Source organism: Danaus plexippus, chromosome 14 (assembly GCF_018135715.1).
Source record: "Danaus plexippus chromosome 14, MEX_DaPlex, whole genome shotgun sequence".
Lineage (NCBI taxonomy): Eukaryota > Metazoa > Arthropoda > Insecta > Lepidoptera > Nymphalidae > Danaus > Danaus plexippus.
In genome coordinates, this window is record NC_083546.1 from 6,405,807 (window position 1) to 6,467,396 (window position 61,590).

Below are 61,590 nucleotides of genomic sequence, written 5' to 3' on the forward strand. Positions count from 1 at the left end.
ATAATATATATAGTGGTATTCTGGTGATTTAAAATTTGATGCAAGTGGGAAGGTAGTCCAACTGTTGGCAACACTGGATTTCAATAGTATTATCGGCAGTTAGTACTAGAAACACGCCCCTATAAGAAACAATAAAATAAAACTGCTCAACAAAGTAATGTTGTAAGGCTTTGGCTTGGTTGAGCTGAATCCTAAAATCTGCATTATATCGTTTTTATATTTACCATTTATATTGTACGCATGGGACTATTTGTTTTTCCAAAAATAGAGATGACTTTTATCTTTAAAATATCAAACTATTTCTCTCGCCCTAAGAGTATCCACAAAAAAATAGTATTAATTTCATTTTGTGTCACTCTCTTCCTGTTTCAACTATTTACTATCGCCGAAGATCCTGTTCTAGTTAAAAATGATGTATCACTGGTTTGAAATGTCGGTTTAAAATATTTTGTAACATCTTTTCTGTTATGTAAATCAAATTGAAATATGTATTGACAAAAAAAAAATACTTTTTAAAGCACTGAATTACCGCTGGAAATTAAAATTCACACTCCAATAGAACGATTTAAAAGTACATAATTGGTACTTAGTGTATAAAGACAAAATATTTTGCAATACTATTGAAAAAGTATGATTTCACTTTTGCAATTGACTGTTTTGACATCCTTTATTTCAATTAATGTATAACCAAGCAAATTATTTCTTTGCTGAAAAAATCACTTATAAAAGCCAGTAAAAGATTTTTTCTTTTCAACTCATTAATAATTCCGATCAAGTCCAATATCCCGTTTATATTTTATTTGATAAATATAAACAAGTAATTGGTTTATATACAAAAACTTTATTTCTCATACAACAAAAACAATCTAACTAAATTAAAAACTTAATATCAATATCCTTTATGTCCTCTGAACCTTCGTCTGTTATCAAGCTGTAAGGAAAGAATACATTTAATTTAAAATTAGAACAGATAACATTCTAGTTTATATAATATTCACATCTGTTATTTACTCACCAAAGATCTCTTACATTCAAAGAAACTTTGCCTTAATTGTAAACATTCATTCGGTACCAAACCATCTTTTAAACATTCCCTGGGAGTTTTCTTATGCTGAAATAAAATTACACTTGACAACTATACAAGTTTTAGATAACCACAATTTTTAAAATTTAAATGTTGTGATAAATATGGCTATAATTTCATTACTCCTTAAAGTAAAAAAATATGCGTTAAAAGTGCAGAAGATAATTTAAGATGAAAATTTAATTATAATTTCTCACCTCTTTACAGCAATCACTATTTAGTAAACATAACTTAAGATCCGCCCGAATACCGGCACACGGTGACGTATCCACCAAGCCTACTTCGTCTGGACCGAACACAACCATTTTATTTAATTTACTCTATTATTATTAGAATTTCAAATGTTGTAAATAAATTAATATTTATTGTAATTTAAGAATAAGATATTGACAGTTTGTGACAATACACCCTTCACAGAAGTAAAGTATTTGTCCCCTTACATTCCGTGTTACAATGACAATTTATAAAAAAATATTTTATATTTAGTGCCTACTCACTTTTTAGTATAGTTTGAATAATATTAAAGATGTATCAAAAATTATCTACATCTTTTAAGATAAAAAAATCACAAATTGTTTCATAGTTATTTACATTACTCCAGATTTGATTTTAAATCACACTTATAATTATGCGAATAACGGATCTCATTCATCCGTCAACTACCACCTTATCAGCTCAGCTGATACTTGTCAGTTTTAGTTGTAAAAAAGACTTACATTATCGATGTTGTTTTTAATTTAATTCTAATAGATTATAAGATTTAAAAATATGAGAAAACTGATCACATTATCTCAAAGACACCTAACTCATGTGTGTAGTTTGAAACCATTTAAAGATACAAAATGGTTAATGCCGAATGGGAATCCTATTGGAGCGTACGTATACAATTGTGTTGCTGAACAAAGAATTCCTATAATATTAAATGATCCGACAATCGCTACATGGTACTCCTGTGGACCCACTGTATATGATTCAGCGCATATTGGACACGCATCCTGTTACGTAAAGTTAGACATTATTCAGAGAATATTAAAATCATTTTTTAATATCAAACTGGTCACGGCTATGGGAATTACTGATATTGATGATAAAATAATAAAAAAAAGTCAGGAGACTAAAACAGATTTTCGCAATGTAGCTAAGAAATATGAACATGAATTTTGGATTGATATGTCGAGTTTGAATGTTGAAAAGCCCATGATTATAACCAGGGTGTCGGAACATATAGATACTATAGGACAATTTGTTCATAGCCTATTAGAATCCGGTATGGCGTATGCTGGCAAGGATGGTTCAATCTATTTTGATACCTCCAAGTTTCCAGATTATGGAAAGTTACAAAAGGTTCAAGATATCGGAGAACCAAGTAATGAAGCTAAGAGAAATAAAATGGATTTCGCCCTATGGAAAGGTTATAAGCCCGGTGAACCTTCATGGCCTATGAAATTTGGTGACGGGAGACCAGGCTGGCACATTGAATGCTCAGCCATGGTCAGTAAAGTGTTCGGAACCCAATTAGATTTCCATGCAGGTGGAATTGACTTGAGATTCCCACACCATGAGAATGAAGAAGCCCAAGCCTGTGCTTTCCACAACACACGACAGTGGGCGAACTATTGGCTACATGTCGGCCATCTTAATCTAAAGGAAACAAAAATGTCCAAATCGCTTAAGAACACAATTTTAATACCAGATATACTAGAAAAGTACACCGCTGATGCATTTCGAATGGCATGTCTCATGTCTAATTACCGATATCCAATGGAATATAGCGATGACATAATGGACACTGCATCTGATATATTGAATAAATTTAAATTCTTTTTGAAAGATGTCGAAGGTTATGCGAATAGGAATTCTGTTAGATGTGGGGACTACAATGACAAGCTATTAGAGGAGTTACAGAGAGTTGAGGAGAGTAATATGGAGGCTATGAGAAATGACTTTGATACGGCATCATGCATTAATTCATTAATGAATCTGGTATCTTTAGTGAATAAAATTATTAAAGCGGATACAGGAGATTACACTCCTGTACCTGTGATTCTCATAGCCGAGTACATGACCTTTGTTTTGAAAAGATTCGGTTTGAAGCTGACAGACGAGAGAAGCGATATATCTAGTCCCTTGTTAGATACATTAGTAGAATTCAGACATACAGTAAGAAAGAAGGCTTTGAGCGACAAAGATAAAACTCTTTTGAATGCTTGCGATGTTGTTCGTGATAAGCTGAAGACAATGAAAGTCCAAATAAATGACAGCAAAGAGACTTCGTCATGGGTCGTTAAGTAACAAGAAGGTCACAAATGTATGATACAAATTAACATTTATATATCTTTTATATTAAAAAAAAAATAAGCCAAAGAGGTTTGTTCTTAATTTTCTGATGTAAATTTGGTTACCGTTTTATATTTTTTTTTAAAGAAAAATTATTTCATTGTTTTTATAAGGTTAAATAAAACTTCAGACATATGGCAAGTGTTTAAATTTTTTGTCCATTTTTTAGTATCAACTATGATATATAAGACAGACGAGAGAAACATGAAATAAAGACGATGTATTTAATTTTAAGAAATTTTTAAGTACAACAGACAATATTATGAAATAAAAAAAAAAACTAAATTTTGTTACAAATTTTTCGAAAATTTTAATATGCGAGATAAGTTCGACTAGATTCATTATATTATATTAAAATAGGTATATGTAATACATATTCTTTGAGCTTTACACTACAGGCGTTACTGGGATCTAATTGAAAAAAATATTGTTGATTCTTTTAAGTGAAATATTTTTAATGACATTTATAAACATTTACGCTAATCGCGTCTAGTCTATGGTATTGAATAAAATCATTATTAATTTCTGGCAACACCCATGTATAAATGTCACCATAGACAATTTCAAACTCAAAGCAGAAGAGTAGAGTCAACTACTAGCGTCACGTATTAAATGTTAAATAAATCTATCAAACATTTTATCTTTTAAGATATATTTTATCTCCACTTCAATTTCCCGGTATCTGTATATTTCTGTCTTGTATCATATTCTCCGCTTTGTAAACTTTCCAAGCTACTAAATAGTCGCGGAGCATTTTGAATAATGTGTAGTAATTAATAAACAATAATATAATTATTGATAGAAAATTGTGCCACGGTATTAAACTGAACAATAGGAAAAACTGCATAGCGACCAGAGACAGCTGCAGACAGAGCAATAGACACAGCAGTTTTGAAGGATTGTTGAACACGGACTGGAAAAAAAAAACGGTTATTTTACTTTCATACTATAGAGAATATTAAAATTCCTACTTTTCTGTATATTTACTATTTCAAGGTGAATAAAACTTTGCTATGTAGATTAGAATACTTTTTCCGTTCTGATTATTTTGCGTCATAAGAGTTTATATTTCACTAATTCTCTTATCTCAATCTTTGTGTATTTTTTTTCTTTTATGAATTAAAGTACGATCAATTTTCTATAGTTTCTAAAGCAAGGAGGAACTTTTCAAAAGATAATAATATACCATAGAGTGAAGACTATCTCCCACAGCATAGACAACATAAACCTCAACCTACATAAAACCTCGTGTGTTTCGGCTCTCCCGGTGTAGCGCAAACAACGGGAGCGGCTGCGAGCCAAACCGCCCCGCACCACGAGACGCGGGCTCCCGCGCACCACGGACGATCATCACACCATTCAGGAGGTTCCACGTCGCGGGGAATAGCTGACGATATGTCGAGTACATTTACAAAACTAATAATTCTCACTTTTTTTTAAACAGAACGATGGAAATACAGCCGAAAGTGGTGAAAGTTTTATTTCAACAATACACTCGTAAGTCCTAACATGAACACTCAAATGGCATTCATTGTAAATTTCAATTTTAGTTGATAAGAGTGTATTTATGCATTACGTGACATCTCTTTCCTTATCTTTTACACAATGTATACTTCTAAAACTGTTTGAAATATATATATATGGTAATAAAATTTATCTTTTTTGTTAGTGGTTCGTTGCATAATAGTTTTGGTAACTCAATGTTAACCTAAACGTTTACATGGATGTTATATTTTACCGACAGCGCCATCTATCGTCAGTGCGACGTGACTCATAAAATACACTCGTACCCGTCATAAAATAGCATCGTCACCCTAAACAAACAATTTAATGGTTTTTTCTTCATAAATACTCGCAAATAACAGTATCGATGTGAGTATACGAATGAAAAATTGAGAACTTTGTGTTTGGTTTGTCGCAAAATTTATAGAAAAGGTACCAGTTCGTGATAATTGCACAGAACTTTAGTACAGGTTCTAACTTCATGACCATACTAAACATTATAATTATTTATTATGCAACAATAACTATACAAATAGAAAAATTCTGTAATAAAATAATGAAAAGTTAGATAGACAAAATCATTTAATTTATTTCAACTTTGATTGAGTATACTAAACTATGAATTCCCAAACTAAGTTCCTTGAAATAATCATTGGGGTAACGTATAATTTAAAATCAGTTTCCTATATGACTTTTAGGGTACATTTCCATTGTTACCGTTTCATTATCATTAGGGTTCCACGGACTAATGTACTCACCCACTGAGATCCATCTTCCAAGATGTGCAGATGCCCTATGAGGTGCGTCCGTCAATGAAGCTGGCAGCAACTGTGACGTGTAACGACCGCATAAGGCCCCCCACACAAGACCAACTTGCTGGGCCGCAGACGCTACGTCGTAATGTAGGTATGTCTGGAAAGAGAGTAGACAAAATGGTATGCAAACATAAGTATATAAAATTATAACAGTAGAAAAGATTCGAGAATCACAAAAGTATGCAAAGACACCCCTATTGCTGATAAAATTGTTAGTAAAAAATTACCTAAGATTATGAGCATAAATAGTTTCTACTACTATTATTATTATTATTTGACGATTTGACATTTAAATAGAATTATTTTATTGATAAATGCAAAATAATGTATTCATATAACTGAATTAACTGTGAAACACAAGACAACAATGACCATTCAACAGTACTTTTAAACTTTTTTTAAATTTATAATCTCCAAAAAGTTACACACAAAAAAGTTGCCATATTAAGAACAAAACACAACCTATAACTAAAAAAAAATATAACCAACCTGTGCAAAACAGCATGGCACGAAGCTAGTGTAGTACGCTCCGGCGATGGAATTGAATAGTATTTTTTTGACTCTCATATTGAAATCCTGCCTTAAAACCTCAACCTCTATCCTTATTTGCTCCGGTTCATGACTACAGCTGTGCATCAGGGGTGCCTCTGTATTATGTAACTCGAGGAACGGCTCGGCGTTCATACCAAACAAAATAAAGTATATCACTGCTCTGGAATTAGAAAAAAAAATATAATGGCATTCACATAGCAATATTAATAGTATAATTACTTTATCTATCATAATATTATTGTACGTAAAATTAAAAAATAACTCGGTAACTTATTTCACAGGCCTTTATGATGGCTTTTAGATTTATGAAATTCATAGTCCATATATTATTGGTATCAATTTATTTTTACTACATATATACAGTGGAATTTGTTTATAATGACATAGAAGGGAACTGATGAACACGTCGTATAGGCGGACGTGATCTGAAGCGTTTATTGAAAAATAAATCTTTTTATGTATATATAAAAAAAAAAACAAACTGCATAGAAACAAAATAAGATCTCACTTAATAAATATTTGTGGTAAATGTATAGACGTTCTATATTTAAAATGTTTTAATGTAAGAAATCGGTAATTTTTTTTTTTTAATCATTAAGTTTGTCGTATGACCGACGCCATTTTCTTTTGCAACAGATGAGTTAGATCCTCCATGTTCTAACACGCATCAGACTTTTTTAAGGGCTTACTACAAACAATGTTTGTCCTTCAAGTGACAGTTACTCACTGAGATTCACAACAAAAACGAACAACTGAAGACTGACTTTATAGAAGGTGTAACGGCATCATGTCGGTCTTTATAAGCTGATATAATATAAAAATGGGTTATAAAAAGTGACATGTCACTGCTAGCCAAGTCACTACATACGACTTTATTACAAAGCGTTTATATGAGAAGTGAGAACCAAACTCCACAGTTAATTTTATTAATTCATAATACCTTGTCGGTCATATAACAATAAACAGATTCTACGGTAAGTATTTAAAATGTATTGAAAGACCTCGTATGAAAGTTACTTACGGATAACATAAATAAAACATCTTCACGACGGGATGTTTGAGTATTATATAGTAGCTGCACCACAGCAAGGAACCAAGAAGTACTCCCAGGATAAACAACCTGTGTTAAACAAAACAAAATATTAACAAACACCTCCAAAGAAACTGATAATAATATTTTGCAAGTTAAATATCAAATAATAATAGTCACTAAGTACATTCAGAACAAAGATTTTAAGTAATCATAAATTTCTGACTATTTTACAAGAATTTGAGGCATAAAAATATATATCGTTAAAAAAATCGTAATTATTTTTTTAAATTATCAATTACAATAGATGTATTTATTAAATACCTGGTTGCTTTCTCAGCGTGCGGTAGCATTTTTGGTGTGAGTATGCACCTCAACAACATAATGGTCAGGCTCAGAAGCAATCTCCGGGATAGTATTGTCACTATAAATGCCACTAAGTGCTGATCAATCAGGTAGAAGTTCTAAAATTGATGTTATAAGAATATTTAATTGTATGTTGTATTTAATTACATGTTAAATTCATTATTTATTATAAGCATTAAGTTTTTATTTTAATATAGTTCTAATAAAGTTCATACCATAGCTTGGGTTGTATAAGAGTGCGGTAGCCACCACATAGTCCTGTACAAATTTAAAAACTGTAGCCCCATAGCCACAAGTGTAAATGTGAATGTCATGACCTCGTATAATATATCACCGTCACGAGGGATGTATGGGAATGGTATGTGTTTGGGAGGAGGTGGACTGTCTGAGAATTTTGTATCAGGTATTGTCGACATGGTAGGCGAGTGGCGCGGTCGAACACGCCTGCCATTCGAGACATCTTCATCAGATATTTGATTTACTGTTGCCTGTAATTATGACATACGCTTTTTAGTTTATGCATTTGAATATTTTGGACAAGAAAACGTTGAACTCAGTCGGAGGGTACCTTCTTAGCAGCCCCAGAGGCTTTTTTCGAACCAGCTGCAACCATTTTGCAAGTTATTTGTTGCAAGGAACGCTTATAACTCGGATCTTTGTAAAATTTGCGACGTCTAGAAACTCTAAAAGGTGGATTAGTAGTCGGAGCGTTAACCCACCGTCGAAGCAAAAGTATAGTCAGGCCGCCAACAATTGCTGGTAGGAAGAAAACGACAAAAGGTCCACCTTCATTTTGTGTACAACTCATCACTCACATGATAAACTGTCACGACATTTATGTCACGAAATTAGGACCTACACTTTTATACGTTTAGTGTGTATTTTAATTAAGGAATTGAAATTTATAAGGAACTGAACATTTATCAATATAAATAATAATTATATGAAGTATGCCAACGTGACATTGATGTTTTTTTTTTTTTCGAAGGTAACTATTAATAAAGCTTAGATTATATTTAAACAGTCAATATACGATAGGCGAAAACATTTCTTTAACAAAAATATTGATTATTTTATCTATGTGAATAATTATTAATCCTTTAAGATGTGATAATAGAATTAATGAGATTTCTTTTTTCGGTTAAGAAATTAAAAAGCGATACTGACTACAATTGATACATGTGTCAAATTTTTTGTTGACAATCGCTTTTACTGACGGCGTACTTGCTACCTACTTCACCGTGCGTCAAATACTAGCTTTTATTAAGTAAGCAATACGAATCAAAATAACCCAGGTCGTTTCTGCAGCTTTCTACATATTGATTTTATGCCGGTTTTGCACGATTACAAAATGATTTTTGGAATAAAATAATTAAAGCACATGCAAAAAAATGTCGTTTACTATTCTCTGCACTTTTGTTTTAACGTTTTATGTTGTTATCTGGTTTTTCGATTCATTCTTTAAGGTAAGAGTTAGTTATATCCTCTATATGTTTACAAACCGACTAAACTGTTAAGTTTCTTCTATCTTAAGTAAAAAATATATGTCAATAGAATTGTATTTTCGCCTTTCAGAGTTGTATGCACTACCCCTACTATGCATTTTTGGATGGAACAGGTCTGAAAGTTGGTATTTTCAATTTTTCATGGACAACTACAGCTTGTAACAGGTTTATTTACAGATGGAGTAAAAATTTAAACAAAATTTTGAAGAAATGGTTTGCATTTGGGTACATTTTTACAATTGGAATATTTCTTCCATTTGCTCTATGGACACTGCTTTCATTTATTTTTGAGCACTTTTATGAGACCATACAAATAAACAGTGTTCCTGAAGTAAAGGCTGTACTGCCTGGTGTAAATATACCTGCATCGGACTTCTGGGTATACTTTTTAGCTATTGGATTCTGTTCAATGTTCCATGAAATTGGCCATGCTGCTGCAGCAGCTCAGGAAGATGTCCAATTAATAGCAATCAGTGTATATGTATTTACGATTATACCTGTAGCTTTTGTGCAACTAAATACAGAACATTTGAATAGCTTGACCATAGCTAAGAAACTGAAAATATACTGTGCCGGAGTGTGGCATAATATTGCCCTAGCATTTTTAGCCTTGCTTTTATTTTTCTCCGCCCCTGTGCTGTTTAGTTTGGTATATCAAACAGATGTTGGAGTTAGAGTTACTGGATTCAGTCACGATTCTCCCTTACAAGGTGCAAGAGGCCTAGAAGATAATGATGTCATATTATCCATTAATGATTGCACGGTTAAAAATTCTAATGATTGGTCATATTGCTTACGAGTGGCCCATGATCGCTTCGGAATTTGCACAAGTGCTGAATATATTGCACAGAATGATGAAATTATGATGGAGACAATTAAAGAGAATGATGTTGTGGAATGTTGCAGGAAAGATGATTTGTATGGATTCTGCTTTGAATATATGGAGCCCAAAACCATTGTGGACTCGGCTTTACCCGGTCAATACTCCTGTCTCAAACCAAGAGACATGATCAAAGGTAAACTATTGAAATGTACAGAAACAAACGGATATACCTGCCCACGGAACATGCACTGTTTGAAACCATCACTGAATAATCAAACCTATCTCATTATAATAGAAAGGAAAGATAATAATGCAGTGTTATATTTAGGGTTACCATACGACATACACTCGAGCGTCTTTGTAGATCAATACTTTCCGAGGAGCTCTATATTTTCATTCTTTTCACCATCTCAATTTGAGAAATTATTAAGATATATATTCATTTTCTCTATGGGTATTGGTTTTATAAATGTGCTGCCATGTTATGGGACGGATGGACACCATATTGCAAGAAGTATTATTCAATGTTTGGCTGTGTATTTAAACAAGAATGGTGATTTTATAACGTTCTTCACTGTGTTCACTGTTGTTGTCGGCACAGGAATCACGGTGCCCATACTTATTTACCTCTTTTACCGAGCCATTTATATTGACGGCTATTGAGTTTTATATTTTAAGTATTATTTATGTAGTATCATGATGTGCTTAACAGACTAGCTTCTACATATTGTAGACTATTTCATACATTTTATGTAATATAGATGACTGTATATAAAATATGTAAATTGTAAGATGTAGGATTTTTTAATAAATGAATTTTTAAGACATATCAAATCTTTTTAACATTTTTATTTAACTATTAAGGAACAATGTAAGGACAAAACACATACTAGAATATGGTTAGTGTATAACTTCAATAAATACAAATCGAATGCAAAAGTTAAAACTACAACTGGTGTTAAAATTATTAACTTTCACTAAGAGCCAATGTTCTTTGCAAGTCTTTTAATGATTTTTTTCCATAGTGCAACATAGATTTAATAGCACTTTCATCTGTATGATGCTTGTTGTTTTTGAAGTCGACCCTCGCCCAGTCGCGGAGCTCTAAACGTGTTTTTTCGTCTGGAACTTTTCTTAATGTTTTGAAAATATCGCGATATAATTTTAAAACTTCTTGACGCAAGAGAAACTGAAAAAAAGGTTTTATATTATTTATGCTGCGTAAATCCATACTTTGTGTATGCTCTCATTGTTTACCTGTTTCAAATTTAAAGTAGTCTTAGGTAACTTTGAAGCCATTTTTGAGGTTAGCTATTTCGTACCTATTACATTAAAATATCACTATCACATTTTAACTATCAAACATTTTATTTATACGCCCTTTATATCTACAAAATAATAATTTAAGCACATTAGGTAACATAAATGTTATTGTTACATGTCAAATGTCACTTTAAAATTTGACAATAGTAATAAGTCATACTACTTACATAAGTGGAAACTGTTGCCAAATTAAAACCTATGGCAAATGAAAAGAAATATTTAATATTTATATATTATATGTATAAGGAACAATGGGAATTGATTTCATTTTCCTTATGAGTAGCATATTATTACAGATTGATTTGATTTTTATTGTCTCTAGTTTTCAGTGACATAGGTTATTTTCTTTTCTGAAATACAAAAATGGGTAAATGACTAAAGTAATAATTATTGGGGACTACAATATTTTTTTAAATAGGTTTCATCAAAGTTTCTACCCAGTTCGAAGAAGATGAAATTGTATTAAAATTTTTATATTATATTATTCTGACTGAGAAGCATACTTATTATTATCTCGTTCCTATTATTTCCTCTTTTTGTTATTCTATTAATAATTGAGTAATTGAATAATGTTTAAATATTTATTATGATCTACTAACAATTTACATAAACGGAGTAGCGTGTTTATTCATTTATTGCACAAACAGATTTGGACTTGTATACATATAATATATCGTTTTCCTCATTATGTTTTCTTAGACAACATAGTTGAAGTATTTTTTCATAATAATTCATAACAAATTATTGTAATGAAATTAAAAACAACTTAGACTTAACTCACTGGTAATGAATTCTTTTAGTTATAACAATAAAATACATTTATATATATTTTTTAGGTACACTCACTCAGATTGAATTTATGTACGATGGTAAGGGCATGGAAGGAATATTTATCAAAGGATAAAAATATAAAAAACGCTGAATCCTATTTAACAACATTCTGGTTTATTAAAGTCAATCTTAGTTTTCTCTTTGACGTCAAAAAATGAAAATCACTTATGTCTAAACTTTATTTGAAGTTATACCAACTTATTAAAATTATATACATATCATATATTCTACATGTATATTTATTTGTCACCTTTTTAAGTGCATAAGTGTTGTATAATTCGCTTGCAAATGCTAGTCAGCTCTTGGGGTATGCGGGATTCGAGAAGGTGGAGGGCGCATTGGACAAAACCTCAAGAAATATTTGAATCCTCCGGTTTTGGATCCTCTTCCTGATAATTAAATCATCAATACAGTACATGTTTGATGTATAAAAGGGGTACTTTGTGAATAGTGTTAACCAAAATAGTGAGACCGCCTTATATTAACGAAAACAAGACATTTGAGCAAAGAGATTAAAACTCCGAAACTCTCGAATCTTGCAATTAGGATGTATGTATTAGGAGCATTATTTTCTAAAGTATTATTAAAGTAATCCGAAAACACAGAAAAAAGTCTACTGCTGGGTCAGACTGGTAGTTGCCTTGTATTGAATCCTTAGTAAAAAAAAAAAAACAACAATATAAACAATAACATAGTAGTAGAAATGTCAAAGCTGTCGTATACAATTCTATAACTTAATTTTTATTTAATTAAATGAATCAATTAAGTACTCTTTAATTCCACATTAAGTATATAAAGTGGGCGTATATCGGTTCCATTCCAACCTACAGTCAATGTTGTTATTTTTTTTTATATGTTTTAATACATGTAAGAATGTTGAATGTAAACACTTTGTAAAAAGTAGTAATTTTCGCGGGGCACAATAAACATATCAGTTGGTTATACATATATTAATTTGCGTGTTATTTGCAATGGCTAAAGTTAATTTAACATAAAAATGTAACTTGCCTAAAGTAAAATTGTTTTTATATATTAAATAGCATTTAAAAAAGGAATAGGACAAGATCAAGAGCAGGACTAAGTGGCTAATTATCGACATGTTTTTCTATTTGGGCAACACTAATAAGTAAAGAACTTTTTTAATTGTTTTAGTTATTTTCAGATCCATTGCGGGATATTTACATCTTGTGCGTTGTAACTCAAGTCTAGCGAACAAGCTGGCCCATATAATTAAATTGTTTAATAGTCGCTAAATTCTGCCGTAGATACGACTAAATATAATGAATAGACGCTCTATGTCGCACACAGCAATAATGATTTTGTTGTTATTGTAGTTAATAGCGCATATATTAACTTCCCGAAAAGTAGTACTTTCAATTTGCTTTCAAACGCAATGCTTTTATTTGAAGTGAGGCCATTGGATGTATACCTTTGGATATATTTTTTTTAATATGAAAAAATGGTAACAAAAATTATATTTCGTGCGTTATACAGAAAGCTGGACGTTAAAGGGAGCTTCGAAACTTGCTTGTACGTAGATTATATTAAAAATTGCATAACGCAACCTTACAAGCTATACCTAAGACTACATAATCGATCCAATGTTAGGATACCAACGCCATTAAAAGCTTGTGGATCAGGAAACTTCTGGTTTATAAGGTAAACTGCCCGTTCAAAGGACTCAGCAGCGTTACTCGTCAGGTGACATTTTAGGCATCATCAGTGTGGCTCGGACATGTCACATGTAGTTAAATAGTCCAAATTCTTCGTACTCTAAAAACTAAGTACAATAAAATTATTTTTAAAATAAATCAAGAATTTTTAAAACTCGCCAAATCTTTTACATATCTAATGTATAACTGAGAGCGCTGTAGACTATTTCCAAGTAAATTTTAAAGATGGATATATTAAAGAAAGCAAGTAAATTAAGAGTAAAGAAATTCTCTAATAATTCAAGTAATTTTTTTTATAAGCAATTTAATTTGTAAGCAAATGAAAAACTTTAAAACCGTTATTTTATTTGATGACATCAACCACTTGGTCTATATAATATTTATTAATTTAATTTAATATTTATAAAAATAATAAAGGGTAATCGGTTGACTAATATATTTTTAATGTGACCTATATTTCATTTATTTGAATGTTGTTGTTCTATCGCATGTCGAGTTACAGCCGTCGCTGGAGTAGGTTGTCTTCATAACAGTAATAAAAAAAGGCAAAGAATATCTGCGCCGAAGACACAAATTAACTGAACTATATACAGTCATATATTATCTTTATATACAAAAGAAAGTCGTGTTAGATACACTGTTTGTAACTCAAGAACGTTTGTAAAGATTTAACTGATGCTTGGAAGGAAGGTAGCTTAGCTTAGGTTTGAAATTTTCATAACGTTCGATCGAAAAAGAATCAAGGCTTAACAGAGTTCGGCCGGTCAGCTATACATTTCAAATCCTAAAATTCAAGCAGACGAAATCGCGGGCAAAGAATAGTATATATTACAACTTAGTACATACAAAATTTAACAACTATTCATACGTTGGTTTCTTATACGTTTGAAGTGACATTTTTCAGTTACCGTTAGAGGTAGAGGGGGAACAAGTAAGAGATTTGTTTACGTCTGCCACATGCTGAAAGAAGGAAACTGTCTTAAAACAGCCTAAAAACGTATAACCATAATCAGCTGAATTCTCTTACTAATCTAATTAATTACGCTGTTATTCCTTTATATCTGTATTTGATCATGTTTAAAACGTTTCAGAGAAAGGAAAAAACAAACGTCACATGTTTAATAAGACCCAGTTAATTTCATTTATATTTTCCGAGTTTTGATTATATTAGATAATTCATTATTTTAGTTCCCATCACCTATTCTTAGTCCAAGTTTGCTTCATATCACTACATAACAAGCGTTTCCCGTTTTTCGTTTAATGGCTACGTTAATTTTATAATTTCCGAGGATTTTGGAATACAAAACTGTTAACACTCGGTATTTAGTGTAACGACACCAACTTCGACTAAATCTGAACTTTAATAAAAACTCCAAAAACTATGTACAGATAGCAATCAGTATCAATTTTCTAATATACTAGCTGTTATCCGCGACTCCGTTTGCTTAAAAAAACAAAAAACAATGAAAAGCTTTTAAGCGCCGTCTGCGTCCCGCCTCCCACTAGCTTGATAACGCTTAATGTATGGATGCGGACTGGGAATCGGGGTAAAAAGCTACCTAAGTTACTCCTTATGACATCAGCTACCAGCCAATAAAATACCAACTAAAACTGGTCCAGCCATTTCAGAGATAACAGACAGACAGACAAAAATTAAAAAAAAATGTTATGTACGTGTATGTACCGTATTAAATATGCATATTCATATGGATGTAGTTGAAAACGGTTTTTTCAATATTACAAAGAGACACTCCAATTTTATTTATAAGTATATATATATATATATATATATATATATATATATATATATATATATATATATTTATATTGATTGAATGTTGGTGAAAAAGAAAATTGTTCATTAAAATGAATATTAAGATCTATAGCTGACCACATCATAACAAGTCTTATGATATACTTCTTCCAATGTCGTTCAAGTGACTCACAAACAAGGACTTGAAAATTTAAATATAAGTCATTTATATAAATAAATTTATATAGGTCTGTAATTGTGTGCATTGTGACGAAAAAATTATTTTTCTATTTAGTAAGTTGCCTGAATAAATAAAAATACAACTTCATTTAATATAATTTTTCAATAAACAATATTTTTATATGAATAACATGTTTAGTGACGTGTGTTTTCTTGCACGTAGGAAAATAAAAGAGCGCTGACGAAGTATGGATCAGTTTTTACATTCACAAATCTTCGCATAACAAAGTAGGTATTAACTATTAATGGAGCTACAGAATGAGAAACGGGAAACTATTAGTATGTAGTGTGACGATGAAAACTTGGATTAAGTATGTCTTAATTTAAATATGCCTATAAAAAAAATATGGAAAAAAACAATAAGACGGATGATAGAAATTTCTCAACATTCACATACGTGATACAGACTAGATAAAAACGAATATAAAATATATGTATATTGTATAGATAAATATTGATTATAAAACTCCAAATAAATCTACTCCATAATAACTCCAAAAACATCTATTAAAACATGTTTCTGTAAAGTATTAATATGCATTTGTCTAGCCTCGTATTGGACATAGATTTTGCTTTGCATAAATATGTGTAACAAGTTCTGTCCAGGTTTGACTCCGTAGGTATCAAACCTGGACCAGCTTAAAACTGTAGCCACGATACGGTTTTTAAAAACCCTTTTTATTTCATCATGACAAAATGTGTTTATTGAAAAAAGTTCTATATAAAAAGTTTTTATATATATTTTGCTAATCTTCAAAGATATAAAAAAAATTGCGATATATATATATATATATACAAGACGGAAAACATTTATTACTATGTAGCATAAATAGTGACAATAAACCAGTCGAAATATTTATTTTAGAACAAGAATAATTTAATTAATTCAATTCAATCGTATATGTGATATAGAAAAAAAAAATTCGTTAAAACAATCGAAAGGTAAGTAAATACTATTACTATTATATTCTGTATTTCAATCATACGCTATGTATTTCACAAAACCGCCCAAAGCTTATTTTTAAGCTCCGCCCATTTGCGCGGGAAAGCTTCCGTTAGCTTCAGAGTCGAGTCGACTTCATTATATCAGAGATTACTTGTGACTTGTGACTCGTACTTCAGAGTTCAGTCGCGAGCCGGATTTAGTGTGACACGCACGTGTGTGACAGCGCTCTGACGGGAGTGTTTACGTTCAACAACTCGCGTCACTGTATACTGTAACTGGTGCATATGTGTAGTAAATAATGGACACGAATAAAAAATCACCTTCGCCTCCGAAGACTAAAGTGAAGAAAGAGAATGAGGAAGAGATCAAGGTGAGATTTTAATATTAGTATATTCATGACATTGATGTAAACGCCGCGTGATGAGTGTCGTGTTTCAGATGGGTTATTGGCAGTCGGCCTGTTTCATCTCGCTCGGTAACTTTAAACTTCGTGTCGTATTTATAAATTTGATCCTAACAGAGGGTCCGTGTAGGTCCGCGGGCTCGAAGGAATATATTATAAAGTTTAACATTACAATATTAATTACATTTAGTTATACACAATAAAATGCGTGTAATATCACATTTTCGAGGCCTTTTCCAGCCATTAAAGTGTGTAACGCGATATCCGAAGCGCGCTCGGATCGCTGTAACCAGAGTCGTTGGATGTTTTGATAATAGATATAGGCTCGGTCTCTGTGTGCGTGTGTACAGACGGATAGTGTTGCACGTGTGTGTGTGCGGGGTAATTTTAGACGTTCCTTTGCTCAAAACGTAACACTAGATCGTCCCAGGCCGCAAGCCGACGATACAATTTATTGTTTTCATCTGATTAACGCATTCTATGCTAACTAATACATCGTAATTCACATAATAAATGTAACGGCCGCCCCCGCTGATTCGCGCTTTTATTTTGGCACGGAAATAGTTTGACATGTCAATAACCTCATTGGCGGTGTCCACGCGACTGTTACGTCACAGGACAAGGCAAAAATATAGGAAAGTTTGAGGTCAATTTGAATTATAAGAACATTAACACGTCCGACACACATTGTATAGTGTCTGTTTTTTTTTTCCTAGTTTAATTTTGAAGTTATTTTTAAAAACTACTCAATTACATTACATATTTATTTACTTTATTGTAATTTAATATATTTTTTAAATACAATTTTTTTTTTAATTTGAAAACGTCGTTTAGTTCTTAGTCTGAAATATTCAAACAATATTATATAAAGCTTTCTTACGACGTGTCGAAGATTTGCATTAACAATACCTCTGTGAAATACACAACAAGCTACAACCGATTCGATCTATATGCAAATTTATATGTCTGTATATCCTCCACAATACCACGAACACGCCATCGCCGATGTTGAATACCGAATCTGCGATATATTTTCGGTAATTGGTCAAAACATGCAAACAGACCATAACTTTTGCAAATTTTGTAAATGTCTCTTACGCTGTGAAAACAAATTACAACGCCAATCGTTTGTCGCCCTCTATATTTATGGTTGCTCGAAATGTACTGCGATTTGTCTTAAGATTTATTATGCCATGATACCCATTCATTTGTTATTGGAATTCAACGTGAGAAAAATATCAAATTTACTCTGGAATTGGTACAACTTGGCCGTTCTAGTTGTAACGAAATTATATGCATTCTCCAATAAACCTGTATTCTGGCACAGAGATAAAAAATTGTTGAAATCTCAACAGGAGAGTGACATAATTATATAGTCTGTGTTAATCTGATATGACAATTAACATTGAATTTAAATAGATCGTTTTCCGTCTGCGTCACAATGCAATGCGCCCGCGCATTATTGGGACAAGGTCGGACTTTTTTTAAAGTTTGTTTTCTTAATTATTGCTAAGTTCATGAAAAATACGCTGATACGAAACCCGGTTGTTTAATTTATCATTTGTTAATTGGTATATTGTATTGATTGATTGCTTTTTGTTGACATGAAAATAATTTTAAATAAAGTTATTTATGTTTATTTATACTTTGTATATAAAACCATTTAGTTGAGATAAGTGATTACGTATACATAAAAAAAAATTTAAACACTGAGTCATATCAAAGGCGGTCCTATTGTCAAATTGTAATATTTACACTTTCATCATATTCTCCTATTCATTAATCCAAATAAATAAAATCTATTAAATAAATTTCGTATTTGCGAATAAAGCTTAAATCTCGGATCTTTGTCCGTGGGCGAAACCGCGAGGCACAGCTAATAATATTGCTTGATAACGAGAAAAGACTGGTTGTTGTGTTGTGAAGCAAGTATTATACGCGGAAATCATGGACGTTGTACAAAACTCAGAAGACGGAACGCAATGATTGAATTTCGTGCACACAAACTTAGTTTATATTATATAATAAGGTATATTTCTTTTTATTAGGAATTTTATTATAACTTTATATATAAATAAAGTGATAATAAATAATTTATTAAATACCATTTGAATTTATTAACAGAAACGGTTTTATCATACTATGGAATATGAAATTGAAGTTCATAGTAATTTTTATTATCTCATACAATCGTCGGGTTAATTGTTATATATATGCTACTAGTTGTTGCCGGCGGTTTTGCTCTTTGAGATATGCATCGTGCTTTTGAGGTGTCACGGATTTCTTGAAGATACCAGTTCCTAACTTGATGGTAGTGGGACTAGCTCAAGATAATGTTTTCACAATAAGTTTTTTTTAATCACCTATATATACTATGGTAACAGATATTTCTAATATTGCGTTTTAACTTTTTAAAGCTATGTATTGTACATGTTATTGGAACACAATTTTTTTTTATAATCGTATTTTTTTTAGTAAGATTTTTTAATGTAACATCTAAAATATAAAAATTTTACAGTCAATTATATGTGTCATTTGATATTTATTATTCTAAGTGCAGTACTGTAGTTACATAAAAATAAATTTTAAAGTTTATGATATTCACCAAAATATCGTGTAGCGTCAAAAAACCGGTGTCGGGTGACAGTAACCCGAGCCGGTTAGTCGACAATGTACAAACAAATATTACTTTTTATTATATTAAATGTATGGACATATGTAAATGTTATATTTATTCATCGTTCACAAATCATAGCTTTTACGACAAAATATGTTTTATAACTGATATATTGAAAGAGATATGCGCATCGCATTTTTATTTCAACGTTGTTGACGTTGAAATAAAAATCGTTATAATCCTAATGCTGTAAATCGCAGCCTGCAATACAGTTGAAAAAAAAAAACTGTCAATTCATGGTTATGTTAGACATAAGACAGTTAAATTTCCTAAAGTTGGCAACATTGACTTAAAATGCATTATTTTTTAGTTTCAAGTTTAAAATGCCGTCTAATTTATAAGTCACATAACCCTTTGCTTGTAACCCTACACCGCGCGATGACATTCGCTGCTTTTAACGCGGTATCCAGTTACCGCCACTAATTCCGTTGACCTGCTTCTTGTTTAATATGTTGCTGGTTATATATAGTTTTATTATAGTGAAACACAGTTTAATAAAAACATATAGTGTTAAGTTAGCTGTACAGGATCATTTTTCGTTATTGCTACAATAAAATAAAATATTATTTAAATATTGTGCACCAATTTTTTACTACTTCACGATTATTTCTAAACAGAATAAATCGTGAAAATTATAAATATTTTGAATTGAAGGCAAGCTGGAACAAGAATTAAATTTTATTGAATATCATTTCAAAAATGTGAAGCTTTTTGTTATTAAATCTCATTTTATTTATAATTTTTCTACCTATTTTTCTATTTTCTACCTAAACTAAGTTACACAGGTTTTAAAACATTTTTAGTAGCGTCCATATGCTGAAAAGGGCGAGGCAGAGAATTGAAAAGACTTTTAAACTTATAGACCCAAAACATAACATTTTTCATTTACATATATAATGACTTTTATTTTGTAGCAGGGTTGATATAAAAGATTTTCCTGATTTAAGAAACTTTACACAAATTAAAAACCGACATCTTTTTTGTTCCGTGACATCATAAACGAATACATTACTTAAGTGACTGCTTTAATATTACAATATATATGTATTACTATCAATTTCACTGTTAATTACATTTTTTTTGGGATTATGAATAAAAATTATAATAAAACTTATATCCTTTTTTTTATTTTTTCTCTTTTTATTATGGCCTTCATCCGTGCAAAGACATGCACAGTATATTCTGCTAGTGTCAAGTATAATTTGATATTATATAAGTCCAGTTTTCTTCACGATGTTTTCCTTCACCGTCTGTCTGTGGTGTCTAAATATTCTTAGAAAGTACATATGACTCAGAAAAATCTTTAAAAAAAACTTATCTCCTTATCCTTATATAAATAAACCGTGTCGCGTTTGACATTGTCTTATACATATACGTTTAAAAAGAAGTGACTTGTTACCACAGCCTATTTTTCTGTACCGATGTCTGCTTTGTAAAATATTTTAAAAATAAACAGACAAATATGTTCATCTCACAGAACCTCAATAATTACTGTCAAATAAAAACAAAACATTTTATTAATAATTATTATTGAAGTAGCCAAAGAGTTTGGACTAACTTCGTCTTTTATTTGGTATATAAGAACGTACGAAAAGTTTTTTTTGTAAATATAAAAATTATTAAAGGAGAGTTGACAATAAACATAACAATTTAACTTATTTTGTTCTGAAAGTAATATAAATTAAAATTATACATAGGTACCTATATATATAAAGTTAATGAAAAGTTCAAAGAAATTTGTATGCGTCAGTCGTAAATAATCCGTGTAAGGTGATACCAGCGATGACATTTCTGATAGTTTTAATGGCGGTGTAGTGTTACCATTTAATATAACGTGATCAAGATAAAGCGTCTTTATTGATTTAAAACAAAAATTATGTTAGCTAAAAGTTTTTTAAGGATGTTTAATGTTTTTATGGAATAATTCTTTTAAGATTTCAATGATACATAGTTTATTTCTTTTTATTTGATAATCCAACTGCGCTTACTTTATTTATTATAAATATAGCACCAATGACTATCTCTATCATTACCATGTTATATACAAAAAATAAATACAGACTTGCAATAAATAAAGTGATAAAAAAATATGAGAAAAATAATTAAATTAAATTTTTGGTGCTTGTAAATTTTATTTTAAAAATATTAGGGATAGGGCATCTTTCATGATATTATTTTTATGCGTGTGTCTCTAATGTAAATGTCATGTCATGTCTAATAAAGTCAATGAAATCTCAACCCCAGTCCTGACTTCAACACAATGCGTAGTGAAAGACGATCTTTCATTATTAGGAGGTTATTATTATTAGTATTTGAATGAATTTTGCGCCTCCAAAAAATATTACAGACTCTTAAACGCTAGCATTCCTTTTTTGAACTAACTACATATGCGACTAGCTAGCGAAGATCGTAAGAATTATAGAAACATGGTTTTAAACATTTAAGCATCAATCTGAAGTGCTTCAACAAGTTGGCGAAAACAAAAAGCTTCACCTCTGATCAACAATTTTCGGTTACCACCATTTTTTAGATGAACAGTAGGAAGCAGTTAGATCTAACAGGCATATTTATACCGTCCATATCCCTACGTCATCACAACCTTCACATTCCGCTTCATCATCAAGTCCTACAGATGACATATTTCGGTTCAGCCTTGCGGCATCACCAGAGGCATTCGCTTCCGAAACCAATTTCTTTGTATTGCTATAAAGTCGTAGCGACTAGCGATCATTCCAATGAGTAATTCTAATGACCGCCCTAAATCTCTACTTAATAAAAATATTAAGCTTTAAAATAAGATATTACGTACTTTTTTATGTCTTAGATTTTAGTGAATCCTGCTTTAAATAAGACTTTGTTTTTGTATTAGTGATTAGATCAACGAAAAGTATGGAACTGACCTTTTTTTGGTGCGTCACGAGATTTATAATATAAGTGGTCTTGATATAATAAAATTCATATAATTTCCATTGAGAGTTAAGACGATAAGTAAAGCTTGAAAGGTCGATTTTTTTTTGGATTTTAGTGATAAAGAATATCTTAAACTCTGTATTATTATTAGTTAATATTTAGTACGCTTAACACAGCTGTGATTCAACTTGTCTAGGTGAATAATTATATGATCTTAAATTTATCATGGAAGTAGAATAGTTACATTGAGAAAAACTACAATTTTTTTTCCACTTATTTTACTTAACAATACTGTGGCTATATACTATAATCTTCATAGTCGCAAGAGTCTTTGCAGACTCGTCGTGGTCATCACGTATTAGTGATCCGTATACATGATGACTCTAATAGGAAGATAGTTGCTGTGGTTTCCCCTTGCTTTCTGCACCAGCACTTTTTTTGGGGCTATTTAGACCTCAATCTTGCTTGGTGTAGCCTGTTCCAGCCATTGGTGTCTAAATACTCTTAGAAAATACATATGACTCGGAAACGATCACATTGGTACTTGCCAGGTTTTGAACCCGCATCCTCACGTATGAGAGGCGGGCCTTTTTAACCTCCAGGCCACCACGACTTTTTGCTATAGCTTAGTGGGCAATGCAACTTGAACACGATTTTCCGAAGGTAAGTAAAATCGAATCCCGGTCGTGTCAATAAATTCAAATTCAAATATAATATCTATCTATCTTTAAGAATATAGAATTATTTAATTGAATCTGATAGATATAGAATGTATTAATCAAACAATAAATAGTTCCTAGGCATTTTAAAAAGTAACATGATATCCAGATGTCTGGATGTATACATTTTTCCCGCAATTGATATTGAAGCTGAAATTGAGGAGATTTTTAATTACAATACGAGCCGCTTCGATCGTATTTTAATTATCTTAGTAGCTCGATACTCGACGCCAGTCGTTAATTTTAGTGTAAAATGATACAACGACGTTCTGGAAAAATGTTGCCGTAGTTTAAAGATTTTATAACGCTGCGTTCATCCTCATGTACGATAAAACTTCAAGTTACATTTGTTTTGTTCTATATAAAAAAGACGTAAAACCTTTTTTTAATAAATCGGTTATCTCGTTTATATGTGATTGGCTACCAACAACATATCAATAAAAAAATATTTTCAAAATCAGTTTTTCTAAAAATGAGAGTAATAACAACCTACGTAAAAATATTTTTAATAAATTATAACATAATATGTCCTTTAATGTATTTAACAATGTTTAATTTCGGATCCCGCTTTTTTGAGGTAGATTAAAAATGCGCTACTTCCTTTACTTCATATTTATACATTATACTTTTTTAAACATATTATTTTAATTTAAATTTAAAAGTTGGAATAATTATTTCTTATAATTCTCTTTTTTTTACAATCAATAATGAAAGTCACAAAAGTATATAATAATTTTATTTTAAAACATTAATTAAAAATAAAATATATATTTTAATACAAAATCTAGTATAACATCCACAAAGGTTTCCCGTTTAGTTGAACACGATACCATAATTAATGCTGTTCTCCAGCCGCCATTGGATACCGTTTGTGTTACGTCAGTGCCGACGTTCATTTTCCAAAAACCCGATATCTCTGTGTTTGTTATGTCATAAATATTATTGACATATGATTTCCCGCGCTAAAATTATTCCGTGGAACCCCGATTACATTTTGTGTAATGAAGTATTTAATTGTTTTTTTTTTTTCTATTCTCTCAATACTCGAATTATAGAATTTTTAATGTTAAAGTTTATTATTATAAAATTGAATTTTAATCAAAATTTAATAATGTAAGTGAACTCTTATATTTAAATCGATAGCAACTGTCATTATCAAAAACTATATGTCAAATAAACATATATATATTATTGCTTTTGTATATAAGTAAAAAATAATTATAGATTAATTTGAACGTCTCTCTCACGTATCAAGTCGCAACCTGATATCGGACACCGCAGGCGTCACCAACTTGCGTTTATTTTCATGGAATGTTTTTCTACATGTATACATGTTTCACATTCCTCTCCTCTTTTTATGTATCGCGTGTCGTGTACACACATGTACGCTAATTAATATGATATAAAAACATACATTCGTCACACTTACAACGGCTTAATCAATAGGCACATGATATATTTAGTGAAAGACATTAAAAAAAAAATCTCACGTTACTTATATACATACTTTTTTCTTAAACAACCTCCTTTCGTTTACTCTTTTATTTTGTAATTATGATCCAGTGTCATATTAACAGTTGAAAATCTAGAAGGTGTTATGAGACACCGCATTGTATTGCCCCCAAGAAATACGATTCCGGTCGAAGTTTATTTTAAAAGAACAAAGTATTATTTCTTATGTTTTACAATACGTTAAGTTTTACTTGCTCTGTGGTGATTTTAAATTTAATACTTTTTTTAGTTTGCACTAATCAAGTTTTGGATTGCACCTTCAAATATGTATGTTTATGCAAAAATTCCAGCTAAATCCATTAGGGGTGTCATATTGCGGGTGAATACTTATATTAGTCGTTTGACTGCATTCGGTATAACGAGGCCAGTGATACGCGTGAGAATATATCGATATAAATGAATTATTTACGTACAGTCTTATAATAAATTATTAAACTAAATTAATTTCTAACATTAAAAAAACCGTGAGGACATTTTAATTTGATTTATTCATAAAATTCATGAATTATTCACCTGAATTGGTTAATTATTTTTATTTAAATAAAACTGAAGTCTTTGTAAAAAATTTGATGCTGGTACAATTTCGGTATAATTTTACAAGGGTGTTGTTTTGCAAAGTCGCCGTCTCTGAAAGTATCTAGCATGACCAAAACAGTATGCAGTGTAACATGAGACTAGGGTTGCCACTTTATAAACGTTAAAAAAATTTAAACAAGTTAATAACTCCTCATGATCAAAATTAAAAGAAACATAGATCACATTAACATAAATAATCATTTTGTTTTGACGAACAAACTGTATGTTTGAGTTATTAAACGTCGTGGAGTTATGTATATTTTGCAATAGTCTGCCAACCCTAAGTGGGACTCTTTGTTTCGCCCCAGACGCTATAATGAGACGCATGTGAATCGATTGTATATCCGAGATGTAACGAGAGATGACGGTTTTTGTTTACTGTCGTTTTAAAAAGAATTTGACCCAAATGACTTAATTTTTTATATTTTTTTCAACTATGATCGTTATTAAACACTATTAACCTCTTTGGTTAACAATACAGTGTGTAGATGTTCCTGTCTGAAGAGAATAAATAAAAAAGTACAATGGGATCTGTCATATTGACAAAACTTGGAATTAAAAACTCTTTTTATTTGAATAAATGTAAAATGTAATATTTATCAGCATGTTATACAGCTTTATCGATTTACAAATTTGTGAAATTTTATTCTATAGGTACTTTTTAAGTTACAACCTACATAAAATATGCTAATGAATTCGTGGAAGATAGGTATCGAATTTATTGTTTAGATGTGAGAACTGGAAGAAATGGTATATGTTTTTTAATTATTAAAAAAGTAAGTTGGTACGAGAAGGCATTTCGTCATTAAAGTAATAGTTCTTACTACATTACGCGGTCATTAGACTTTTTTTTTAGAAATAATCTATAGTTGGAATCGATTGAGTTTCATACCGCTATTATTTGTTTTACAAATCTATATATTATTGTTTTTTTTTTTTTTTAAATCAATCAACATATTTTTTTGTGTAAAGTTACCATTCTAAAAAACTCAACATTTTTAATGTGTTCGTACATTTTGTTATCTGTATTTAATGTATTTTTCTAAAGTAAATAAAACACTGAACAAAGTATCGTTGAAAAATAATGAGAAGTCTCGTTGTAGAGTAAACGGTATTCGTTTCCACATTAGCGGGCGATCGTTTTACGGCATTATCTAAATTATCAGCTCCGCTGGCCGTGACACGTGATATGTTTGCTCTTATATTATATAATATCGATGATTTAATATGGTACTATTTAAAGCACATTTAGACATTGGCTTTATTGTAGGAATAACTATTTAAACGGTGTATTATTATTGATTTATTTATAATATATTTCTTACACGACATTTAGGTATGGTATTTTTTTTTATTTTATAAACACTTGATAAATCATCATGTGTATTTTTTTTTTTTAGTAACATTAATTTATATAAAACCTCCTTACGTCAGATGTCAAATCCCCGAAATAGGAATGTATCAGCTGTCGTCTTGACATAATCTCTGTTTCTATCACCAATGAGGTTTTATATGTTGTAAATTTCTCTATATAATAATTTCATTGTGGACTAGCATGCGTAGGTTGGGTGTCGAGTTGCTCCACTCCTAAATTTACCTTCGCTACCGCCATTAAAACCATTTATGTTATATAGAATATCAGTATATCGACACAGCGCGGCTCGGGTTGCGACTTGGACGTCATGTGCCGTGTTTATATTAAACTTTATATTTAACGTTTCTATATATAAAGGAATTTTAAATTATGTTACGTCTGTGTGTTGCTCGTTATTAGGTTTCGTGTTGCAATATAGCTACTAATCTCTACTAATACAAAAAGAAATGTTTGTGTTATTTGAGTAATTACAAACCAAATATATCGTTTTGATAAACATCACAAAAATCTAGGAATGAAAACATCTAATATTGTATCTTTGAGTTATATTAGTAACTAGTAATGTCTTCTTATCTTATTAGACTATTGTCTGGATAGATCTTACGTTTTCCTTTGTATAATTAGTCTAAATTTATAAAAAAAACAATGTGTGCTCCATAGAACTTTTTCTTACAGACTTCAGTAAAAGTAATTTTAAATTAAAAAAAATTCTTGGCATTCGATAACGTCTGTTGTCAATTTGATCTCAATAAACGAAACAATTACCTCTTAGATGACATCGTTCTTATAAGAACGTGAACGTGAACGATATTTTATAAAGTGATGGCATATCTCTTTAAGGTTTTAATAGATCTAAGTATTCTTTATGTTTAATGAGATCTAAGACTTGCGATTATTCATGTAAATGAAACTAATGTTTTTCGCATTACTACGGAGATCATCGCGGGCAGACGAGATTTCACATCGGGAACGTCGGGAGTAATTAAATATTAGTCTCATTTCAATTCTCCATGTATTTATTACTGGCAGTTTTATATTAGATTATATATATTTTTTTACCTCGAGTTCGTTTTTTAAATCATACTTGTTTCGTGTTACCCTATTAATAAAATCACACTCAATGAAATCCCAATCGCTGATAAATTGATATGATTAATTTTATATATTTGTTTTTTTGCCAAACAAACGAGTTTTTATATTTTTAGCTGTACTATTTTAACAATTTAAATCTACTTTTGCGTTTGGATCGACCAATAAGTAATATTATTACCAAAGCAATCACATAAAATTAAATACGACGATAAAATATGTCAGCAATTTGTTATTAAAATTGCAAGGTTATTTTTTTCAACGAATATTACTGTCTTATTATATTTTTAGATGTTATTATCACTATCTACGTTTATTTCGCAATTTACGTAACCGATTTTTTAAATATAAAAAAACAGAAGAGAGGCTAAAAAATGTCTTTTTCAGCCTCGACTGTCAATCACTCGTACCGCGTAACCCGTTTGAGTTGATCTTCAAACCTTTTCACAAAAATCTCTCATATATAGGTATATATTAAACATATGCATTTATTTTAATGTATTATACATTAAAGCTGGAGGCGGAAATGCGAAAGTTGATTTCGTATTTCAAAATTGAAGTAGATAATACAATAATAAACACATCAGCGGCAAGTATTATTTTTCACTTACCGTCGAGTATTGGTGGTTCGGGAGCTGGAATATCGCTTTTGTAATTATTAATAATTATTCGTAACGTACGCGATATTGATTTTCATCTTAATTTAGTTTAAAGCTTACATTTATGTACAAAAAATATGATTAACGCTATTAATTTATGTCGTGCGATATTAATTGTGTTAGGTTTTTTATACATCGGAAGTAACTGGAGCCCAATTTAACTCGGAACTGGTCATCTTTTGAGAGCTAACCCCGTAGGACACGTATTAATTAAGGCGACGCTCGCATGTCAAAGGATATAATGAACGTCTTTAAGGATGTGAATTTGCAATATCCTTATAATATATTGTTTAGTTTTGGTGTTTCTGTTACGTGGATTATATTTAAAGTCTACGTAACTCTGTTATTTGTACGTTAGTGTGGTAAAGTTGAATGATAAGGTTATGGTCTAGACTCTAGACTCTAGATGGTATTTATATATGTCGCCGTATTTAATGGTCTATATTATAAGAAATTATATTATAAGAATCGACTAAGTCGGATGAGCACAGTTTACATGTATTTTTTCAGACATTATAATTGTTTTTCTTGATTGGAATAATGAATTTTTATTTTCTTTTTATTTTTTATGTGGTTATTATATTAATACAAAAAAAAATTAAATCACCTGCAAAAGTATATATAAAACTTCTCTATTATGTTAATTTCAGATGATTAAAAAGAAAAAAGATTTAGCATCAACACTTTAAAAGCAAAGGAATAAAATATTATGCCTTCAATTATGTAAAAAAAATCTGTTAAATCTTTTTGGTTAGCAATCGAGTTTTTCAAATTAAAATTATTTCTTCAAAAAATTTTCTTGACAGTTAATGAACATGGTAAATCAAATCAATTAGATATAAGATGAACTGAACTCGTCTCGTAAACGTTAACGCTCGTTACGAATGCGACAAATTTACAATGATCACCAAAAATTACATTCACTAATTTATAAGACGCCATTAAAGTACATTTATTTGATTTATTATTAAAGCCAATTCGCAGGAACTTATATCATACAGATAATAAAATGGCAAGATGTTTTGTATCTGTATTTTTCGTTACAGCCAATTTTTTTTTTCATGCGCATGGTATAATATATTATCGGGTATTAATGTTATATCTTTTTATAGTGACACAGATATTTCTTGATTCCACGTATATACTTACGAATTTATAACAGCGATCTCTGGCAATAAAATACTACAAGAAAGAGGTCGTCTGAAACTGTTAATTCTGTACAAATCTCGTTTAAGAATATATATTCGTATTTTCAGATATAAATACGAATGATACTTTTTTTTTATTTGTAAAAATTTTATTTGTTCAGTATTACAGATTAATAAATTGCTCATTTATGACATTTTTAATCTGTGTTAGTAAGTTTTACTGTTCTATTACTAAAAGACCTTCTTAAGTTAAATTTAAACTGTCGGAGCGAATCTTTTGTCTTCTCTGCATTGAGGCCTTTGATTATATACTATTTTAATAGATATAAATATTTCTGAGTTTGTGTTCAAACTATGCGGTATTACATTATTCAGATGACTGAACTGTGTGATGAATAAGACTGAGCCAGGGTCTTATTAGAGCGTGCTTAGTGGTATTTTTTTGCAGTCCAGAGACTAGGGCAAGAAGAAATGTCTGTGGTAACTGCACGTGTATGAAATTTTATTGAAGTGTAACTTCGTTTTGCGACTTCCAACAAGATCGCGTTAAATGTTTTACGCTGAGGGAGAGAGAAAGAGAGATACACAAATGTAGAAAGCAGGAGAGAGAAAGAGAGTGAGTCGGTAGATTCCGAGCAAATGCGCATGGTATTCTTGCTATGCAGCGAAATAAGCAGTGTGTCCGTCGTGAAATTAGCTGAAATACGTCTTTTCGTTTTATATATATTTATTTTCACTTCTTCCGCGCGGAGAGACTCCACGCACTATTTTTTTTTTACCTATCCTTATAATGAATTTAAGTATTAAGCCAATTTGTCTGTCGTGATATACATATACCGCGCTTGTAGGTTGTTTTTTCTTTTGAATAAAACATTGGGTTTGTATTTCTACGTTGAATTAAGATAGAACTCATTTATTAAATTAATCATAAAATGATATGATTGCGTTGACTTAATATTTGGTAACGAACGTAGGAAAGTAAAACTTTAATATTAGAAGAAGTGAGTCAAGTGACACTGAACGTGAAATTTCAGTGATCATAACATTAAGGCTACCGAAGCTATTGTGACGTTTTAAATTATCTGGATATATAACTTTGTACAATATATAGCCTCAAGACCATTGAAAACAAAGTTGTCTTTAGACTTCTTCTATTTTCTCATACCTCTGTTATTATGAAGGCTGACTGCCAGTCTCTTGAACTCCTCAGCAGATGTCGTATATTAATAAGTGTTATACATATATGTTATTGAATATGTTAATGGCTAAAAACAAAACCAATTTAATCTTCGCTCTCGCTATCCTCAGTGGAAGTTTAAATATCCTGTTGATTGTTTTTTTCTGTATCTCCAGCGATGCCATATTGACTATCGGTATATCAGAATGCCGGAATATTTATATAGAAACGTTACCTAGTCGTTCCGAGTTCAGAGACAGAGTTCGAAGATGATTCCTTTAAAAAGAGGCGTAAGACAGGAAGACATCATAACTACGAAACTGTTTACGGCCTTAGAAGACTCTGAAGACGCCTTCAAGCTTCTGAAATGAGAAGGACTGGGCATCAATATTAACGGCGAACACATCACTCGCCTTTGGTCTGCCGATAATATCGTAGTCATGCAGGAACTCAGTACGAATCCCGAAAGCCTCAATCGAGTCTCCAAGCGGTTAAGTCTTAAAATGAACAGGGATAAGTCAAAACTCATGTCTAATGTTCATGTGGCATCTACCTCTATAACGGAATAGAACTCGTTACCTGAAGTTGATAACGCGTATGTATATCTCTTACAGACCGTCCAATTAGGAAGGTCCAATTGCGAGAAAGAGGTCAATGGTCAGCTTGAATGGTCAGCGTTCGGGGAGCTCCGTAACGTCTTTCTGTTCAAAATTCTTTTGTGCATACAGTCAGTGATGGCATGTGCATGCGTAACTTGGTACTTCACCAAAGGATCTCGCGTCGTTCAAGGACCTATGAAACGAGCTATGCTCGGAGTTTCTCTACGGGATCGAATCAGAAATGGGGAGATATGTAGATGAACGAGAGTCACCGACATAGCCAAGTGCATAAGCTCTTTGAAATGGATGTGGCAGGTGATATAGCACCAACAACTGATGGCCATTTGGGCCGAAAAGTTCTCGAATCGGAAAACTCAGCGTTGGACGTCCACCAACGAGATGGACGGATAACTTAATAAAGGCCACGGGTTCACGGTTGATGCAGGACGCTTCCGATCGAAGCAAAAAGAACTCGATAATGGAGGCTTATGTTCAGCAGCTTACCTCACACGGCTGAGATAAATGGATGGATTCATTTTTAAGAAGTGAATTAAATTTATTATATTAAAGAATAAGGATGTAAAACACGAAATAAAAACATTTCAACAAAACATATTCAATGTACTTCGTTTGTATGTTTCGTATATTAAATACATAAATTATTATAGACTTGAAAATACGGAAACACGAGTATAAGCTTTCATTAAAGTAAATAATCTCTTTGAAGGATTTAAACTCCATGTCTTAAATATAAGCGCAGACTTGATATTTCTTTGTACGTTTAAACTACCAAATTAGTTTTATTACTCAGACTAAAAAAATATTTTTATAGAAGAACTTTTTATCAATAATGTTCAGAACTTCACTATCCTAAGATTTCTAAAATAACTTTCTAAATATAGAACAATTTAAAAAATTTAGACAAGTTTCTAGTGGTGGTGAGACTAGTTATGTTTTTTTTTTTCATTTTCATCAGAGAAAATTACGTTTTAAACGTATATTTAATGTTTAAGATATTTTATAAGAAGTTACAGTTAACAAATTAAGTTGATAGTATTACGTTGCGTTATATATAAGAATAATTCTGTTGAAGGAGCTGCAATAAAGCATTATTGAGCTATATTTTGATACTTTTAGATGTTGAAAAGGTGTACATCTTTCTTCTTTATTTGTTTGTTTAACTATTGTCTGTTACGATGCACTTTTGCTCATGATTTATTAGTAACTTTAAAAACTTTTAAATTCTCAAAACTATATGGAATTATATTCTGCATGTATCCTGAGCTATCACTAATTTGTAGACTTATTTATAATTTACGAAAGTCCTAGTCAAATAACAAATATGAGATTAAAAAATGATGTATTATAGTGGCTAAGTGTTATTGTAATTCTGGCAGGATTTTGCGGAGACAGCGATGAATGAGTTGCTTGGCTGGTATGGCTATGAGCGTTTGGAGCTTCGGAGATGGGCAGCTTCCAGAGCCAGGGACAGTCTTGAACAAGAACAAAAAGGAAAAGGTGAGTTTTTAGAAACATAATCTTGGAACTTTCCACTAATACTTCATCGCGATAACACATGCCATATTTACAAATGAAATGACACGTTTGTCTTTGAGTTAAATAAGTTAAGGAGATATTTAATTTCATTTTGATGAAAGATCTTATAGCATAAAAAAAAGAGATCCTGCCTTGACTTACACTTTGAAATAAACACGATGAAACCAGAATTTAGATATCAAGAAAATTTTAAATATTAAGGCGTAAGCATTTTTTGATAAGCGCAGTATTTAATTTTTCTTTATCGCTTTTGTTTTTATTTTATCTTATTCATAATTATTAATTGCTTAAGGTAGACAAAATGTCGAACTAAGTCAACATAAATATCAAAGCGATCAATCAAAATTTTATTTAAATGTCAAATTCAAATATTACGCTTAATTAAATTCAATAGTTTACTTATGATATTTAAATTGTATACATTTGAACCTTTACATTACAATACTTTAGAATACTATTTTTTCATTTTTGTATAAATTTTTGTATGTACTTAAAAACAAATTTGTATGACTCGTGTTGGTGAGTTGATTTTAGAGATCATATATATTTTCGACAACCTGATTGGCTGTTAAGTTTCTCTAAAAGAAAAAGCAAATTTAAAATACTTGGAGGTTTTATTACATACGTTTATTTAACAAATTCCCGGAAAATAAGTTTTAACAGCTTTCATTCTGGGAACCATGATACGGAACGCACCCCTAATACATTTTACTTAGAAAAAAGGCGCCAAATAACACTTCACACGGGGAACCATAGATAACATAGATAATCTGATCAAACTTTTTTTGTGTTGATTTGATTCTATTCTGGGAATAATTATAGGGTAGGTACTTATGCGTTTACAAGTTTTTTAAATATGTATATACTTTGTTCTTTTGAGATACGTTATTAACAATTATATTTATTAAATCTCTACCTTGATTATTTGCCTTGAAATATATTTAATAAACGTTTCAGCTCTGAAATCGCGCCTATATTAATGTACATATATGAATGTTAGGTGGTTTATGAACGTATTTGTGAATATGATACTTCAAAGCCGGTTTACTATTCCTAATGAACGCTGGTGAAGTTCGTGTATCATGTACCAAATATAAAATGATGTATGTAGTATAAATGTATATATCTGTGTTAAAATGATTATAAGTAGCTACGTGTTGCTTGTTCTCAAGTGTACTTTCAAGCTGAGCGGTGTTGCGTTACTAAAAGTGTGTTCGAAATTTGAAATGCAAGGCATTCTCAAGCGTTAGAGCGAGGTACCTATGTGCTTGACTACTGGGATGTACCTACTTGATTTTACGTTCAACAGCTCGTGTTAAAGATTTGTTTTAAATCTCTACACAGTAATTATAACGGAAAAACGTAATCGTATTTAACATATTTATAAAAAAAATAAACCATCGGTGTCGTCATATTAAAAACAGACAACGGATACAAACAATATGGAAAACAACGTAGCAATAAAGAAAGAAATCCATTAAAAAATAATATGAAATAATGAGTGGATTCTCAAATGTCAACAATTCGATATGACTTCGTTAGTAACAGCGAGATATTAATTAATAAGGCCCACAACAAGATATTGCTTTTATTTGCGAGAGCTTGTAATGAATGAGATCCTCTCGTGTTACCCACTGAGCTAGACTTAGCTAGACTTAGACTATGCCGTGCTTGTTACGCATGTGATTAAGATGAAGACGTTATGGCGATCGGCGTATAACTATTATTAAGATACTATTATTATTATTATTAGTAAATTAGTATACGATTTTTGATGTTTCAATAAAATTAACAGATTTTATTATTTCAGATCATTGCTTAATAATATTAATAGTCTAATGATATAAGGTTTTTTGCGTAAATCTGTTTACTGGGGTAATACTAGGCGAGTATGTATGACCTTTTTTAGAATATTTTAGACGATTGATTTCGCGTTACAGTTTAAGGACAAGTTCTTATACATATGGAGTGTAGTAGTAAAAGGTATCTGTAGTATTTTTTTGGCAAAATCGACTTACCCGTACAAAATTACACATTTATATTTAATTGTAATTATTATTTATGTACTTAGTACATAATTATCTCTTTGTTTGTGTAATGGCTAGAAGAAATATAATAAAAATAAAATAAATTATTATTTATACAGACTACAGTACCCTTAGTCTAAATTAGAATCGTCGAGCTACTGACGGGACTTTAATAGTTTTTTTATTCATAAACCTTCTAACATCAGTGTATTTACGTAGACTGTTAAATGATGTTGAGCCTGAACTTCTTCGTGAGATTTATGAGAATTCAAACTCGGACTAAGCGTCCCGACCATCCTTTCGCCAACTTTAGAGTTTCTACCACATGCCATATAAACTCCAAAAGAAAAATAACTTACAATAAAACGTTTTAGAAATATATATTAAATTAGGATAACGATAAAAGTAGTAAAATAAAATATTCCTATTAAACAGTTTTTTTAAATCGTAATTCTAATACATCATTCGGCCTCTTAGATAAAACATAATTGCGCGTTTTAGTTAAGAAGCTCTTTACTTTTATGCTAATTATCAAGACAATAATATACAAATATGAAATAATATACTCTCAACATGGAGCTAATATCTAATATCTAATTGAATTATAAAAAAGTTTAAAATTTATATGAGATTAATGTATTTTTATTATCACCTGTTTTTTCATAAGTTATTTTGTCGTTTATACGAAAAATGCCTAGTCAGGGCATTTAGAACGCTACAATAAAGCGAAGGATTCCCGGAACGTAGTTTACTATGAATATACAACCCCACCTATTCATAGGAAACTTCTTGGAAATATTTCAATTTCGTTATAAATCACTTGTTTTAAAATAGATGACATTCTAAAATATAGAAAGTGCTTGTTCTAACAAAAACTAAATGTTCAATAACAATCATCGTCTATTAATTAAAGATAACTAGTAACAACTAATCTTAATTTGTATAAATATATCTCATTTAATTTTAATGTCAAAGATAAATTTATGTAGGTATGCCTTTGGTATCTTAAAAAAACTTCCTTAATCTTTTTGTATGCTAAAAGAAAGGTATAGTTAAAAACTTAAAATGAAACCGTAAAGGAAGTCTTAAGACACATTACAATAGTATTTGTCAACCTTCATAATAATATTGACTATTTTAAAATCAAAATCTACAGAGTATAACGAAACTCTCCAATTGTTACAAGTATCGAAAAAATAATATATAAACATATAATCTACCCTAGCAATCCGCGGTTCTTATTTTAAAAAACTGTAACAGTTTTTGTGTAACGTCACGCGACACGTGTAGTAGTTACCTACCTACTTAAATAATTTTTTGTCTGTACTTAAAATTCCGTATATCCAAATTTTCTATTATTATAATTTTGTATGTATGCTTATATATATCTCTCTTTTCTTTCTTCTCTTTTTTTGTACCGACACCACATTACTTTTCTAGTTTCCTACATCGAAAGGGCATCTGGTAGAGATCTCTTTTAAGAGACAAGTTATCGTTCGTGCATCACATTTTTTTATAACAATATAACCATATCTACTTTTGGTACATGAATTAATAAATAAATATAAACAGATAAACAGATTATGTTTTTTATCAGCAGATGAATGTTCGTGGTGCAACAAGAGTGTCGCCAGTGAGAGTGGCGCCTTACAGCAAGCTGGGGCGTTGTTCTGTTCGGAGCTGTGCTTCAGTCAGTCACGGCGAGCCAACTTCAAACGCGCCAAGACATGCGATTGGTGTCGTCACGTGAGACACACCGTCGCCTATGTGGATTTCCAGGTAAATATGTAAGCGCAAAACGACTTATTTATTGCATTGAGAAAAAGGAATAAACGTCGAAGAAATGTAAATAAGAAATTAGTTTAAATCAATTCTTATATATTTTTAATAATTTTGGTGGTTTTAAGGCAAGAGTGGATAGGCTGTTAGTGGGATTCTGAACTCACCACCTTCAGCTTAATTTCCATTTACCATGATGCAGCATTATCTTACAATAAGTGTGTTTACGCTCTCGCCTTTAAGTTAATATTAGATAATTGTCGTCATTTCGTTTGTGTTTATTTATTATATTAGTATCTTATCACATAATGCAACAATAAATTTCTATGTTTCTTATTTCAGGACGGAGCCACTCAGCTTCAGTTCTGCTCAGACAAATGTCTGAACCAATACAAGATGCACATCTTCTGTCGCGAGACACAGGCCCACCTCGACCTCAACCCGCACTTAGTGAACGCGGCGTCGTCGTCGAACCTCATCACGCCAGAACTATGGCTCAAGAATTGCAGGAGCAGATCTATATCACCCACATCAGAAGGATCTGGAACACCAAATGACAAAAACGACGACACAAGCCAAAGAAAATCCCCACTCCCACTCATAACTATAGCGCCACCAGCCAAGTTAATGAATCCGAAACCACCAGAAGACAGGCCGGTGCAGAAGTCCCCCGAGACCAAGAAGGATCTGAGAACCAAAATGAATTTACGTAAACGTAGAACGTCCAAGTGCTCGACGGTGACGTCACAAACTGTCCGGCAACGAAGTATAACACCAAAAACCCAAGACTTCAGGATGCTGAGTCCCTCGATGGACGGTTCGTCGCCCGCGTCCTGCGTCACGAGCAACAATCCCGTACACTCTCCACCGCACATGAACCAACCGATCCCACCACCGTTTCCGAATCCCATGTTCGGGATGCCGCCGCCGGTCTTCATGGACAGCAACCACATGAATGACCACAGAAATCCCATGTTTCAACCGAGAGTGAATTTCATGCCACCGCCTGGCATGCACCAAGAGAGACCGAGATTATTCCCACCGTTGAATTTTCACCAGCCAATAAACCAGGCTCCGCCAGTGACGGTACTGGTTCCTTACCCCGTCGTCATACCCGTCCCGATACCCATCCCGATACCTCTACCCCTGAGCTCGTTCATTCAAGCCCATTGCACCAACAAAGTCAAAACTGAAGTCAACACCGACGACGCCGAGGGTCCTTTAGACTTCACGATGAACCCCGCCAAGAAAAACGAATGCAACCAACCAGAGGTCCACGAAGAGATCGATCCTGCGGCCACGGAACAAGCTAGTCAACAAATAAATAATCATAACGAGAGAGTGGACGACGACTCCCAAAATAATACAGAGACCAACCCCGAACAGACGCTGCCGAAGTTCAAGATAACGCGACTGGGTAACAAGATGGCGAAAATCGTTTCAAAAACGAGAGAGAACGCCGAGTCGTCCAGACCTTTGAGGAAAAGACGGAGACTCGTGGAAGTCGCTACCGACGAAGAGACGCTCATTCCTAAAACAAGGAAAATTGTACAAGTTTAATCATTCGACGTTTATATTAGGATTTATATTTATTCATAATACATATCACAAAGCATGATAATTCGAACGAGGTTCATCAATCTTTCAAATTGCTAGTCCTAGATGTAAGCTGCGACTTATTCTTTTTAATATCTTACTGTAAATGTGATATTATTATAACAATATATCATTGCCCATAATAAATCTATCAATACGAATATCGTCTCATTCATCGGCCTATTATTCCTTTTAATAATTCAATATTATTAGCAAGACATTAAAACAAAAGATGTTTGTGGTTGCATACATACGTCAGTTTTCGCCCACGGACTTTTCCGTGTATAATTGTGTATTTGGTTTAAAATTAAATTAATGCGGGCTTAAATTGTGAATCGGACGTCAGAGCCATCTATGATCGTGGCTTCATATTAAACTCTTATGAAAATATCACGCTTTAACTACACTGAATATGGGGATAAATAATATTAGATTAACCAAAAGGCATCCACATGTTGTTGCATATAAGACGAACAAATACATACGTGCATTTATACAAACTACATTAAAAAAAAAAATAGGATTTGAAACATTGATATTACTATCTGTACACTTATTAGGAATTAGCTGCAACCACTTAAGTTACTTTTTATTAGAAATAATCAAATTGTCTTAATGACGACGGTCGTAAACAATTACATATTATGAAAAATATCAAAACTGTCTCTGTTTTATACTATAACGAAACTGTTTGTTAAAAATATATGAATCCTATCGTAGTGATTATAAATTTATTACAAATTTATCGTCCATCTATCGCCCTATGCGTTACAACCGGTTGTGGAGTTACAAACGCTCGACAGAGCAGCCAAAGCCGACATGATAGTTCCAGTAACTAGCATCAGCGTAGTTAAATCTCCAATCATGCAAAATTTCCTCGTTATTTGTATTTTATTTAGTGATTTAAATAAATATTATGCTCGGTTACAAACGAGCCTCTTTATTTTGAATGTTGGTGTTTATTATGTATTAAATACTTGGAAACGCAGATTGAAATAAAGTTTATAATTGGGTATGTGATCTGATATTGGTTTTTATATGAGGATAAAATTAAAAACACAATAAATTTCAAAAAAAAAAAAATAATTGAAAATTGTAATTATTCGTCAAAACGTTTCACTTAAATCGTTACAAAAATACGCTTTAAACCTTCATTCTACATTTCTAATATTATTAAAGTAAAAGGAAGTAAGGAGAAAAATACAATATAGAGAAATACACGTTCTTTGCAAACATGAAAATAAGGAAACGGCAATTTAAATTTTGTGTTTTTTTGCCACAAACGACACGTTATTTTCCAGTCGGAGAAAACATTGAATAATTCGTTCCAATTTAACAGCTGAAAAAATAATTTACATAGTCATAAATGATTCATGCCGTTGTATGCTGTTCAACTAGAGTTGGGCTATTTACTTATTGGTTGACTTAAAACTGCTCATACAAATATTCTAAGCCGAATATGTTTGAATTTCATGTTTGTGTTAAAACAAAAGGATGTTTGTAATATAATTCCATTGTTATACTTACTGAATGAATTATAACTAAGTAAAATAAAATATAACAAAAACGTTTTTTTCTATCTATAAAAATTAATGACACTGTTATGTCCGTTTCTTCAAAGTACCCTCTGATACAACTACACCAATTTGGAGGGAATTCGATTAACTGTCAAAAAAGAAATAGACTAACCTAGACCACTTATTAAAAAAAAAAAATCCACGCGGACAAAGTCCTGGACAGATAGTTTCCTACAAGATCGATTGGTTCCGAGATTATAACATTTGTTTACATATTTAAGATATTTCGGGTAAATAACAAGACGTAAAATTTCATTCTCATTTAATGTCTTCAAAAACATTGCTTTAAATCATTTGTTATATAATACAGTCAGCGCCATATTGTTAACAAATTAATATTTCTAAACAACCAGGCGTGTGATATTTGTTACTTGTACATCATAGAGATCCGATTTACTTTTGCATTACGCACCATAATTTTAATCACAAAATTATTTAAAGCATTTCATAAAGTATAACAATTAAGGCAATATCGGCATCAGATTAATTTACATTTAATTCTTATCACTTCCTCCGTACATTGATGATCAACAAAAATAAATTATCGCTAAAAATAAATGTTGTTGATAGAAGTCATGCAAATAATGTCATAATTATCAATCATCAATATGGTTCGATAACTTTATATTTCTGGTGCATATGTATTACATGTCTTGTTTTGCTGAAATTGTGATTTTAAAATTATAACACTATTTCTTAGTGTTATACAAATCCCATAATGTTATGGCACCGTCTAGGCCACCGGCGGCCATTATATTTGCATTCCAATAGGAAACTTTTTGATCGGAATAAACGACTTCCTGTACGGCCTGTCTATGTTCAGTAAGTACGACCAGTTGTCTCAGAGAAAACCAAGAAAATATACGGATATGCCCATCCCAGCCGCCGGAAGCGAATACTCTGCCGTCACTTCTTGTACTAACTTTGTTTATCCCCGGGTTTTTAATACCCACATCCATTTTGTGGGTCAGGCTGAAGTCTTTTTTGCTTATACTAAATATTTGTATCACATCCGAGGCATTGCCAATTATACCTCTTTGTTGTTCGATATGGAAATCGACGGACATTGGACATTCCTTTGTCTGCATTTTGCCAATGCATTGACTAGTGTTGAGATCCCATAGGAGTAGCCAACCTGCCTCATAGCCCACAAGAAGGCAGGGCTTGTCATTTGGAAATTCAATCAACTTCATGCACATAGTTTCTCCGAGTTTGGGTGAATTATCATCAGGTTTCAGAATGCCCAATTTTTCCCCAGAGAAGTTATAAATTTGTATTCTGGCATCCCCATCAGGTACATAGAGTGTTTCGAGTTCTGTGTTGGCTACAAAACGGCAAAATCCAGGGTAATCAATGTCTATAATCTGCTCCTCTTTGTATCCAGAATTTGTTAGGTTGAAGATTTTGAATTTACCGCCTTTCTCTTGAGTGATCAGTTGGTTGTCTGTGTGAATAAGATGAAGGATGGGAGCTTGACCTACTTTGATCTTTTGCTGCACCCGGTTAGTCTAAAATCAAAAAATTATTGGACTGTATTTCATAATAAACTATAAATAATAATAATATATATATCATTAATTTTATGTTAATATATAAGTTTAAATTTCTAAAATTACTAAAATGCAAGCAACATTCACGAAAATATATTATTTTATTTTTTTACATATTACTCATTTCCTATTATTATAACTGGAACATCTATATCAACAAGCCATTCATTACTTCATTAAACAAAAATGATGTTGTTTACGCGACAACATAGTCTGCAATTTCTAGGTCAAAAAATGAGGGTAATAAACAAAGAAATGTACAATAAATGGAAGCCGTATTTTTTAAGATGTATCAGCTTCTGCGCTGTCAATATGTAAAGCGGGAGTTATTATACTAAGAATATCTGATCTCACCTGAAGGTTGTATGCATAAACATATCCGTTTTTTGAGCCGGCGAGTAACCTCTCGAGCCCGCCCGGTAGAAAACTAAAAGCCAAGCTGTATACTGGAGAGTTGTCCACGTTTCTTATCGTAAAAACCGGGTCGGGCGGCAGCAGAGCCATCGTCGGTCAAGCTCTAACCAAAATATGTAATTATAATGGAAAAATAAAATGTTAATCAAATTAATCAAGCCATCAGAAACTGAACCACAACTACGCACAACACAAAACTGACACAAAAACAAGAAAGTTTACATTCATACGTCGGTTACGACGCGTTCCTATATAAAGATTTCAAATACAACACTTATTTTAAAATGAATACATTTATTTTAAACATATAATTAGAGACTTCTTCGTAACTTATAAGCACCTCCTAGAACAAAATAGAGTCGAAAATAATTTAAAAAGCATAAAATGAACCATAAGTAGATTTTTTTTGTTGACTTTGTCTATAGCCCAGACATAGGTTATTTTACTTTATGGTTACATTTGTCAGACGGCCGTCAATCGTCATATACAGCGACTGTCGTCCTTCTCAAAATTTTTATAGAACTTCAGCTTTTAGTGTTTTATAAATATTGGAACTTTTGAATTAAAAATAATCAATGTACCTAATAATGGGTGCCATAAATAAATTAAGGATGCCAATTTAATCTTCGTAATCACAAATGGCTGCGGAGACCCTTCTAAAAACGAGCAAGTATTCAAAGTATACGTATAGGCAAATTGTGTATCATAGATTTTTTGTCGGGCTTCTATTATTTATCTTGATATCATTAGTATTAACGGTAGTGTTTAATCTTTTCGCGGGAAGTGCGCCTCATGCTGATATTTATGAGTCTGTGAATTTGGAAGCATTGAGTCTACCAATTCGTAATATTGTGAGTAGATCGAGATCTGCCGATCCACGCTGGACGAACTGCACTTACTGGCATTGTTTTAATGTTTACAAATGTGGACGAAGAGGTCACAACAAGATAACCATATATATATATCCCTTAACAGAATACAGGAATGAGAATGGGAAGGCTATTTCTCATTTTTCTAGAGAGTTTTATGAAATTTTAAGTACAATAAAACGTAGTAAATATTACACCCCGAATCCAGAAGATGCCTGCCTCTTGGTGCCTAGTATAGATACATTAAATCAGATAGGTTTTTCTAGTGAATATGTTTCCAAAGCTCTGCAGTCACTCGAGCAGTAAGTGTATTCAGCTATACATAAATTAATATATAATCAAATCGCTTTATACGACTACTGAACTTAATAATCTTTTCAGTTGGAACAATGGAGAAAATCACCTTATATTTAATATGGTGGCGGGAGTGTCGCCGAATTATAATACAGTTATTGATCTCAACACCAGCAAAGCTATTATAGCAGGAGCTGGCTATGACACTTGGACATTTAGATACGGTTTTGATATATCCATACCCCTATACAGTTATATAGCACAAAGAATAAATAGCTCTCAGCCCAAACAAAAGAGTTTTATGATAATATCCTCACAAACAAACATACCTAGCGATTATCTAGCTCAGCTACAGAGTATAGCGTCTTCATCAAATGATTTACTGCTTCTAGATAGATGCAAAGATGCTAGCACCGATTATACTAAACGTTGTGAATATACAACGGGCAAAATGTTTGATTATCCGGATGTATTAAAGGAGGGTATGTTTTGTCTTGTGGTACGAAGTGCGAGGCTCGCTCAGCCAGTATTGATGGATGTGATAGCATCACAGTGCATACCCATCATTATAGCAGATGCAATAATTATGCCGTTTAATTCACATATAGATTGGAATAAAATAGCATTGTTTGTACCCGAAGAGAATATAAAGAATTTGGTACGGATAGTACATTCAGTGAGTAAGGAACGAAAAGGTGAAATGTATTGGCAGTTGCGTTGGGTTTATGAGAGATATTTCTCTAGCATAGAGAAGCTTACGTTGACTACTCTGGAGATAATCAACGAGAAAGTCTTTCCGTTGTCAGCTAGGATGTACGAAGATTGGAACGTTCCTGAACATTTGGTGAGTTTTTTTTTTATCGCCATTAAATAGACTAAATAATATGACACAGATAAAAAAAAAATATTCGGTCTTGTGACATTTAAACTAAAAAGTTTTTATATAAATTTTAATCTTAAACTTTACTCTCGTGTTGCTTAATCCAAAAGCATATATAAGAGTCCGTATAAAAGATTAAAGACTAAATATGTATAATATTTAGTCTCTAACCATTTTAATTTCAAAAGTTAAAAAGTATTGAAAAGGTAAAGCTCTAGGTATATTTTTCTTTTCAACTTCTATTACTAACATACCGGTAACATGTGGCGGGTATGAGAGTAAAATTGCTGTAAAATATATTTTCTAGTTACAGCCTCTTTATAAATGTCGCTATATATTTCTTGTTGAAATCTTAATAAAACCTTAATGTTACCTTGAACTGCTACATTCAATGTCATATATTATATAAGTTTGAGACCTAAATTAAAAGCGATATCGGTATAAACAATGCTGGAGTAGATAAAATAAAAAGACTTTATTCTACTTATATAATTTTTAATCTGTTGATATTTCAAATCTAAAGGTGAAGGAAATGACGTCAAATAATATTTTTAAGTGAAACAATGACATCGCTTTTATTATATATAATAAAATAGCTTAATACATATTTGTAGTAATAAATTTATTTATAATGTAATGTTTTAAAAACATTTAATTTTATACGTGAAATAAAGTTAACTGTGCGAGTCCTAGATCGCCCCAATACGATCTTACCAATAAGGTAGGGCAAAAATGACGTCATCACTAGAAAACACATTACACTCATTGCTCTTAACACTAGTTTTCACGGTCAAACTAAACACGGAGATTTTCGAGTTTATAAATATATTTATGTATTAAAATAGTATCCTTATTAGTTTTCAAAATCGCAATAATTACGAAACATTTCGTGTTCTTTGGTAGAACTACGTTGATACTATCAATGCGGAGTCAAAGAATAAAATACAGGAAACTGTAAGTGATAAGTTTTGACGGTACAGACTAGTGGTAAATGTATAGAAGTGTACTAAGGTGGTGTAACCGAAGAAGGGGCGTTAATGTTGTATTGCGTGTTACATCAAGGAAGAACGTTGTTAGAGAAATTGTCACTTGAAGTATAATGAGCATGACGTTTTTATGTCACGGAATTATTATTCTTCTCGATCGACTCAGCGATACTGTTTATTTAACATACGATTAAGAATGAATGTTGCTATGATATTATTCATTAATACCTGAAGCGAAAACTTGTTATCACTTTTTAAGAGAATCGTTAGTAATATTGAACGTATTTAACACAATCAAAGTTTATATGAAGAGGACATTTTTCACATTAAATTCATAAGTAATATATTGATGTAATAGAAATGTTTTACACACACCACCGTGACTTTTTCACACACACACATACATATATATAATACGTCAATACATGAAAATTTCTTAATGTGTGTATCGTCACTAATTGTCAAATATAATGACATTTCTATTATACTATTGAAGTTGAAGTACTCAATTAATTATGGTCGAATACAGTAGATACAGATACTAATTTTATTAACTTTATTAATATTGTCTATGTAAAGTAATTAATGAGGTTATAAAAGAGTTGATTCTTTGTCACATTGGTAATAAGTTTGAATAAAAAAAAGTTTTAAATATATTGAGATTGTGCCTATGTGAAGTTTCACCTTAAATAAATATTCTCTACGTAAATATTAGATAATACTCAACTGTTTAAGCGGTGATATAAGCTGATAGAATTCCCTCTGAACATTCATTACTCTGTGCGCTCGTATTTCCTCTCTATGTCTTATTTTGAAATTGAAACCAAAGATAAAAGGAACACTAATCGCCAGTACTTTGTACAGAATAGTTTTAGAATAACGAAGAATAGAGAGGCGTTGTTTTTTTATTAAAAGAATTGAACCTAAGTCTACATAAAATGTATGTTAATTACTTTAATTTGATACTTACTCTATATAAAATATATTCAACCCTGAAAAATCCGATTATTGGAAAGGTGCGAAAGAATTTGACAGTTAGTATATAAATATTATACTTAAATTAAACACGAAATACATCTGTATGTTGAGGATGTATAAAAACATTGATTTAATTAAAACAATTAGTTAAAACTAACATTCTCATCTCGTCTGCACGTGATCACGGCTGCTGCAAAGTAACCGAAACGTCGGAAGTATGTATACTAGCTTAAATTATAAAAAGACACGCAGCAAATCGGAAAATATTAGTTTATTTAAATGACTACCCGCGAAATTTTTAGATCTCGTCAATGAAAAAAAAAGTATCAAAATTAAAAATCCAAGAAGACTGAAAATAGGAACTGAATTATAAATTAATTTGTTTTATAATATAATAGTATATTCTCATTTAATATATATATTATAATACTCTTAAAACTATTCTATCATTCGATCTCATTGTTCCCATTCCCGATTTCCCTACACAATTATCTCAATTCCCTCGTTATATTAACGTTCTTTAATATCCTATATAATAACTTATAATGAATTTCTATCTGAGATTTTCTAGTTAGTATAATTTTATATCTAAGTTATATATAAATTGGAATTCCAAAGGTTATTTTTATATTACTAAAGTATCAATCATTACCCTGACTAAAGCAAGACCTCGAGATAACGACGTTGTTTTAAAATGAGAAAAATAATAATAATAACAAGTTGTATGTGTGACATTTTATAATCATTGAACAGAATTCTGTTGAAATATACTATTAATAACCCTAATAGCTACAAAGTTTTGTTGTCCACTATTTTCAATACACCGTCAAACTGTCGAACAAAACCTTAGCATGTAAATAGTTAATTAAATTATAACACTTACAAATGTATAACGTATGACATATATAATTTTTATTGTTAAAAAATCATATTTAAATGAGATCATTTAGATATTATTTATTCTATAATAATTCCATATTTTTGTTATTATAAATTATAATCTATACATATTCCTTAATTTTCTTTTTGTCTCTCGTTTATTTTGTTATCGTAATTCACTGTACATCTCCTACGATTCACTAAGTTTAAACAGTTTTGACACTGAATACTTACATATAAATAATCTTTAATAAAATACTCATGAATCAAATTCGCCAGTTGAGATATGAGTTTAGCTGTGAGGTTGTTGAAATGGTAATTATACATCAGATTTTTGCTACAGGGATGTTGAGAATACATTTACATATATATATAAGAAAATCGTGTTAGTTACGCTATTTGTAAATCAAGAACGGCTGTATCGATTTGGCTGAAAATTTGTGGGGAGGTAACTTATAACCGGGAGACGGACATAGGATATTTGTCATACCGTCCGACAGAAGAAGGAATCCAAAATCATTGCCAAAATTGAATTCACCCCTAATCCGGAACAGAATCGCGTGAAAAGCTATATATGTACATTCTAGTTTTTGCCTTCGACTCCGTCCGCGTGAACATAACAGTTGAGTTTAGAGAGAAATGTATACTATCAGCTATGTTAAAACAATACATAGAGTATCCTACGTTTTAATTTTGATAACCTAGATACCGATAGCCGCTACATCTGGCGGACTGATTTGTGAATCTTGACCGTCTGGGTTGCCATCCAAATGCATACAAAAAAATTCATTCAAAACGGTCATGCCGTTTATGAGCAGTTCAGTGACATACAGACATGTAGTACAATTATATACATTTGTGTTTGTGTGTAAATATATAATAAATGTCTAAGAATCGGTCATCAATGTTATTGAAACAGAATTTATATAATAATTTATCTTTATCTATTCCATAATTTCTGTACCTCACGTTGTATTTTAAAAATCTGACAAAGCTATCTATAAATACGTGAAGCGAAAATTTTTAATTTTTTTGAGGATAATTTTTGAATGACGAACGCGGTATTTAACACTGTTAAAGCTGATAGTAGCTATAATTCATTATTAATATATTTTACATGCGTCATAAATTCGTCAAAGTTTTAAAAAACAATTACACACACCACCAAGACGTTGACACACACACACACACACATATAATACGTCAATACATAAAGTTTCCTCAATGTGTGTACTGTCACTAAATGTCAAACATAATGACATTTCTATTGTACTATTGAAGTTGAAGTACTCAATTAATTATGGTCGTATATAACAAGCGACAGTTAGTAATCTATTCATTATTTATTGAAGAATTGGAACACTGAAATACATGACACATTAAAAAAACATAACATTACTTTTTGGCAATGGTTTCAGTGAAATAAATTATTTCTGTTAGTAATTGGGTTAATAGTGGCTATTAGGTGCTTCTAGAAAATATAAAAAAAAAAATTTTGTTATTTGTCGTGTTCCATGTATGTTTTACTTTAAAAACTTTTTTTTTTAATACAAAGCGAAGTGCTGTATTAATTTCCATATAAAATATTCACATGATAATTACATATGTGTATGTATTAAGACACCTTCAATTTAAGCGAGAACGAACCTTGAATGTAATGATATTGAAAAGGAGTTCTTATATAAATAAATAGATAACATATACTTGTTATGTAAAATGTACAAGTTACTAATGTAAAAATAATTAACTCAGCGATTGTTATTAAAATAAAACATAGATAAATTTCCTTTATAATTACGTAGGGAGAGGAGCTTGGACGGTGGAAGTGAGCGTTTAACGCGCGATAGATAGTGCCCCTTAAACCTACACCTGGGTCGCAAGTCCCAGGCACTGTTGAAGCTCCTCTCCCTGCAACGCAATCGACCCGGCATCCGCACGGTGTATCCATTGAATGCTAAGAAGTTTCGTATCTCTTAATGTGATATCAGTACGGGCCAGTCAACCCGCTGTTCTTGCCGGTGACCGCGCCCAAGTCCCCGGGCTTCACCGCTGTCATCCTGACCTATGACCGGGTGGGCAGTCTGTTCACGCTCGTCAGACAACTGGTCCGAACGCCCAGCCTCGCCAAGATACTCGTGATATGGAACAATCAGAAGAAACCTCCACCTCCCTGTAAGTAACACCTTAACACATAGTATATTATATTTATATCCAGCTATAAGTATAATAAAAAGCGTAGTATAGCATATTATAGTATAGCAAGTACATTGCTTGCGCTGGCTTCAATCTTTTCAAATAATGTCGTGCTGGTTGGTAATTAATTATATCTGTAAAATTTGTATGTCCTTTGAGTATGTTGTGTAAAGATTTTATATGTACGTATATATTTTAATTATAACTTGGCCTGTGTGCGCCCGGCTTTAGTTTGACATTCTATTTAAAGTGTTGCCGACTATGAATTTGTATATATATACGATAAATGTTGCTATCTCAAATTATAATAATAAAAGATAAGATGAAGTGAAACTAGAGTTTAGAGCTTTACAATAATAGCTTTTATATTAAGTTTTGTTTCTTATAAAATATATATAGAACATGTCAAAAGGTAAGATTTAAATTGTTTACGTACACAGCGTGTACATTAATTACGTATATTTAAAACTATGAATTCTTGATGGCACTAGAGACGTGATTGAACTTTGAACAGAGCTTAAATGAAGTTCAAATTAATGCTCAAACATTTTTTTAATATAATTTTATATAAATGTTTAATAAATTGCGTATTATTTATGTACAAAATTTAACTCGAGATTATCAAAAAAGTAATCGATTTTATATTTCACGTATAGGTTGTAGAAAATAGATTAAAAGATATAAATTTAGTTAAAATTAACTCCAATAGTTTCCAATTACATCGATTTTATTTTTATATGAAATTATATTAGTACATTAAAATGATACCAGTAACATTACCAGTTTATTGGACGTTCAGAAGAAAGTTTTCAATGAAAAAAATAACGACCAAATAATATTTATTGCAAAATATACTTTATGTTGATAAGCAATTAGTATCATTTTAAAATGTTAGACTAATGAGGAATTCCTATGATTTGTATTTAGTACATTTTGATAATATCATAGATGTGTAACGTCTCCGATCGAACACGCAATTAATAACAACTGTACATGAAAGAAATGAATCTTATTTTAACGAGAGTGAAAATGTTAACACACATTACAATATCAACCTTAACATTAAAGCAATAGAATTCAATTCACGTGATATAAATAACTAGATTAAACTTTTTTTTTAAACGTGTGACGCATTCCATTTCGCTTCGTTATATTGTTATTACTATATATTATAATATATATATTTAATTTTCTTTCTCTTGAACGCTACCATTAATGATCACAATGTTCGTGATAGCAATGGAAGAGAATTACTTTTTTTTTTGTGTTCCATTTAGCGATATTAGATTTCTTGTCAAAGTGCCACAGATAATTAATGGGTTTCATTAAATCCTCTTTTTGTTTTTTTTTAATATAGCTTCCGAGTGGCCGGTCGTCAATAAGCCGCTGAAAGTTATAAGGACTAAGGAGAACAAACTGTCAAATAGATTCTTTCCGTACGATGAGATCGATACAGAATGCCAGTTGACGATTGACGATGATATTATCATGTTGACCCCTGATGAACTTGAATTTGGGTGAGTGTGTGTCAAATATATAAATATAAAGTAAACACACACACAGACACACACGTACACACACACACACACACACATATATATAAACATAAATGTTTGTGTTTATTGAGCATGTATGTTCCCATGATAGAGATTTTACTTCATACAAGCTTTCATCATTTATTCATATAGTTTTAACTTAAACTGACATCGTAAATGTATATCATTATTTTTGTATGATTATACTCCTAGGATCAATGTTAAACTGTTATATAAATTTCAATGCGAAAATGTATCGGGAATATCGTACGACGAGAGCAACCCGACATTATTCAAGAAGCCTCAGGTTCTATTCTTGCGCGTACCAATAATAATTTGTGATTGAAATTTATAATAAATTTATTGTATTGATATAATATTTTAAATGCCTATAGTGCGTTGATAATAGCGTGTAAGGTATAGTAAGTTTTAATCAAAATACTTATGATATATCTTATATAACTCTATGGATTCATCTGTTTCTTCGTTCTTGTCTTAGATTCTATAGACTTTGCACTTTATTTATATAAAAATAAATCTCAATTTCCTTCGTACGTATTCATCGATTTTCCTTAACGTCTTAATGTTGAGACACCGTCATAAAAAAAGCAAACCAAATCGAAGCTTATCTCTTTGTGTGAAAGTTCATTGTTGTATGAAAATTTTATATATGGAAAATTAAAATGAAATAAAGCCATTAGTGATACGGGATTCACGAAAGCGGAGAGGTGTTAACAATATTAAAGACGGTCACGACACGTGACACGGCCCGCGATGGATATATGAAAAACAACCTTAATATGATACAATAAGATACATTTTTGTTCATTCACATTGCAGGTATTTTACAATTTTATATAAAATAATACCAAAATTAACGTTATTCTTTTGTATTATGGTATATTTTTGTTTGTTTTGTTGTCAAACCATTATCATTGTTTTTGGTGAAGTCGTTTAGAAGTTTCTTTTATAGTTGCGTATATCGTCGAAGTTGTTATTGTACAGAGTTTATTTTTCTTTGTTTTAAAAGATTTTTTTTTGTTTAGCGATAAAATATTAGATATTCCCTGAAGGAACGAGGTTTTGTTGTGATAAACTTAACGTTAAGTACACAAAAATTTTATCACAATATTCCTACTGAGGGTCTTCATCGCAAGACTCAATACAGACAGTTTGTAGTTTTTAATGTAAAACGGATTTACTTTAGTTTGACAAGGAAAACTTGTTACTGTACAAAAATCATCATCATCATCAGCCTAACGGTGCCTCACTGCTGATCAAAGGCCACTTCGTAACGGAGAAGTTTAGAACATTAACCACCACGCTTGCTCAAGGCGGATTGGCTATTTCAAACATATAAATTGATATTATAAGTCCAGGTTCCCTTATGATGCTTTCGTTCAACGTCTGTCAGTGGTGTCTGAATACTGAAATGTCTTAAACACTACATATGATTGAAAAAAAATCACATTGGTACTTGCCAGGTTTCGGACCCGCACCCTCACGCGAGAGGTGGGCCTTAATCTCCAGGCGACCCCGACTATACAAACATACTTTTTACGTTTTCAAAATTTTATATTCATATTTATAGCGACAATTATTTTATACATAGGATTTCTATATTTTTTAACTACATTAAGGCAACACAAAGTATGCGAAATTAAGAATTAATTTGCACCGCTAGATTCGAACTTGCTACTTCGGGGATATCGCGTGATAGGCGCTTCAACATTTAAGCTAGCGTGACCTAATATAATTTTGTATATCTCATCAAATAAAAGAGACAGATGTCTACAAAATATCAACGAATGCTGTTAATTTTGAACTGTCTCTCATATTAATAAATTTTTGGTATATGTTATCGTTCTGTCGTTACAGCTTCGATGTCTGGCGCGAGTTCCCCGACCGCATAGTGGGCTTCCCGTCCAGGCTTCACGTGTGGGATAACACTACACACACATGGAAATATCACAGCGAGTGGACCAATCAGATATCTATGGTGAGAACAGTAGAACTTGCTAACTGACTAATTTATATATATTTGTACGTCACCGCCCAGACCAGACATATCTTTATATTCGCGATTCAGAAAGCTCGTTGTGCTAATAGAGCTCACGGTTTCCTGGAAACCAACATCGCCAAAGACCATGGCATCAAGGTCAACAAGTATTAGCAGCTCACTAACCAACTCACTAAGAATAGGTTCGTTATAAGTTTGTCCGCGGTAGAAGTAAGAGCGAGAGGTATAAAGGCTACATCTCTCTATAACCTACTAAAAAACTTGGGCCTGTCCAGAACTAACATCCGTTAATTTTTGGAACATTCGTCGAAGGCAGCCCTAGTAGGTTCGTTCAAATTTGGTTAGGTAGAGAGAGGAGCTTGGACAGTGGAGGTGAGCGTTTAACGCGAGTTAAATAAGGGCCCCTTAAACCTACACCTGAGTCGCAAGTCCCAGGCATTGTTGAAGCTCCTCTCCCTGCAACCATGGACCCGGCATCTGCACGGTGAATATAAATTATAATTCATCGTTAAAATTGTTCAATCCCTATCAAAAAAATACGTTTTAATCAAACAATAAAGTTGTTGTCTTTTAGAGGTTTTTTTTTTCAACATCGAAACCTTCAATAAAATAGTTATTTACGACTCATTTAAGAGAATATAATCAAGAATTTGGTTAAGAAAATTCAATTAAGTCGCAATAATACTGTCGCGTCGGTTTAAATATTGTAGAAAGCTTTCGACTTCAGTCGGCAGCGCCATCTCGTGACGAGTAGATGGAACTAATAGCTATACGTTTACCAGAACATTGCTATAGTTAATGTTTGTAAACAAGTAAACATATAAACGATAGTGTTCTGGAATGTTCTAGTAATCGGATTATTGCGTACAAAAGGCTTACCACCAGTCTTTCGAAAAGTTACTCACAAACGGTGTTGCCCGCGATCATAATTAAGTGAATATTTGTGCTTTATATTACATAACGTGTTTAGCAATATTATTAATAGGAAAAAAATATGAGGTATGTTATAATATTTGTCGATCTCACACGTAAAAACTACTGAATGGATTTTGAACAAACTTCAAAATTATATAGTTTTTCTTTCTGGAAATTTTATATGTAAATAGCAAATTTTGTATCCTAATCGTTAATTTATTTAATGAAAGGAGAAATTTATCTTGAATTTACTTGAACAGTAATTAAAAGTCACTTCAATGAAAATAATACTTACATATTATGTTAATTAGTTTACGCCCGCGCCGTAGTTCAAGTTGCGTCCAGAAATAAATGTATAAAGCGTTTTAAAACAATACGTAAATATGGATTTTGTATGGCGTGGAGTTGTATAACAAAATAACTGTTACGCGCTGATCTCGCGGGAACTACACCAGACTCCGGGATAAACTATAGGCTATGTGTTGTTATGATATAGAGGCTATACAACTGTGAAGTTGCATCGAAATCGATTCAGTAGTTTCAGTAGTATAGGACATCGAACATATATAAATGTTAAAAATATAAAACTGTACTTGTTTTATATTTACGTTAATGTATTTGAAGGTACTAACTGGTGCGGCCTTCCACCACAAGCTGTGGTCCTGGTACTACACGTACAAGATGCCGGAGGAGATAAGGACGTGGGTCGACGATAACTTCAACTGTGAGGATATCGCCATGAACTTCCTGGTGGCCAATATCACTAGGAAACCACCGATAAAGGTATGCAGACACACACACACACACACAAGCACGCAAGGTCACTCACACATGCCCACACATATGTTCACAAGTACACTGACACGCGCACGCAGACACGTAGGCGCAGACACACACATACACACACACGAACACATACTCATTTTGTATTAATAAGTTATTCATAATATTCTTAAATCGTATTTATTTTAATTTTCCATCAAAAAAATAATTAATAGAGATAAATGTAGAAATATTTATCAATAGTCACAGTACACTGCCTATAAAATATGAAGAACCATATATAATAAAAATATTATATATAATTATATTATCATATATAATTATTATATATCTATTCCAGGTGACGCCGCGCAAGAAATTCAAATGTCCGGAGTGCACTAACACCGAAATGTTATCGGCGGACGCTCGCCACATGTCCCAGCGCTCGGCGTGTATAGACAGGTTCGCTACGGTGTACGGACACATGGCCCTCAGGAGTCTGGAGTTCAGAGCTGACCCGTTACAGTACAAGGAGAGCGCAGGAGTACCTCACGCATACCCCGATATAGGGGCGCTGTAGTTATGGATGGGATAGCCGTGTATCCGGATGGGATAGTTGTGTATCTGGATGAGATAGTTGTGTATCCGGATGGGATAGTTGTGTATCTGGATGGGATAGTTGTGTATCCGGTTGATACAGTAATATAACTGAGTAATATAGATGTATATCTGGTTGGTATCTATATCGGATATATCTGGACTGAATATGAAAACTGTAGAAGTTTTAGAGATGTGGATGTAGCGAGACGGATTAAACTGATTATATTGCGTTCTGAGCTGTGGCTGTTTATCTGCATAGGAAATGATGTCTTGGCTGTACAGGTTCAAAGTTCATTTTAGCTACACTGCATCAGAACTGATCTCTTAGGATTCTGGTATTGGTATATCCAGATATAAAGGGATACACAAGATATATAATAATTTTATTTCGCTTAATGATTATATTACTATTTCTTATGAGTTGTATAAAACCAGCCAGCAATATTATAATAGGATATCATTTAAATAATTTAACTTTACGGAACCATTATTTAAAACTTTTTCAAAGAATTCACAAGTCTTTGTATAAATTTAATAGTTTCCTTATGAAATGGCCTCAAATAATACTTAAATAATTTATTTATATAACTGCGGTATGCTCTACTAAGTCATGCACACTCAGCAAGTCAGTTTGACCGACTGTTCTATAGATGACTATATACAAAAAAAATTGTCCATTTTTATGTAAACATGAAAATCATTAACTCATTACCAACGAGACTTGATGATTTGATGAAAAAAATAACATCGGCAGCTATTGAGAGAAGTGAAGTTTTTTTGTAGGAGAAATAAAAGGAAATATTAATAAAAATTATGTAAATATTAATTTATGAACGACTTTAATTTAGGATCGGACAATAAATCACGTGTAGGGGGCTGTCTGAGGGTGACGTCCCTGTACCAGGGTAAGTAGGTTTAACTGCCATTTAGAATTATTTTGACCAGAACGTATAACCGAGTTATATTTTGACTTCATTATATTAATTTAATTTTTAATGTCAGAACAAATGAGCTTAAACCCGATTCGAAACGTCCAAGATGAAACCTCCTTTGTGTTGTAAAAATACTTAATATTTATTATCTGTGCTGTTTTATGATACTGAATTAAATATTATAATTTTATATTTTGCTTCGATGTTAAAGAAATCTTTACGGGACCTTATTTTAATTTATTCTTTGGGTTTATATAAAGATATTCAAGGATTGAATAGAAGAAAAGGAAAAGTTTGAAATGATGAAAGTTGTCGGATTTCTGTTGACATAATTCTTTATGAAGAAAAAAAACAAAGCAAGTAATTACATTACTATAGACGCAATAAAAATATAAAATTTTCTTACTTCATATTCGATTATAATAATCATTCCTTAATAATTTTACGACAATAACTTCTTTTTAGTAACTAAGGCGTTTAATTTTTTTTTTTGTACATTTAATATTAGCTGACGGAAGCATTTCTTTTAATACTCAAAATTGATAAACCCTATGCATATTGCATATATTTGTCAAATTTAATTTTTAAGGTATTAATTTATATTATTTGTAAAATTTTTTTTATCAACGAATTCGGGCAGTGATGACGCACGAGAAAATCGTATCGTAATATTAAAAGGTGTGGAAGTGACATTGACATTCCCATAATGAAATGGCGGGAAAAAATATATAGTTTTAGATAGAAATATAGAAATTATATTCTAAAGATTAGAAATATAGTTATAGAGATGAATTTTAGTCCATTTTAACATATCGGTGCTTGTTAAGGTGTATCCTAACATGTTTGTAGACACGCTGACACGATCGTAGTCGAACGGAGCGTTTTAATATTTTTTGTACGCTACAATGGCCGGACGCCATTTTGTATTGTAAAGAACACGTTATTTTATTAGTGTAAAATATCGATGTTCGTATTTATTAAGTGTTAATGATTTTTGTACGTTTTTTATTGTAATATTCCTAAGTATAGAAATGCCATTTTAATCTGTTGATCATTTTGATATTTTTTTCTTTTTTTTTTTTATGTACATGTCTAAGGTATTCGATCATCGCCAAAGAACTCGTCGACTAGTCTCGAAGATATTTATAATTTCATTTTAATTTCTAAAATCAGGAGTTACCAGCACTATATCAAATGGGCAGACTGAATATCGTTTTACTATAAATAAATTATAGTTGATAGATAGAGAAATAACACACATCAGTAGGAATATATATATATATATAATTTAATTTTTATTTATTTAGACCTCTAATTTATCTATAATGTCTATGGTTTTTTTTAATACTGTTCAAGTACAATCGAATTGATTTTTTTTTTGTGCATAATAATTTATGACAACTGGAATTAAATAAATATTTTTTTTATATTATGTTAAATTGTATTTTTGATTGTGGCAATAATAATATTTGATTTTCTAATTTTATATAAAGAACGAGCTTCCCATTTGTATCATGGATTCCTTTAACGATTGACGGCCTAAATCAGTTTAAATGTATAGAAAAATATAATGATTCGTCTCATACATTTTATGACTTCATCTGCATTTACTTAGAAGTGATATAGATAATATCGAATGTAACGATTTATTATAAATCGATAAAAAATAACATCTATAGCACTAATAAATGATTCAGAAATTATTTAATTATTACTATTTTCACATATTTAATATAGTGTCAGATTATTTTTTTTTTTATATTTAAAATGATTTATTAACAATTATCATGAAAACGTAATTGTTGTTTTTTTTTTTTAAATATATTTTGTACATATTTTTTTTTGTATTTTAAGTACTTAAATAATTTATTCGTTTCTATTCTGTACAGTGTGTAAATAGTACATTATATTGTAAACAAAATGAGACATATCAATTTGTAATGAGTTTTTTTATTTCTACCCTCTTCCTGTAGTTACGGACATTAAATTTGGAAATAAAATAGGAGTATAGTTACAGAGGAGTTGCTTGTATTATAAAGACTAAATTCGAGCCGATGATATTCTGTGAAAATATATGCTAATGGATTAATTTTACAGCGGAAATAAAAAAACGCTTTTAAGAAGTTTTTAAACGCTACATGTTTTTAAACTTCGTTATTTTTGCGCTCAAAGTGTATATGAACTTGATTAACATTATAAGTTGGAAATTATATTGAATAAAAATAAGTTCTGAAATAACTATTACGTCATAAATGTTTGTCTTAACAATGAGAATACCATACAGATGTCGGTCTCGCAAAGGCACGAGTCAGCGTGGGCGGAGATTGTTTTATTTTACTTAAAATGTAATATAGTTGTAATAAGAAACTACAGTTTACTTAAAATGTAATGTTTTAATTCCTAAATATAAAACAATCGGATACATTGAGTGTACAACTAGCTTTACAGAGCTTTTAAAAATAATATTGTCATTAAACAACGATACAAAAAGGCAAATTAAAGATAAATTCCACAAGCGAGCGGCCGGCGAGCTCGGGATGCCAACAAACGCTGGCTATTTTTCTATAGCCCTGCTGATTTATTTTCACACTTGGTTACAAAAATGGTATTTTTTCCTTTAAATGGCGTTACTTTAGCAAGACGGGAAGAATTATATCAATAATGCATATCTGCCATCTGTGCTTTATTATAAATATTTTAATTACGTTGTTTATTCTTGAATTTAATTATTTTGCTATTCAATACAAAGTAGGATGTTAGTCATATTATAAGTAGCTCCTGAGCGCACAGATGCGGAATAATATATAGCTATAAATTCTATTTTTTTTTAATTACTACGCCAATAAGTATTTGTATATTTATGTGAAAGTATTTACAATACAGTATAAAAAGATATTTGATATATGATCCTTATAAATAATGCAGTGTTTTATGACGATGGCTTAATTGGCATCGTACGTGATATCCCGGAAGTCACACGTTCCATGCCTGCCATTTTGATGAATTTTTCATTCCATAACAGTTTTTTTTTATTTCCAATGTAAAGAAAATAAACGTAAGGTTTTATTTGAAAAATTCACTAAAATTATGAGTTTTTATTCAATAATAAATTTTCAAGTGTCAAATAATTTATTTTTGTATTTGATATTTATTTTCTGTCAACGCGCCATTGATAATCTGTATTTGCTGTAAGCGTCCATTTTACCGTTAGCCAATTAAATTAACTTTTTATCAATTAAAATAACAGTACAGTCAATGTAAGAAAGTTGAAATACATATATTGTAATTTCCGGAGTAAGATCTCCTGCGGCGTCTAATCGACGCCAATCATCAGGTGTAAATAAGCGATTTTATGCCTCAATGCTTATTATTTTAATATATCTCAACCAATAAAAGATAATTTCTTTTTTTTATATACCGTGAATTAAATTATCTACTGCAAAAAGCTTCTTTCAGTTTTGGGAGAATTTCAAGCCATAAACTAATATTTATATATATTTTTAAAAGATAATTTTGTTATGAACGCTATTAATTTCAATGTATTATGTGTTTAAGAATATGTGTATTTTATAATTAAGTGGTGTTAATGAATCTGAAGCTTTGGTATCGTTTTTAGGGTTCCGTAATCAAAGAGTAGAACGATTCTATATCACTAAGACTAGACTATACATTCGTCTGCACCTTAGTGTTTCTGTCACCAGACTATATGTCATGAACCGTGATAGTTAGACTGTTGAGATCTTCACAGATAATGTATTTCTGTTGCCACAAAGTATAATAACAGATACTAAAAAACAGAATAAAATGAATATGAGAGGGCTCCCAAATATAAAATTTTTGTTGTGATATTATTGTTTGAATATTGTCACAGAATTCTAAGATCATTATTGATATGTATAATGGGTTGCTTATATAATTTTTATTTATTCACGTAAAGGTATTATAACTCTTTTATCTTTTTATTTCTTATCATAATAAGGTTATAAAGTTTCTTTCTTGTATACGTTATTAGGTACATGTTTTATTTTAGATATTTCTTATATATAATAGGATCAATTTATGATTTTGATTTTTAATTTGCGTAAAGTTAATATCAACAGTGATTCTAGATATTAGTAACTCCGAATAATACTAGTTTCATTTAAATGAATACTCGCGAAAATCTTAGATCTCATTACTTCTCGTTGTCGTTCTCCCTCGTTTCTTCCTCGTTGGTTTGTCGTTCTCCCTCGAACTGTCATCTCCGATGTTGGTCTTTTCTTTAATGTCTTTAAAAATATGCTGTGTGTAAGAAAATTAGGGTTCCTGTTTGTGTGAATTTTATCTTTCTACAGAAGTAAAGTCAGTTTTGATTTTCTATACTTTTTTTTAACTAATCCATACCATTATTATGTTTTTCGTAGACAACTATGAGATCTGTTATATCAAAAATTACGGCGTGTTTAAGTTAAAAAACGAATACTAAATATTAACTTTAAAAATGGCGATCTACAAAAACGATTATTTCTATAAAATTAATTAATTTACATCCGATCTATTACAACTGTATCGGCTGTTAGCGCGTCATGAGTCAGGCCTCAGGTCTTGTTTTTTTAGACTGAAGAATAAAAAAAAAAATCCCTAACACTTTTACCATAAAGGTTTGTTATAACTGAAATATTGGGAATAAAAATAAATATTGTTTATCCAAATAGGTACTTGTTTTTGGAACATGTAATCTATTTGTGAATAATATATACAAGTAGGAATCCTATTTGAGTGAAAGTGAAGAGTCACATATTATTTTTGTTTTAGGATAGCTGATAATTTTTTTTTTTTAATAAATTTAGATAGAATTTTAGAATTAATATATATTACATGGATCATGATGAGTAGGTATGTATCAATAAGTGGGTATATGTTATTTTTGTAGGTAAGTAACTAACCACGTCATGTTTTTTTGTTATTCCATCAAAGAAGAATAATTATTGGTAATAACCAATAATAAATAAATAAGGAGTTTGAGCAGGAAGGCAGACCCTGGCTAATGCTGGGATAAATTGCCAGGAAGAAGAAGAACCAATAATAAATAAACCAAAAAATATTTTGGGCTATAAACTAATTCGGTGCAATGCTTATATTTATCGACATTTTACAGAGTTGTGTAAAATATTCATCGGATTTAAAATATATAGAAAGACTATAGACACTAAGGTAATGTTAACTGACTGGATAATAAAACAAAAATTATCTATGTTATCATTGTCTATGCAAAGAATAATAAATCGTAGCTAGATTCAGCAGTTCCGTAACATTTGAGTTGATTCAAACACGAGAATTATTACTCGCATACTCACTCTATTAGCCGGAAAAGATGAAATCTCTCGCACAAAGCACTCGAGGGTCCATATATCGGTTAGTTAAGTTACGGCCCCACTATCGCTGTGTCGCGATATATTTGAGTACCGCATCGCAAATCGCTGGCGCTCCTTTGTCGCACCGACAGCTCGCATTGTACGCGCTAACGCCGGAGGTGTTAATGTCGCCCAGCAAATATGTAGCGGTTTAAAAACAAAAAACCAAAACTCGGAAAGCAACATGCGCGCCCTTTGCGATTTATTGGCGCGTAACACGCCTCAAGAA

General features: G+C 31.4%; 8 protein-coding genes across 10 annotated transcripts; 4 read left to right on the forward strand and 4 right to left on the reverse strand.

Moving 5' to 3' along the window:
- Nucleotides 1-821: 821 nt before the first annotated feature.
- Nucleotides 822-1,507, reverse strand: LOC116769523 (cytochrome c oxidase assembly factor 5). Its single transcript, XM_032660644.2, has 3 exons — nucleotides 1,282-1,507; nucleotides 1,016-1,111; nucleotides 822-931 (listed from the first exon to the last, which is right to left on the reverse strand). Exons 1-3 carry the CDS (start codon nucleotides 1,387-1,389, stop codon nucleotides 890-892), a joined length of 246 nt encoding a protein of 81 aa, XP_032516535.1. The 5' UTR covers nucleotides 1,390-1,507; the 3' UTR covers nucleotides 822-889.
- A 259-nt stretch (nucleotides 1,508-1,766) lies between these two features.
- LOC116769466 (probable cysteine--tRNA ligase, mitochondrial) lies at nucleotides 1,767-3,556 on the forward strand. Its single transcript, XM_032660569.2, has one exon. The coding sequence runs from the start codon at nucleotides 1,853-1,855 to the stop codon at nucleotides 3,374-3,376; it is 1,524 nt and encodes a 507-aa protein (XP_032516460.2). The 5' UTR covers nucleotides 1,767-1,852; the 3' UTR covers nucleotides 3,377-3,556.
- Nucleotides 3,555-8,635, reverse strand: LOC116769465 (transmembrane protein 39A). Its single transcript, XM_032660568.2, has 8 exons — nucleotides 8,256-8,635; nucleotides 7,903-8,175; nucleotides 7,646-7,785; nucleotides 7,313-7,411; nucleotides 6,229-6,451; nucleotides 5,683-5,836; nucleotides 4,660-4,808; nucleotides 3,555-4,334 (listed from the first exon to the last, which is right to left on the reverse strand). Exons 1-8 carry the CDS (start codon nucleotides 8,493-8,495, stop codon nucleotides 4,089-4,091), a joined length of 1,524 nt encoding a protein of 507 aa, XP_032516459.2. The 5' UTR covers nucleotides 8,496-8,635; the 3' UTR covers nucleotides 3,555-4,088.
- Nucleotides 8,636-8,895: 260 nt separating this feature from the next.
- On the forward strand, nucleotides 8,896-10,849 carry LOC116769559 (membrane-bound transcription factor site-2 protease). The gene is made up of 2 exons (XM_061522601.1): nucleotides 8,896-9,153; nucleotides 9,263-10,849. The coding sequence occupies exons 1-2, from the start codon at nucleotides 9,079-9,081 to the stop codon at nucleotides 10,676-10,678; spliced, it is 1,491 nt and encodes a 496-aa protein (XP_061378585.1). The 5' UTR covers nucleotides 8,896-9,078; the 3' UTR covers nucleotides 10,679-10,849.
- Nucleotides 10,850-11,477, reverse strand: LOC116769557 (LYR motif-containing protein 2). Its single transcript, XM_032660689.2, has 2 exons — nucleotides 11,273-11,477; nucleotides 10,850-11,204 (listed from the first exon to the last, which is right to left on the reverse strand). Exons 1-2 carry the CDS (start codon nucleotides 11,312-11,314, stop codon nucleotides 10,983-10,985), a joined length of 264 nt encoding a protein of 87 aa, XP_032516580.2. The 5' UTR covers nucleotides 11,315-11,477; the 3' UTR covers nucleotides 10,850-10,982.
- Nucleotides 11,478-16,952: 5,475 nt separating this feature from the next.
- On the forward strand, nucleotides 16,953-38,745 carry LOC116769715 (sine oculis-binding protein homolog). Of its 3 annotated transcripts, none has more exons than XM_032660896.2 (4): nucleotides 16,953-17,151; nucleotides 33,023-33,143; nucleotides 36,807-36,988; nucleotides 37,331-38,745. In XM_032660896.2, exons 1-4 carry the CDS (start codon nucleotides 17,080-17,082, stop codon nucleotides 38,546-38,548), a joined length of 1,593 nt encoding a protein of 530 aa, XP_032516787.2. In that variant the 5' UTR covers nucleotides 16,953-17,079; the 3' UTR covers nucleotides 38,549-38,745. The 3 variants fall into 3 exon arrangements, with proteins under 3 accessions (XP_032516787.2, XP_032516788.2, XP_032516789.2); XM_032660897.2 differs by having other exon boundaries at nucleotides 36,810-36,988; XM_032660898.2 differs by lacking the exons at nucleotides 16,953-17,151; nucleotides 33,023-33,143 and having other exon boundaries at nucleotides 36,811-36,996.
- Nucleotides 38,746-40,410: 1,665 nt separating this feature from the next.
- LOC116769542 (guanine nucleotide-binding protein subunit beta-like protein 1) lies at nucleotides 40,411-42,330 on the reverse strand. The gene is made up of 2 exons (XM_032660677.2): nucleotides 42,066-42,330; nucleotides 40,411-41,669 (listed from the first exon to the last, which is right to left on the reverse strand). The coding sequence occupies exons 1-2, from the start codon at nucleotides 42,213-42,215 to the stop codon at nucleotides 40,851-40,853; spliced, it is 969 nt and encodes a 322-aa protein (XP_032516568.1). The 5' UTR covers nucleotides 42,216-42,330; the 3' UTR covers nucleotides 40,411-40,850.
- Nucleotides 42,331-42,602: 272 nt separating this feature from the next.
- On the forward strand, nucleotides 42,603-57,841 carry LOC116769604 (exostosin-2). The gene is made up of 7 exons (XM_061522595.1): nucleotides 42,603-43,296; nucleotides 43,376-44,132; nucleotides 49,000-49,183; nucleotides 50,562-50,721; nucleotides 52,618-52,738; nucleotides 54,299-54,457; nucleotides 54,798-57,841. The coding sequence occupies exons 1-7, from the start codon at nucleotides 42,764-42,766 to the stop codon at nucleotides 55,014-55,016; spliced, it is 2,133 nt and encodes a 710-aa protein (XP_061378579.1). The 5' UTR covers nucleotides 42,603-42,763; the 3' UTR covers nucleotides 55,017-57,841.
- The last annotated feature ends 3,749 nt before the right edge of the window (nucleotides 57,842-61,590 follow it).

What these genes read in the sequence shown, in the direction of transcription:
- LOC116769523 (XM_032660644.2), bottom strand. Translation starts at nt 1,389, where the DNA reads ATGGTTGTGTTCGGTCCAGACGAAGTAGGCTTGGTGGATACGTCACCG. An exon ending in ATAGTGATTGCTGTAAAGAG is followed by an intron (nt 1,112 to 1,281) that starts GTGAGAAATTAT and finishes ATTTTATTTCAG; the next exon opens with CATAAGAAAACTCCCAGGGA. An exon ending in TTGAATGTAAGAGATCTTTG is followed by an intron (nt 932 to 1,015) that starts GTGAGTAAATAA and finishes CTTTCCTTACAG; the next exon opens with CTTGATAACAGACGAAGGTT.
- LOC116769466 (XM_032660569.2), top strand. Translation starts at nt 1,853, where the DNA reads ATGAGAAAACTGATCACATTATCTCAAAGACACCTAACTCATGTGTGT.
- LOC116769465 (XM_032660568.2), bottom strand. Translation starts at nt 8,495, where the DNA reads ATGAGTTGTACACAAAATGAAGGTGGACCTTTTGTCGTTTTCTTCCTA. An exon ending in CACGCTGAGAAAGCAACCAG is followed by an intron (nt 7,412 to 7,645) that starts GTATTTAATAAA and finishes TGTTTAACACAG; the next exon opens with GTTGTTTATCCTGGGAGTAC. An exon ending in CGAAACACACGAGGTTTTAT is followed by an intron (nt 4,335 to 4,659) that starts GTAGGTTGAGGT and finishes TTTTTTTTCCAG; the next exon opens with TCCGTGTTCAACAATCCTTC.
- LOC116769559 (XM_061522601.1), top strand. Translation starts at nt 9,079, where the DNA reads ATGTCGTTTACTATTCTCTGCACTTTTGTTTTAACGTTTTATGTTGTT. An exon ending in TTTTCGATTCATTCTTTAAG is followed by an intron (nt 9,154 to 9,262) that starts GTAAGAGTTAGT and finishes TTCGCCTTTCAG; the next exon opens with AGTTGTATGCACTACCCCTA.
- LOC116769557 (XM_032660689.2), bottom strand. Translation starts at nt 11,314, where the DNA reads ATGGCTTCAAAGTTACCTAAGACTACTTTAAATTTGAAACAG. An exon ending in CTACTTTAAATTTGAAACAG is followed by an intron (nt 11,205 to 11,272) that starts GTAAACAATGAG and finishes CCTTTTTTTCAG; the next exon opens with TTTCTCTTGCGTCAAGAAGT.
- LOC116769715 (XM_032660896.2), top strand. Translation starts at nt 17,080, where the DNA reads ATGGACACGAATAAAAAATCACCTTCGCCTCCGAAGACTAAAGTGAAG. An exon ending in AGAATGAGGAAGAGATCAAG is followed by an intron (nt 17,152 to 33,022) that starts GTGAGATTTTAA and finishes TAATTCTGGCAG; the next exon opens with GATTTTGCGGAGACAGCGAT. An exon ending in TCGCCTATGTGGATTTCCAG is followed by an intron (nt 36,989 to 37,330) that starts GTAAATATGTAA and finishes TTCTTATTTCAG; the next exon opens with GACGGAGCCACTCAGCTTCA.
- LOC116769542 (XM_032660677.2), bottom strand. Translation starts at nt 42,215, where the DNA reads ATGGCTCTGCTGCCGCCCGACCCGGTTTTTACGATAAGAAACGTGGAC. An exon ending in TTTATGCATACAACCTTCAG is followed by an intron (nt 41,670 to 42,065) that starts GTGAGATCAGAT and finishes TTTTGATTTTAG; the next exon opens with ACTAACCGGGTGCAGCAAAA.
- LOC116769604 (XM_061522595.1), top strand. Translation starts at nt 42,764, where the DNA reads ATGGCTGCGGAGACCCTTCTAAAAACGAGCAAGTATTCAAAGTATACG. An exon ending in GCTCTGCAGTCACTCGAGCA is followed by an intron (nt 43,297 to 43,375) that starts GTAAGTGTATTC and finishes TAATCTTTTCAG; the next exon opens with TTGGAACAATGGAGAAAATC. An exon ending in GGACCAATCAGATATCTATG is followed by an intron (nt 52,739 to 54,298) that starts GTGAGAACAGTA and finishes ATGTATTTGAAG; the next exon opens with GTACTAACTGGTGCGGCCTT.